This window comes from Lytechinus pictus, chromosome 14 (assembly GCF_037042905.1).
Source record: "Lytechinus pictus isolate F3 Inbred chromosome 14, Lp3.0, whole genome shotgun sequence".
NCBI classification, from domain to species: domain Eukaryota; kingdom Metazoa; phylum Echinodermata; class Echinoidea; order Temnopleuroida; family Toxopneustidae; genus Lytechinus; species Lytechinus pictus.
This window is the reverse complement of record NC_087258.1, coordinates 15,768,098-15,840,186: the sequence shown is the minus strand read 5'-3', so window position 1 is coordinate 15,840,186 and position 72,089 is coordinate 15,768,098. Positions and strand designations below refer to the sequence as shown.

General features: G+C 36.5%; 4 protein-coding genes across 5 annotated transcripts in view; 3 read left to right on the top strand and 1 right to left on the bottom strand.

The window, feature by feature from the left end:
- The window catches only part of LOC129276564 (phospholipid scramblase 1-like), a 21,016-nt gene extending 18,287 nt beyond the window's left edge, over positions 1 to 2,729 (top strand). Inside the window, exon 10 of the mRNA XM_064109059.1 lies at positions 1 to 2,729. This exon is cut by the window's left edge and continues 172 nt beyond it. The gene's annotated coding sequence lies outside the window, so the exon portion shown is untranslated.
- Positions 2,730 to 20,911: 18,182 nt separating this feature from the next.
- Positions 20,912 to 44,876, top strand: LOC129276179 (deoxyhypusine synthase-like). The gene is made up of 10 exons (XM_064109133.1): positions 20,912 to 21,335; positions 30,166 to 30,399; positions 32,864 to 33,235; positions 34,056 to 34,244; positions 34,629 to 34,847; positions 36,506 to 36,592; positions 37,226 to 37,337; positions 38,393 to 38,496; positions 39,285 to 39,416; positions 40,477 to 44,876. The coding sequence occupies exons 3-10, from the start codon at positions 32,882 to 32,884 to the stop codon at positions 40,546 to 40,548; spliced, it is 1,269 nt and encodes a 422-aa protein (XP_063965203.1). The 5' UTR covers positions 20,912 to 21,335; positions 30,166 to 30,399; positions 32,864 to 32,881; the 3' UTR covers positions 40,549 to 44,876.
- Positions 44,877 to 45,336: 460 nt separating this feature from the next.
- On the bottom strand, positions 45,337 to 56,108 carry LOC129275789 (cytochrome P450 2J4-like). 2 transcript variants are annotated; one of them, XM_054912273.2, is made up of 8 exons: positions 55,961 to 56,108; positions 52,101 to 52,247; positions 51,557 to 51,753; positions 50,697 to 50,953; positions 49,307 to 49,543; positions 48,513 to 48,746; positions 47,908 to 48,136; positions 45,337 to 47,087 (listed from the first exon to the last, which is right to left on the bottom strand). In XM_054912273.2, exons 2-8 carry the CDS (start codon positions 52,244 to 52,246, stop codon positions 46,906 to 46,908), a joined length of 1,482 nt encoding a protein of 493 aa, XP_054768248.2. In that variant the 5' UTR covers position 52,247; positions 55,961 to 56,108; the 3' UTR covers positions 45,337 to 46,905. The 2 variants fall into 2 exon arrangements, with proteins under 2 accessions (XP_054768248.2, XP_063965202.1); XM_064109132.1 differs by having other exon boundaries at positions 45,402 to 47,087; positions 49,445 to 49,543; positions 55,961 to 56,049.
- A 6,702-nt stretch (positions 56,109 to 62,810) lies between these two features.
- Positions 62,811 to 68,584, top strand: LOC129275794 (dual oxidase-like). Its single transcript, XM_064109766.1, has 6 exons — positions 62,811 to 63,003; positions 63,805 to 63,983; positions 65,001 to 65,119; positions 65,593 to 65,787; positions 68,150 to 68,269; positions 68,544 to 68,584. The coding sequence occupies exons 1-6, from the start codon at positions 62,854 to 62,856 to the stop codon at positions 68,582 to 68,584; spliced, it is 804 nt and encodes a 267-aa protein (XP_063965836.1). The 5' UTR covers positions 62,811 to 62,853.
- Positions 68,585 to 72,089: the final 3,505 nt, after the last annotated feature.

Below are 72,089 nucleotides of genomic sequence, written 5' to 3'. Positions count from 1 at the left end.
TTGTTTAAATAGAAAACACCCGAAAATTCGTTTTGCCCAATTGATCGTGGGCTCGGCACCAATGTACAGTGCTAGATCGACGTTGCTCTATCTCTTAAATCGTTGAACGCCAAACGGGGTAGCAGCAACTCCCATCTTTATATGTCTTTTGCTCTGACGCAGCTGGGGTTTGAACTCCCGACCTCCCGATTCTGAGGCTGTGACGCTCTATCAGCTGAGCCAACACACCGGTTGACACGACAATCGTACTTATGGTTAGGAATAAGACATTTAAAGTCTACTCATGCAAGAAAATATAGTTTGACAATCTTCCCTTTGTATTTTCGATACTCCACTGGGCGTATACATGGTTGCTCTCAATTCAGTTTTCTTATTGACAATTACCTTAATTATGCATATTTACACACGCATGATAACACGACTTTTGACAGTATGTTAATAGCGAGTCATATCAAGTTCACTACTGCATGAAGGTATTACTACCATACAGTTATATGGTCACATTATATAGGTCAGGGAACTCAAAACAATATTTAATTGTTGTTTAACAAACATGCTATTGCGTAATATTTTTTTCCACCACCATATCTACCGGTCCAATAAACCAAGAAGTTTTCCCTCGTGTACTTCGCTGATCCCTACATACAGTTATCATTGCCAATTTAAAAATATACTATGGTAAAGCGTCTTTTAAAAATTTAAATTTTCACTCTTTTTAATGCTTATCACATATCTGAAGATTTGAAATTTATCTATACACGTTCATGTAAAGCTAGATATTCGATTGAGTTAATTGATAAGTGATTTGAACCTATCACAAGACCGTCGTTGAAATATTATATAAAAGTACTATATTTGGAACTGTGTGTGATGAAAATCTCTTTGAATTAGGACATTTTATTTTAAGAAGAGGTAGACCAATGTTCTTAAAATGAAAAAAAGATGTCTTTACCACATACACAAAAATTACGATCTGACGTTAAATTTGTGGTCACTCGTAGACGCCCTAAAGTAGTTTCACATTTTATATTTTAGAATAAACCTATTTGTAAATTACTTATCTGCATACTAATGAGTGTTAGATTTAGCAACTAAAAAGAAAAGAAATTAATCGTAAAAGATTGCTCGTTGTGGATCTGGTCAAACAAAATATTGTATTGAGTAATTTTAACAAACATAAGTTTGATCTCTAAAATGCAATAGATTGAGATTGTATATCTAAATTGAGATTTTATTTGGGCCTACAATCTTTCGAGACTAATGTTCAGTCTGAGAACGCTAGAATATCCCCATGGTGATGATGGCGGTGGGGCAGGGGAGGGGTACAGCATGATAGACTGGATAGTGGCAGAGCAATTTAGTAGTCTGCAGACACAGACTCATCTTTGACACTTCAACCAATAACATGTCTGAAGTGAAGACTAGACTCCCAAGTCTCTGTCTACATGTGTCAAATAGAGCCAGCCACAGTTCATAGTGAATCTAGTCTCTCTCATTCAGACTGTATTATGCACTTTGCTAATTGAGAAAAACAAGGATCTGTGCCTGCAGACTAGCAATTTAGAGTTTACTTTTTTATGCTATCAATCCAAGATGAATGGCCTCCTCTGATATTTGTTTTAAACGTAAAATCTGATATTAATATTTGTTTTTGTATATTTATTCTTTTAATATATATGTATGTACACTCTAAAAAAGCATTGGTCAAAGTAACAAATGTTTTGGTGAATACAGCCATGTCCGACCGACAAAAATAGTCAATATCAATAAATATTCTGGTAGATTTTATCCAATAAATTGGTTAATTTTGACCATTCTTGTCGGTCGGACACAATATTCACCAACACATTAGATAATTTAACCAGTCCTTTAAGAGTATAATATGAATTTATTTCTAACAAAATAATCTTGCATGCGTAGATTGTGAATAAATAAGTTTGCTTGTTATCTGTTCGTCGGATATTGATAATTACGAATCATTTATGAGGAATGAAATGAAATTAAATTAAATCACTAGAAGAGTGAAATCCTTTATACTGGCATATTTCTTGGCTTCTGATGGCTTACAAACTCTTCTCATAGCACAAACTTTTATGCATGGGAATTCAATGTCTAAAGCTAAATGAAGAAGACATCAAAATGACCCGGACCATAGATTTTGCAAATCATACTTATCTTATTATTCGATCGAGTTTACAATAGTCAAATATACAGAGCTTCGAATTATCGATATATTTCTTATTTATAGTTATGAAATAACCCTAGATGATTACGCCGTTTGATATTTTAAGCTCGTTATCTAAGCCCGTCTCTTAAACAACTATTGTTCAAATTTTGAAACAAGTTGTTAAAAATTAAAAAAATAAGCGACTGTTAAAAATCTTAATCACCTTGATGTTAGATTCACGTGATTAAATAATGTGCTATTTTTTTATTACTGTGTACGGAGAGTAAATACAGGTATCTTAATGTGGAATAATTCATGAAATCATACCTTCCTTCTGGGCCAATGAAAGTCACTAATAAATGACGTTGTATGTCAATCTTTTAACGGGTTTCTGATGTAGTGTAAAATAATATTTTCACCAACTTTACGTGGAAGAAATTAAATTTTGTGATTCTTGATAATCATTGTAAGATAAATCTGTCAATAAAAAAATATTGTACCAATCACAACTGTCACGACTGTAATCAATAAATACAATCATATATATTTGTTATTCCAATAATGATTAAAGGTCTTTATCTTTTTTGTCACATTAAACACTGATGGAGAGTGAGTCTGTTCTATCCAAAAAGAAGTTGAAAAAAAATGAATTCATTTGGTATACTAGTAGAGTCAACCAAAACGCATCGGAAGTCATATTTACATCTATTATGTTATGTGTAGGCCTGTTTGCGCTATAACATTCAATTTAATTAGTCGATTTGTTAATTTCTCATGTATTTTTTTTGTTTCAAATTTCCGAATGATTAAAGGATCACCATTTCCATCTGGAACGGTTTGTCCCTTTAAAAAAATAATTACCTCCTTCAAAGAAAAATTGAATATACAAGTTGAGGAAAAAAAAAAAAAACCACCCAGTTAATTAATACAAAGGCAAAAAAAAGTAATATTCATGGCACGGAATATTAAACACAAAGAGATAAAGAGAGAGGGATAGAGGGAGAGAGAGAGAGGGAGAGAGAGAGAGAGGGAGAGAGGCAGAGAGAGAGGGGGGGGGAGGGTGGGTTGGGAAGGGAAAAGATCCGGCTGGGGCGAACCGAAAGTCGAATAAATTGTTTCATTTCCTTTATTACAAATCACATTAAATCAAACAAATAAGAGTAACAGGGGCTAGCTCGGAACGTAAAAATTAACATCTGATTGCGTTATTACACGGTCACCCCCCCCCCATTTTAAAAATCGTTCCGCGGTCCCTGATAATACAAAAATAGATTAAAACAGTGAATCTGTGCAAATTGACAAAATTCATCTATTTTAGCCGTTTTGAAGCTGTTTCATGTACAAATTCATATTTGGAGAAATCAAAATGGACCAAATCTGCCGCTTTTCTATCCATTTTAGACAAAGCTGCTACAAAATGGATATAAAAAGGGAAAGAAAATGGCTACAAATCGGCTTCAAAACAGCGACTTGATAACAATCAGGTACATTGATATATAGCCCAATGCACAAAGTTTGCTCCTCTTGGAGCTTACAAGCTTCAAATATCGATAAACAAGTTTTGGGGTGTCACAGGCCTAATTCATTCCCCATAGACTCGTGTGTTAAATTGGCACTTTAAAAAATTCATTAAAAATAAGGATGAAATTCGGGGGTCGAATGTTTACTACCAGTGGATAGGATATATATCTGGCAATCCATATCTGACCAGAAAAGGGTCCCTCGACCGGCTCATTTTAAAAATAGATTGGCGTGTTTGAAGACACCGTCGGGGGGAGCAGATTCATCACCTCAAACAGCAGAATAGCCCTAATCCTTCCGCCAGTCAAAATATAGTCCAAAATTGATGATATTTCTTCCCAATTTGGGAAAAGGAAGTTCAGTAATTACCAAAAATAGAATCAGTGTTAGATGGACAATCATATGCATACACTTTGTCAATCAGCCATATCAAAATAAAAAAAATAGCAATGGGTTGGCTCGAATGAATATCTCTTGCTTTCCCAATGTTAATAGGCCCGTGAGGCCTGTAATGTATGGTACATGAATGTTTCTTTTTAATTTACCTTCCTGGCTCTTCTTTAACATCTGTACACTCACTTTATCACAAAGAAATGCATGAAATATACAGATATGTTATGTAATTACCAATTCTAATGTTACTCCTAATGTCTAGTGCCCTATGGATTTATACACATCCTACCTGCCTATATGTAGCTCAACAATGGATGCAATGTAGGGCCCAAATCCTATAATACAAATTGTAGATATGAATAGTGTGCATATCTGGATGCAAGATCTGCCCACAATATAAATACCAGATTCACATGAGTTAAATTAGATAACAATAAAAAGAAATGGGAATCAACATACAAGCATACTAATGCATTCACATCTTCCTATGACAAGGGCCCAAGGGGTGTCAGAGAGACAGGGAGAGAGGGGGGTTAGATGGCTTGTATTCTAAATGGATGGGGGCTAGTCTGGCTAGAAGTCAGTAAAAGTTGAACAAGATAGCAGTAGCACTCATTCTCAGCCCCCCCCCCAACATACTAACTATGCTTTTCTCTACCCCCCCCCCAACATACTAACTATGCTTTTCTCTACCCCCCCCCTCCCTATTGAATCCACCACTCTTCAGTCAAATTCTAAAGTTTTCTCTTCTCCTTCCCTTCCCCATGGACCAATTTCACAAGTGCAATTGATGCAAGGCCTATCTAATGTGTACTATATCTTGTGATGGGTGCTATACACGATTTACAGCAGCACTCGTCGGTATACGAAAACACACGACAACATGTAACGCAGAGACAAACACCCAGCCTACACAGCCTAGCCTAGGTACACAAACACAGAGTTACTAATACAAATTTGTTACCTGTTATACCCCCTATGTAGCCTTGTATATAGCCATGAAGTTGAGTTTTGGGACCTCTTGATGATTGAAACATGTATACTAGTGAAAGCAATCTGCTACTGAAGAGTTTGGGCAGGTATTTCATCAACTAGGGAATTCCACTTGTAATAGGCTATGGTCAAGGTTAGAGGTGTCACAGGCCTAATTCATTCCCCATAGACTCGTGTGTTAAATTGGCACTTTAAAAAATTCATTAAAAATAAGGATGAAATTCGGGGGTCGAATGTTTACTACCAGTGGATAGGATATATATCTGGCAATCCATATCTGACCAGAAAAGGGTCCCTCGACCGGCTCATTTTAAAAATAAATTGGCGTGTTTGAAGACACCGTCGGGGGGAGCAGATTCATCACCTCAAACAGCAGAATAGCCCTAATCCTTCCGCCAGTCAAAATATAGTCCAAAATTGATGATATTTCTTCCCAATTTGGGAAAAGGAAGTTCAGTAATTACCAAAAATAGAATCAGTGTTAGATGGACAATCATATGCATACACTTTGTCAATCAGCCATATCAAAATAAAAAAAATAGCAATGGGTTGGCTCGAATGAATATCTCTTGCTTTCCCAATGTTAATAGGCCCGTGAGGCCTGTAATGTATGGTACATGAATGTTTCTTTTTAATTTACCTTCCTGGCTCTTCTTTAACATCTGTACACTCACTTTATCACAAAGAAATGCATGAAATATACAGATATGTTATGTAATTACCAATTCTAATGTTACTCCTAATGTCTAGTGCCCTATGGATTTATACACATCCTACCTGCCTATATGTAGCTCAACAATGGATGCAATATAGGGCCCAAATCCTATAATACAAATTGTAGATATGAATAGTGTGCATATCTGGATGCAAGATCTGCCCACAATATAAATACCAGATTCACATGAGTTAAATTAGATAACAATAAAAAGAAATGGGAATCAACATACAAGCATACTAATGCATTCACATCTTCCTATGACAAGGGCCCAAGGGGTGTCAGAGAGACAGGGAGAGAGGGGGGTTAGATGGCTTGTATTCTAAATGGATGGGGGCTAGTCTGGCTAGAAGTCAGTAAAAGTTGAACAAGATAGCAGTAGCACTCATTCTCAGCCCCCCCCCCAACATACTAACTATGCTTTTCTCTACCCCCCCCTCCCTATTGAATCCACCACTCTTCAGTCAAATTCTAAAGTTTTCTCTTCTCCTTCCCTTCCCCATGGACCAATTTCACAAGTGCAATTGATGCAAGGCCTATCTAATGTGTACTATATCTTGTGATGGGTGCTATACACGATTTACAGCAGCACTCGTCGGTATACGAAAACACACGACAACATGTAACGCAGAGACAAACACCCAGCCTACACAGCCTAGCCTAGGTACACAAACACAGAGTTACTAATACAAATTTGTTACCTGTTATACCCCCTATGTAGCCTTGTATATAGCCATGAAGTTGAGTTTTGGGACCTCTTGATGATTGAAACATGTATACTAGTGAAAGCAATCTGCTACTGAAGAGTTTGGGCAGGTATTTCATCAACTAGGGAATTCCACTTGTAATAGGCTATGGTCAAGGTTAGAGGTGTCACAGGCCTAATTCATTCCCCATAGACTCGTGTGTTAAATTGGCACTTTAAAAAATTCATTAAAAATAAGGATGAAATTCGGGGGTCGAATGTTTACTACCAGTGGATAGGATATATATCTGGCAATCCATATCTGACCAGAAAAGGGTCCCTCGACCGGCTCATTTTAAAAATAAATTGGCGTGTTTGAAGACACCGTCGGGGGGAGCAGATTCATCACCTCAAACAGCAGAATAGCCCTAATCCTTCCGCCAGTCAAAATATAGTCCAAAATTGATGATATTTCTTCCCAATTTGGGAAAAGGAAGTTCAGTAATTACCAAAAATAGAATCAGTGTTAGATGGACAATCATATGCATACACTTTGTCAATCAGCCATATCAAAATAAAAAAAATAGCAATGGGTTGGCTCGAATGAATATCTCTTGCTTTCCCAATGTTAATAGGCCCGTGAGGCCTGTAATGTATGGTACATGAATGTTTCTTTTTAATTTACCTTCCTGGCTCTTCTTTAACATCTGTACACTCACTTTATCACAAAGAAATGCATGAAATATACAGATATGTTATGTAATTACCAATTCTAATGTTACTCCTAATGTCTAGTGCCCTATGGATTTATACACATCCTACCTGCCTATATGTAGCTCAACAATGGATGCAATATAGGGCCCAAATCCTATAATACAAATTGTAGATATGAATAGTGTGCATATCTGGATGCAAGATCTGCCCACAATATAAATACCAGATTCACATGAGTTAAATTAGATAACAATAAAAAGAAATGGGAATCAACATACAAGCATACTAATGCATTCACATCTTCCTATGACAAGGGCCCAAGGGGTGTCAGAGAGACAGGGAGAGAGGGGGGTTAGATGGCTTGTATTCTAAATGGATGGGGGCTAGTCTGGCTAGAAGTCAGTAAAAGTTGAACAAGATAGCAGTAGCACTCATTCTCAGCCCCCCCCCCAACATACTAACTATGCTTTTCTCTACCCCCCCCTCCCTATTGAATCCACCACTCTTCAGTCAAATTCTAAAGTTTTCTCTTCTCCTTCCCTTCCCCATGGACCAATTTCACAAGTGCAATTGATGCAAGGCCTATCTAATGTGTACTATATCTTGTGATGGGTGCTATACACGATTTACAGCAGCACTCGTCGGTATACGAAAACACACGACAACATGTAACGCAGAGACAAACACCCAGCCTACACAGCCTAGCCTAGGTACACAAACACAGAGTTACTAATACAAATTTGTTACCTGTTATACCCCCTATGTAGCCTTGTATATAGCCATGAAGTTGAGTTTTGGGACCTCTTGATGATTGAAACATGTATACTAGTGAAAGCAATCTGCTACTGAAGAGTTTGGGCAGGTATTTCATCAACTAGGGAATTCCACTTGTAATAGGCTATGGTCAAGGTTAGAGGTGTCACAGGCCTAATTCATTCCCCATAGACTCGTGTGTTAAATTGGCACTTTAAAAAATTCATTAAAAATAAGGATGAAATTCGGGGGTCGAATGTTTACTACCAGTGGATAGGATATATATCTGGCAATCCATATCTGACCAGAAAAGGGTCCCTCGACCGGCTCATTTTAAAAATAAATTGGCGTGTTTGAAGACACCGTCGGGGGGAGCAGATTCATCACCTCAAACAGCAGAATAGCCCTAATCCTTCCGCCAGTCAAAATATAGTCCAAAATTGATGATATTTCTTCCCAATTTGGGAAAAGGAAGTTCAGTAATTACCAAAAATAGAATCAGTGTTAGATGGACAATCATATGCATACACTTTGTCAATCAGCCATATCAAAATAAAAAAAATAGCAATGGGTTGGCTCGAATGAATATCTCTTGCTTTCCCAATGTTAATAGGCCCGTGAGGCCTGTAATGTATGGTACATGAATGTTTCTTTTTAATTTACCTTCCTGGCTCTTCTTTAACATCTGTACACTCACTTTATCACAAAGAAATGCATGAAATATACAGATATGTTATGTAATTACCAATTCTAATGTTACTCCTAATGTCTAGTGCCCTATGGATTTATACACATCCTACCTGCCTATATGTAGCTCAACAATGGATGCAATATAGGGCCCAAATCCTATAATACAAATTGTAGATATGAATAGTGTGCATATCTGGATGCAAGATCTGCCCACAATATAAATACCAGATTCACATGAGTTAAATTAGATAACAATAAAAAGAAATGGGAATCAACATACAAGCATACTAATGCATTCACATCTTCCTATGACAAGGGCCCAAGGGGTGTCAGAGAGACAGGGAGAGAGGGGGGTTAGATGGCTTGTATTCTAAATGGATGGGGGCTAGTCTGGCTAGAAGTCAGTAAAAGTTGAACAAGATAGCAGTAGCACTCATTCTCAGCCCCCCCCCAACATACTAACTATGCTTTTCTCTACCCCCCCCTCCCTATTGAATCCACCACTCTTCAGTCAAATTCTAAAGTTTTCTCTTCTCCTTCCCTTCCCCATGGACCAATTTCACAAGTGCAATTGATGCAAGGCCTATCTAATGTGTACTATATCTTGTGATGGGTGCTATACACGATTTACAGCAGCACTCGTCGGTATACGAAAACACACGACAACATGTAACGCAGAGACAAACACCCAGCCTACACAGCCTAGCCTAGGTACACAAACACAGAGTTACTAATACAAATTTGTTACCTGTTATACCCCCTATGTAGCCTTGTATATAGCCATGAAGTTGAGTTTTGGGACCTCTTGATGATTGAAACATGTATACTAGTGAAAGCAATCTGCTACTGAAGAGTTTGGGCAGGTATTTCATCAACTAGGGAATTCCACTTGTAATAGGCTATGGTCAAGGTTAGAGGTGTCACAGGCCTAATTCATTCCCCATAGACTCGTGTGTTAAATTGGCACTTTAAAAAATTCATTAAAAATAAGGATGAAATTCGGGGGTCGAATGTTTACTACCAGTGGATAGGATATATATCTGGCAATCCATATCTGACCAGAAAAGGGTCCCTCGACCGGCTCATTTTAAAAATAAATTGGCGTGTTTGAAGACACCGTCGGGGGGAGCAGATTCATCACCTCAAACAGCAGAATAGCCCTAATCCTTCCGCCAGTCAAAATATAGTCCAAAATTGATGATATTTCTTCCCAATTTGGGAAAAGGAAGTTCAGTAATTACCAAAAATAGAATCAGTGTTAGATGGACAATCATATGCATACACTTTGTCAATCAGCCATATCAAAATAAAAAAAATAGCAATGGGTTGGCTCGAATGAATATCTCTTGCTTTCCCAATGTTAATAGGCCCGTGAGGCCTGTAATGTATGGTACATGAATGTTTCTTTTTAATTTACCTTCCTGGCTCTTCTTTAACATCTGTACACTCACTTTATCACAAAGAAATGCATGAAATATACAGATATGTTATGTAATTACCAATTCTAATGTTACTCCTAATGTCTAGTGCCCTATGGATTTATACACATCCTACCTGCCTATATGTAGCTCAACAATGGATGCAATATAGGGCCCAAATCCTATAATACAAATTGTAGATATGAATAGTGTGCATATCTGGATGCAAGATCTGCCCACAATATAAATACCAGATTCACATGAGTTAAATTAGATAACAATAAAAAGAAATGGGAATCAACATACAAGCATACTAATGCATTCACATCTTCCTATGACAAGGGCCCAAGGGGTGTCAGAGAGACAGGGAGAGAGGGGGGTTAGATGGCTTGTATTCTAAATGGATGGGGGCTAGTCTGGCTAGAAGTCAGTAAAAGTTGAACAAGATAGCAGTAGCACTCATTCTCAGCCCCCCCCCCCCAACATACTAACTATGCTTTTCTCTACCCCCCCCTCCCTATTGAATCCACCACTCTTCAGTCAAATTCTAAAGTTTTCTCTTCTCCTTCCCTTCCCCATGGACCAATTTCACAAGTGCAATTGATGCAAGGCCTATCTAATGTGTACTATATCTTGTGATGGGTGCTATACACGATTTACAGCAGCACTCGTCGGTATACGAAAACACACGACAACATGTAACGCAGAGACAAACACCCAGCCTACACAGCCTAGCCTAGGTACACAAACACAGAGTTACTAATACAAATTTGTTACCTGTTATACCCCCTATGTAGCCTTGTATATAGCCATGAAGTTGAGTTTTGGGACCTCTTGATGATTGAAACATGTATACTAGTGAAAGCAATCTGCTACTGAAGAGTTTGGGCAGGTATTTCATCAACTAGGGAATTCCACTTGTAATAGGCTATGGTCAAGGTTAGAGGTGTCACAGGCCTAATTCATTCCCCATAGACTCGTGTGTTAAATTGGCACTTTAAAAAATTCATTAAAAATAAGGATGAAATTCGGGGGTCGAATGTTTACTACCAGTGGATAGGATATATATCTGGCAATCCATATCTGACCAGAAAAGGGTCCCTCGACCGGCTCATTTTAAAAATAAATTGGCGTGTTTGAAGACACCGTCGGGGGGAGCAGATTCATCACCTCAAACAGCAGAATAGCCCTAATCCTTCCGCCAGTCAAAATATAGTCCAAAATTGATGATATTTCTTCCCAATTTGGGAAAAGGAAGTTCAGTAATTACCAAAAATAGAATCAGTGTTAGATGGACAATCATATGCATACACTTTGTCAATCAGCCATATCAAAATAAAAAAAATAGCAATGGGTTGGCTCGAATGAATATCTCTTGCTTTCCCAATGTTAATAGGCCCGTGAGGCCTGTAATGTATGGTACATGAATGTTTCTTTTTAATTTACCTTCCTGGCTCTTCTTTAACATCTGTACACTCACTTTATCACAAAGAAATGCATGAAATATACAGATATGTTATGTAATTACCAATTCTAATGTTACTCCTAATGTCTAGTGCCCTATGGATTTATACACATCCTACCTGCCTATATGTAGCTCAACAATGGATGCAATATAGGGCCCAAATCCTATAATACAAATTGTAGATATGAATAGTGTGCATATCTGGATGCAAGATCTGCCCACAATATAAATACCAGATTCACATGAGTTAAATTAGATAACAATAAAAAGAAATGGGAATCAACATACAAGCATACTAATGCATTCACATCTTCCTATGACAAGGGCCCAAGGGGTGTCAGAGAGACAGGGAGAGAGGGGGGTTAGATGGCTTGTATTCTAAATGGATGGGGGCTAGTCTGGCTAGAAGTCAGTAAAAGTTGAACAAGATAGCAGTAGCACTCATTCTCAGCCCCCCCCCCCAACATACTAACTATGCTTTTCTCTACCCCCCCCTCCCTATTGAATCCACCACTCTTCAGTCAAATTCTAAAGTTTTCTCTTCTCCTTCCCTTCCCCATGGACCAATTTCACAAGTGCAATTGATGCAAGGCCTATCTAATGTGTACTATATCTTGTGATGGGTGCTATACACGATTTACAGCAGCACTCGTCGGTATACGAAAACACACGACAACATGTAACGCAGAGACAAACACCCAGCCTACACAGCCTAGCCTAGGTACACAAACACAGAGTTACTAATACAAATTTGTTACCTGTTATACCCCCTATGTAGCCTTGTATATAGCCATGAAGTTGAGTTTTGGGACCTCTTGATGATTGAAACATGTATACTAGTGAAAGCAATCTGCTACTGAAGAGTTTGGGCAGGTATTTCATCAACTAGGGAATTCCACTTGTAATAGGCTATGGTCAAGGTTAGAGGTGTCACAGGCCTAATTCATTCCCCATAGACTCGTGTGTTAAATTGGCACTTTAAAAAATTCATTAAAAATAAGGATGAAATTCGGGGGTCGAATGTTTACTACCAGTGGATAGGATATATATCTGGCAATCCATATCTGACCAGAAAAGGGTCCCTCGACCGGCTCATTTTAAAAATAAATTGGCGTGTTTGAAGACACCGTCGGGGGGAGCAGATTCATCACCTCAAACAGCAGAATAGCCCTAATCCTTCCGCCAGTCAAAATATAGTCCAAAATTGATGATATTTCTTCCCAATTTGGGAAAAGGAAGTTCAGTAATTACCAAAAATAGAATCAGTGTTAGATGGACAATCATATGCATACACTTTGTCAATCAGCCATATCAAAATAAAAAAAATAGCAATGGGTTGGCTCGAATGAATATCTCTTGCTTTCCCAATGTTAATAGGCCCGTGAGGCCTGTAATGTATGGTACATGAATGTTTCTTTTTAATTTACCTTCCTGGCTCTTCTTTAACATCTGTACACTCACTTTATCACAAAGAAATGCATGAAATATACAGATATGTTATGTAATTACCAATTCTAATGTTACTCCTAATGTCTAGTGCCCTATGGATTTATACACATCCTACCTGCCTATATGTAGCTCAACAATGGATGCAATATAGGGCCCAAATCCTATAATACAAATTGTAGATATGAATAGTGTGCATATCTGGATGCAAGATCTGCCCACAATATAAATACCAGATTCACATGAGTTAAATTAGATAACAATAAAAAGAAATGGGAATCAACATACAAGCATACTAATGCATTCACATCTTCCTATGACAAGGGCCCAAGGGGTGTCAGAGAGACAGGGAGAGAGGGGGGTTAGATGGCTTGTATTCTAAATGGATGGGGGCTAGTCTGGCTAGAAGTCAGTAAAAGTTGAACAAGATAGCAGTAGCACTCATTCTCAGCCCCCCCCCAACATACTAACTATGCTTTTCTCTACCCCCCCCCCCAACATACTAACTATGCTTTTCTCTACCCCCCCCCTCCCTATTGAATCCACCACTCTTCAGTCAAATTCTAAAGTTTTCTCTTCTCCTTCCCTTCCCCATGGACCAATTTCACAAGTGCAATTGATGCAAGGCCTATCTAATGTGTACTATATCTTGTGATGGGTGCTATACACGATTTACAGCAGCACTCGTCGGTATACGAAAACACACGACAACATGTAACGCAGAGACAAACACCCAGCCTACACAGCCTAGCCTAGGTACACAAACACAGAGTTACTAATACAAATTTGTTACCTGTTATACCCCCTATGTAGCCTTGTATATAGCCATGAAGTTGAGTTTTGGGACCTCTTGATGATTGAAACATGTATACTAGTGAAAGCAATCTGCTACTGAAGAGTTTGGGCAGGTATTTCATCAACTAGGGAATTCCACTTGTAATAGGCTATGGTCAAGGTTGTAATGTATGGTACATGAATGTTTCTTTTTAATTTACCTTCCTGGCTCTTCTTTAACATCTGTACACTCACTTTATCACAAAGAAATGCATGAAATATACAGATATGTTATGTAATTACCAATTCTAATGTTACTCCTAATGTCTAGTGCCCTATGGATTTATACACATCCTACCTGCCTATATGTAGCTCAACAATGGATGCAATATAGGGCCCAAATCCTATAATACAAATTGTAGATATGAATAGTGTGCATATCTGGATGCAAGATCTGCCCACAATATAAATACCAGATTCACATGAGTTAAATTAGATAACAATAAAAAGAAATGGGAATCAACATACAAGCATACTAATGCATTCACATCTTCCTATGACAAGGGCCCAAGGGGTGTCAGAGAGACAGGGAGAGAGGGGGGTTAGATGGCTTGTATTCTAAATGGATGGGGGCTAGTCTGGCTAGAAGTCAGTAAAAGTTGAACAAGATAGCAGTAGCACTCATTCTCAGCCCCCCCCCCAACATACTAACTATGCTTTTCTCTACCCCCCCCCTCCCTATTGAATCCACCACTCTTCAGTCAAATTCTAAAGTTTTCTCTTCTCCTTCCCTTCCCCATGGACCAATTTCACAAGTGCAATTGATGCAAGGCCTATCTAATGTGTACTATATCTTGTGATGGGTGCTATACACGATTTACAGCAGCACTCGTCGGTATACGAAAACACACGACAACATGTAACGCAGAGACAAACACCCAGCCTACACAGCCTAGCCTAGGTACACAAACACAGAGTTACTAATACAAATTTGTTACCTGTTATACCCCCTATGTAGCCTTGTATATAGCCATGAAGTTGAGTTTTGGGACCTCTTGATGATTGAAACATGTATACTAGTGAAAGCAATCTGCTACTGAAGAGTTTGGGCAGGTATTTCATCAACTAGGGAATTCCACTTGTAATAGGCTATGGTCAAGGTTAGAGGTGTCACAGGCCTAATTCATTCCCCATAGACTCGTGTGTTAAATTGGCACTTTAAAAAATTCATTAAAAATAAGGATGAAATTCGGGGGTCGAATGTTTACTACCAGTGGATAGGATATATATCTGGCAATCCATATCTGACCAGAAAAGGGTCCCTCGACCGGCTCATTTTAAAAATAAATTGGCGTGTTTGAAGACACCGTCGGGGGGAGCAGATTCATCACCTCAAACAGCAGAATAGCCCTAATCCTTCCGCCAGTCAAAATATAGTCCAAAATTGATGATATTTCTTCCCAATTTGGGAAAAGGAAGTTCAGTAATTACCAAAAATAGAATCAGTGTTAGATGGACAATCATATGCATACACTTTGTCAATCAGCCATATCAAAATAAAAAAAATAGCAATGGGTTGGCTCGAATGAATATCTCTTGCTTTCCCAATGTTAATAGGCCCGTGAGGCCTGTAATGTATGGTACATGAATGTTTCTTTTTAATTTACCTTCCTGGCTCTTCTTTAACATCTGTACACTCACTTTATCACAAAGAAATGCATGAAATATACAGATATGTTATGTAATTACCAATTCTAATGTTACTCCTAATGTCTAGTGCCCTATGGATTTATACACATCCTACCTGCCTATATGTAGCTCAACAATGGATGCAATATAGGGCCCAAATCCTATAATACAAATTGTAGATATGAATAGTGTGCATATCTGGATGCAAGATCTGCCCACAATATAAATACCAGATTCACATGAGTTAAATTAGATAACAATAAAAAGAAATGGGAATCAACATACAAGCATACTAATGCATTCACATCTTCCTATGACAAGGGCCCAAGGGGTGTCAGAGAGACAGGGAGAGAGGGGGGTTAGATGGCTTGTATTCTAAATGGATGGGGGCTAGTCTGGCTAGAAGTCAGTAAAAGTTGAACAAGATAGCAGTAGCACTCATTCTCAGCCCCCCCCCCAACATACTAACTATGCTTTTCTCTACCCCCCCCCTCCCTATTGAATCCACCACTCTTCAGTCAAATTCTAAAGTTTTCTCTTCTCCTTCCCTTCCCCATGGACCAATTTCACAAGTGCAATTGATGCAAGGCCTATCTAATGTGTACTATATCTTGTGATGGGTGCTATACACGATTTACAGCAGCACTCGTCGGTATACGAAAACACACGACAACATGTAACGCAGAGACAAACACCCAGCCTACACAGCCTAGCCTAGGTACACAAACACAGAGTTACTAATACAAATTTGTTACCTGTTATACCCCCTATGTAGCCTTGTATATAGCCATGAAGTTGAGTTTTGGGACCTCTTGATGATTGAAACATGTATACTAGTGAAAGCAATCTGCTACTGAAGAGTTTGGGCAGGTATTTCATCAACTAGGGAATTCCACTTGTAATAGGCTATGGTCAAGGTTAGAGGTGTCACAGGCCTAATTCATTCCCCATAGACTCGTGTGTTAAATTGGCACTTTAAAAAATTCATTAAAAATAAGGATGAAATTCGGGGGTCGAATGTTTACTACCAGTGGATAGGATATATATCTGGCAATCCATATCTGACCAGAAAAGGGTCCCTCGACCGGCTCATTTTAAAAATAAATTGGCGTGTTTGAAGACACCGTCGGGGGGAGCAGATTCATCACCTCAAACAGCAGAATAGCCCTAATCCTTCCGCCAGTCAAAATATAGTCCAAAATTGATGATATTTCTTCCCAATTTGGGAAAAGGAAGTTCAGTAATTACCAAAAATAGAATCAGTGTTAGATGGACAATCATATGCATACACTTTGTCAATCAGCCATATCAAAATAAGAAAAATAGCAATGGGTTGGCTCGAATGAATATCTCTTGCTTTCCCAATGTTAATAGGCCCGTGAGGCCTGTAGTTGAGTGAGTTTGAGTAGGCCTATAAATGGACCAGATCATAGCCAGACCTTGTGTCCCATTTAGATATTACATTTAGATATTACCATTAATCAGTTCACGCAAAAATTTGTTTAATCGATACATAAAAGACAATAACACTTTTCACAGAAACTGCATCCATTATTTTACAGGGGCCGCGGAAGCGGGGGGCTGGGGGGCTTCAGACCCCCCCCCCCCACTTTTTTCCAAAACCGTGTACAAAAACGTAAAAATGACCATAGGATTGTGATTTTTTGTATGGTCAGCCCCCCACTTTTGGCTCAGCCCCCCCACTTTGAAAACCGTTCCGCGGCCCCTGTTTTATACCTGAGCTTGCTTGCGTCGGGAAAGGCAAAGTTAGCCTTCTTAAAGTTGTATTGGCGCCAGTGTTGTAGTCAAGTCTCAAACGTCCAAGGCCGAGGCTTTAATACCAAAGGCCAATCCTGAAAAGCTCAAGGCCAAGGCATTTCAAACTTACGATGTACGGAACAATGAGCCAACAATGCCTATAAGCTTCCGGGTGCAGACATGCAGGAGCGGAAATCTCTCCCAAAAGGTAGGGGGACAAGGGGCAGGAAAATTCGTTTGACAAGTAAAAAAAAAAAAAAAAGGTTATCATTCCAAAAGTAAGGTCATCTCGTCCTAAAATACATGTTTTATTTCGATTTTGAATGATGTACTTCTTACCATCATAAAAGACCACAAATAGTAGGGGGACATTTGATATTGTGTCCCCCTGGGATTTCCGCCCATGCAGACATGTCTCACAGTGCAAAATTGACAAAAGGTGTGAGCGAGCAAACTTTTCGACCTTTGTACATGTGATACAAAATTTAATTTTATTATAGATTTAGACATAATATGAAAATATGAAATATAATGAAATAGTTACCTTTATGTATTATTTTTTTAGGCGATTTACATTACAATAATTATTATTACCCCGGTCATTCGATCCTGGTATGCCCATTCTGAACGTATGACTTTCTCCACTCCCAGGGGCTACAGAACTTTTTTTTTGGGGGGGGGGGAGCCAAAAAGGGCACCTATGTGTCAAAATGGGCATTTCGGTGCAAACGGCCGGATATTTTCACCAGGAGATTATCAACTGCGTGAAGTGTGTTTTGTTGTAATTAAGTTGAGCAAGTCTTTTTGAAGTGATTTATGATTGATACGATATATATTTATTTCTCCGTGAGTGAGCGTAGCGAGCGAGCAGTTTTGAAAAAAAATCAAATCTGAAGTTTCAAAACTTAATTTTTGCTCAGTTATGGAGCTAATCACTGTTAAATGACATCAGTGAACACAAAGAGCAATCTAAATCCGATTCCACGTTTAGGGGAAATTTCCCATAAGTTCATGAATATGCTGCATAATTATTAGATAATCGACAGTTATTGACCATACCAATAAGTAATAAAAACTGTATTAAAAAAGCACTTAGAAGACGTCGATCCGATGTATTAAGCGCGATGTAAAAGCGTATTATTATTAGGTGGTCTGTCATGAAAATGACAGATCACCTATTATATTCGTCAGAATTTTCTTTATTTTTATTGCCAAATCTTTGTCCCACTTTATCTCAAAATCGGGCATGTCAATTTCCTTGATTTTCATGTCATGTATGGACATTATTATGGACATGGGAAACGAAACTTTTCAAGGTTATCAAATCATGATGACGTCATCTAGGCGCCATTTTGTAAAATTAAATGATTGATCATATCATCGCAACTAGTCATAAAAAATCATCCATATTTGCGTCATATCAAGTTCAGGTGACAGGTCATCAGGACATATCATCAGAGGTCATACAAAGGTCACGACGCGCACGTACGCGCGCGTCAAAATTTTAAATTTCCCCAAATCGACCGTGGTCAAGTTTGGGTACGTTTCTGGTCATTTTGAGCATGTCAAGAATTTGCGCGCGCTCAGGTATGCGTGCGCGTTCTTGCACCTACCATCGGTATGCATCATAGACAAATAAATACGTATGCATCTTCGAGTCATCATTTATTTCATGTCTTTCCATTGTCCATTATCTTCTGATTAATTTGATACCTCATTCAGCCTCTTACGACCAATAATACAGGAATGCGCGTCCATTCAAATTTGCATTACTCGCGCGTGCAAACTTGCAAAATAAGTCATAAATGGGCAAAAATATGCCTATATAAAATTCACTGTAGCTCTTCAGGGAGTCCGTTGACCCCCAATTTTTTCTCACTCTTGGATATAGTCAATATCTCATTTGGAGATTTCGTAATTACGTCAAGATTAAGTTATTAGTGAAAATTACATATTTTCGAAACATACATCAATGTATTTGACCGTATCTTCGTTATCTCCCAAATTTTGATACGATGTAGTTAAGACAATTCTCTGCAAATAGCGTGTGAAAAATTTTCACTTTTGACCACAGCATCAATGTGTTATGACTTGTTTAAGTTTTTTCAATTTTTTCTGGACCTTATTTTTAGAAATTTTTAAAGGACATTTTTTATCAATCAATTGTACGGTCTTGCTGAAAATTTCAAGCCCCCTTGATTTGCGTTTTTTTTATGTAGGACATTTTTTGTAATTTTGCCGGAACTTTATAAGGGGTAATTTTAACATTGTAAAACATCATTTATGCATTTTTTTAGGAAACGCTGCAATATTGAGACGCTATTGGGTTGAAAAATTTCATTCTGGACTTTTTGCGGAAATTCCTGGATTTTTTCTATTTGGTCATTTTTACTAAATAACGTATAACAAAATTTCAGGTACCTTCTGTCAAATGAACAATTGTGCAATTTAGTTAATTACACATTTTCCCGAATTTTTGCAGGAAAATTGTGAGTATTTGAATCTTTTACCTGACGTTTTTCAGCAAAAACCATCAAGAAAGAATTTTCAAGTAAATGTCGAAGTCTTACACAATTAATATATGGATATTGAAAATTCTTGACGGAAAATATTATGTGAAATGTTTAGAATTTTGCAGAGATTTTGCAAACATTTACCCAAAAAAATTATACTTAATTCTTTTATCAAATACACCACTGATGAGTATTGAAGTGAATGCTGTAAAATTGTAGCATTGTGAAACTTCTCATAAAAATTATTGAAATTAGCAGAAATTTTGAATGAAAATATTAAAGATATTTTATTTTTCAGAAAGTATCACCTATGAATTTTCAAGTATTCTGTGACATTCATTCTCAATGATGTTGTAAAAATTCTTGTTTGAAATCATTAAAAAAAAATTGCTGACAGTACAAAGAATTAAAAAAAAAAAGATTTTGCAAAAAAACATTAAAGTACTGTCGATTAAAATTAGCTGCTGTGAAAATTAAGGCGCCTTTCATTGCGTTATTTTGGAAAACCAATTTTGGTAAAATCGTCCGAAGATTTTGAGGAGTTTTTAAGGCGTTTTACGTGCTCCAAACTTCATTTCGTATTTACCGTTTTGCATTATCACCACCATCATTATAATCATCCGCGATTGTCATCACCACATTAATAATCACATTTAGCAATGGTCAAAATTTATTCCTATGATGTCTATGATGAAGATTATCAATCATATCTAAATGATTCATTCCATACAACATTAGCCGACACTGAATGAAAAATCATGACAGACAACTTAATTCGTCCGCATGACGAATTAAGATCTATAGTTATCATTATTATTATATCAGTTGAACGTCTCCGGCATGCAGTCTCGCCTTCATTTTTGAGAAGCAGTTCTAACTTTGAAAACAAATAAGATGAATAAAAAAATAAAAAACGTATTCGAATACGCGAGTATCATTCTGAGAAAACTCGATGACGATGAATATCATGACTATTGCACATTAGGCCTCATTGCTTTTCACGTAGCTGTGTTGGATTTGTGAATTATGGAAATATCACCAAGAACTTCCAAAAAGCAATTCATTTCTCATTCATCGTGTCATGGGTGTTGGTTGAGCTATTGAGCTAGTGTTGTTAGAGGTATTGTTTGGGTGAATTCTCGCGCTCGAGCCAATGTTCATGCCCGAATGCCCCAGTTGTCCTGGGAGAACCGTTCCCCTGGGCCGCCTCACTCGCCGCAGAATGGCATTGGTTTTTGCAATTTCACTTCGTCATTGTCCACGCCATGTCTGAGTGCACTCCATTATTCGACGCACAAGCAATATCCGCGGATCAGGATATAATAAACAAATTCAAATTTTCCAAGTCAATTGGACAAGCGCCACTGACTGAAGGCAACACCCAACCCAAGTATAGGCAGTTGTATACCAATACTTGATCAGCTGACGTTGTTGTGATCGAGCTTCATGGCGTCCTAGCTAGCTCGCGTTGCGGTGAGAGACGACATCATTTTTGATCCAGCTAATGTATTCCGAGGGATGACCTTATACTAGACGACGCAGCGAGAGATACGTGAGGATTGGAATGCATAAAGAATACTGGCTTCAAACAACATCACTCCCCATCTCCGCGGCAATTCGACTATACACATTCGATGTTAGGTGAGTGAGTATATGCTGATAATGATATGCAGCAATCGTAATAAACTCATTCCAGGTATAATGCCGTCTGTATCATCATTTATTTATTTATTTATTTACTGGTTTTCTTTATTTTATACTGCAGGGTAGACCTGTTCAGTTATGGAAAACTGCTTTCCAAAGGCGCCCCGCAGTATAACAAATAACCCAACATCATATAGCAATTCAGTGTATGTAACATAATAAAGTGAAAACAGAATACATTATATACATATAGAGTGAAATCAACAATTATCATGGAATCATTACATTTACATCAAGTTATTCAGTATAATTACATGTATGCCAGTCAGAATAGACCAGTTCGGAGTTACTTCGTGGACAATTTTGGTCAAATGACCTTTCATTTATTTCATTGTGATAGGCAGATTTCAAAGAAAGATATAACGTATGCATGCCTTACATAGCAGGATGAAAAAATTGAACAGACCAGGTGACTAGAATAGCACACCAATAAACACTCCATGAAGGTATTTGTTGTATTTCTACTTTAAATGCATATTATAGCATGCTGTACAATGTACTTGACAAACTTTGAAATACCAGTCGTTCGTGGACTCAATTCAAACACAATTCAACAGAATTTATGAATAATCAGGACATCAAAGTTGGTGCTTATCTCATTAGATTTTAAACTACCATGTCACTTTATAGTACAAATGACCTTTCTCTGATCATGCGCAGAATGGAACTACGAACTGGCTTATTTTAATGATTTGCAGTATTTCCTGACTGCATGGAGGGACGTGCATTTTTGTATATCACAAGGGAGAGAATCATAAACAAGGTTATATCATAACCTTGTTTATTGAATGAGTGGAGAGAATTAAATACGACGGCAGCAACATATTAAAAAAACATTTTATAATCCGTCCTTGGGCAGGGTATTTGAAAAGGACATTGTTCAGAATATCGTGTTCTATAAGTTACATTACGTTTGCAGATAAGTGGTCCCAGATGGCTGGGTCTAAATAGTTTTGTATTTTGAAAGCAAGAACACAAAATTGATATTTGACACGTTCCTCCACTGTTTGCCATTTGAGTGTAGACAACAATTCATGTTGGGGAGTAAGAAAGTCCTTATTCAAAATTATTCGGACGTACTTATTTTTGTTGGTTTTTGCACAGCTTCCCCAAGATGTACAACAATAATCAATGTAAGGTAAAATCATGGCAAAATATAAATTTTTCAGAATCCTAGGCGGAAGGACTTGTTTGATTCTCTTTATACAACCTATCGTACGAGATAGATACACGTTCTCCCCACGTCATGCCAGAGTCAAGTGTGACACCTAAGTATATTTGATCATATTTACATTTTGTATGGGATTATTTCTATATTTTATCATTAAAGCATAATTTTTCAATCTTTTCCTATGACCAAATGCCACGACTTTTGAATTGTTTGGAAGCATGTGCATACCGTTAAGGTTGAGCCAGTTACAGATAACATCAAAATCACTTTGCAGATTTTTTTTTAACCTCAGATAATACATCATGACAGAACAAAGCAGTATCATCTGCATAAAGACATATTTTGGAATTATCATTCAAATTCAAGTTACATATATCATTGATAAAAATACAAACTATCAATGGACCCAATATGGATCCCTGTTGGACGCCCGATCTAATTTTTACACTTCCACTGATAAAATTATTTACCACGACAAACTGTCTCCTGTCTGTTAATTATGCTTTCATCAAATCATATTCGTTACCCTTAATTCCATAATACTTAAGTTGTCAAAGAATGAAATTGTGTGGTATAACATCAAACGCTTTACGTAAATCGAGGAAAATACCTCCAATCATTCGCCCCTGATCCATTTTATCAAACAAAATAGTCTGGAATTTCATTTAGACACGTAGTAGTAGAATGCAAAGGTCTAACACCTGACTGGGAATTCGTTAGCAGTTGGTTTTCATTCAAGTTTACATAAAGTTGATAATGGAATGCTTTCTCTAATATTGTAGACAAGGCAGGTAGAACAGATATCGGTCTAAAATTATCGACATGATATGATCCTCCTTTATGTATTGGAGTAATTCTTGCCGTCTTTAAATCTCTTGGAATAGTACGTGTTCACAATGTCATATTGTATAAATATACCAATGGTTCTACTAAAAAAGGAGCAGCCAGTTTAAGAAACTTGGGATGTATGCCATCTACTCCAACAGCCTTTGAACAATCAATGTTTGACAATGCCTTAAAAACATAAAAAAAAATTCACTGAATTTAAATTCACATTCGGGTAAAGATAATGTTTGTAAACTACTTAATGCATCAACTGAAGTATCATCCGAAGGAGTCTGTAATCTCAGTTCTGCGTCATTTAAGCCTTTGTTTAAAACTTTGAAACTTTAAAAGTTTGATATCATTATTTTCTTTCACTGGCGTAAATCCGTGTTGATGGGTGGGGAGGGGGGGGGGGGTGATTGAAATATTTTGGCATTTTTTTTGCAATCATGTTTTTAGATATGCAAGGAATTGTCATTGATATGTCCATATGGCAAATACCCCTCCAATATTATTATCTTTTTTTACCTCATGATGGTTTAATGGTTTTATTAGAGATTATACATTCAAAATGAATTCATGAATAAATCATCCACTTCCAGCTAACGGATATCCACACACCCATCACGCATATTTATCTCTCTCTCTCTCTCTCTCACACACTCTCTCACATTTTTTTTTTTTTTATTTTTTATTTTTAAAATGCATATAGCATTTCCATTTATTTTAAAGCAGGTAAAAGAGCATTGTAGATTAAATGCCTTGCTCACGGGCATAGCTGCCGCGGCCGAGGATCGAACCCCGGACTTTTTCATGCGTAGTCATGCGTAGTCAGGCGCCTTAGACCACTCGGCCACGGCACCTCACACACACGCACACACACACACACTCTCTCTCTCTCACGCACATATACACATGTCATCAACATTTACAAATCACTAAGTTTATTCAAATGATGCATCTAAATAATAATAATAAGATGCAAGACATTCACAATCACAGGTTTGTTGACACATTGTTGGTCTTTCTGGTCATGTTGGTCGCTGCTAGATTCGGAGGTTGAGGCTTCTTCTTTACTGGCAGTTGTAGACTCATTTGAGACATTTTCTGCCACATCTTCCTGTGGATCCTCTTCATCTCTTCTCCAGAAGAAAGACGTTATTTTGCTCAATTTACGTCGTTTTGAACCGGACTGGGACATGATGCCAAAACTATATTCCTATTACGAGTTGTCAAGTTTAATGAAGTCAAACTAACATACATGCATCAAACTCAATTACAACAGCCTCGCGCGGTAAAACTGAACATACACCACGCATGATCGGAATGCGAATACGCGCGTAAACTCCTTTTTTTTACATTCCATCTTAATCCCTTCCCAAAGACCCCAAGATTGTTGAATTGGAAGAAACGGGGGTTTCTCTTCAATGTCATAATAAGGACATATTTATTTCTTCTGGAAATGGTGAACAGGCTCTTTATTTGTATTTTATGATTTAATAATATTATTTTATTTGTTAAGCGATATTTTAGGAAGAATTTTCACCAATAAAACAATTATCTCTTGTGATTTTTTTTCATTTCTTTCGTAAAAAGTGGGGGGGGGGGGTGTTTGTACAGGCCACCCCCCCTCCTCGAAAAGTGGGGGGATATATCCCGCCAATCCCCCCGGGATTTACGCCAGTGGTTCATTTCCCATTGTAAGTTTGATATCATTATTTTCTTATTTGTATTTGATATAAGTTTTGAAAGAACCCTCACATTCTTCTGAATGTTACCACAGTTTTGAAATTCATTCTGATAGTAATTCTTGTACAAAAGCTTATTCAAATTGTTTCCCCTATTTCGAAAATGCTGAATTTTTTTTCCACCAAAATATTAATCTGCTTTTTCGGAATTGTCTTCGACAGTAATCCCTTTTTCGTGCTAGATTCAAATAGTCATCATTAATCCATGGTACTCCTCTTTGCTTAAGACGCACTCATATAAATGGGGTATGTCTATCACAAATTTCCAACAGAGTACTTCTAAAACAACTCAATAATATTTCTACATCCTGACCAGATAAATGAAATTCTTTCCAGTCAATGTTGCTCATATCTTCTTTAAATGTGTCAAAATCAAAATGTTTGAAGGAGCGAAATTTGCTTTCTTTGGCGAAAGAGGTTGATATTTACCTTTAATGACAGTAAATAATACATAGTGATCACTTAAACCCGTTATTTGTACTCCTGATTTAATGACACTTTCACTAAGTGAGTCAGAAATACAAATTAAATCAATAAGTGATATGCCTACATGTATATTTGTATATAGCAGTTTTATTGTTTATATACAGTATAAACCATCACTCGTCATCGGTGGATTTTTTCAGGATTTTGAAGAAAAAAATGGGGTAGCCATCTTATTCCTGGTTCGTAATGTAAACATGATGGATAAGGGCGGGGCCATGGTATTTTTATGGGGAGGGGTGGGCTACCTAGACGTGAGGCATTTTTATTCTCAATTTAATGATAAATTTTATATTAGAATTACAAAAACCCCTTCTTAATCTTTCCCTTTTCGTCCCTATTCTTCCTACTTATTTTATTTTCTCCTTTTATTTTTATTATTTCATTACAATTTGATGGGGGCATGGGCGTCGGCACAGAGGATGGGAAGAGTTCTTCTGTATTAGAGGGGGGGGGGGGGGCATCCAAATACAAAAGCTAATCCTCTGCGCCGACGCCCTTGGGGTGTATGGCTGTTCCACTCTGCCCCTTGCAGCGCTGCTTCTTTCGATAATCATTAATTGCCTCGCTTGATACCCAATCAAAAATAATAATCTTAAATACTACAAGGCAAGAGGGCCGACGAGCTTTTTAAAAAAACAAAACAAACATGACCAGAATCTATATTGCATGTTCAAAGAAAACTGAAAAACCATCTAATCCAAATGACCAGTCACACGTCATTTCTTTGCTTCAAAATAATGTATTCAGTGAATGAAATTAAAGTAAACATGACCGTGAATGTTGAATACCAATCTTAATTAATGAAATTATTAATTTTGTACAACGATGTAACAGCTTAATAAAAATGATAATAAAAACAGCATGGTGTAAATATAATACGAAAGGCCTTGTGAAAAAACAACAGTATTTCTAGAAATATAAATACAAAGATATTTTCTCCAATCTGTCTATACAGATAACTTCTTTTCTAGTAATCTGTTAATACAGATTTACGATGTTTCACCCTAACAAATGAGAAAAAATAACAACGTAGGCCTGATCTGTATAATCTTATACAGATAAGTAGAAATACTGTTTTAATCAGTGGCATGCACCAGTGGTCTTTTGTAGTATTTGTATAAAATCGCTGTTTATTTATTTTGCTTCCAAGGTCACTTGAGAGGGTTTACTTTTGTATTGATTGTGTTTATTCAAAATAATTTATTTCTTGTATTTAAAGGTCAAGGCCATCCCAGAAAAAAAGTTGATTTGAATAAATAGAGAAAAATCAAACAAGAATAATGCTGGAAACTTCATCAAAATCGGATGGAAAATAAGAAAGTTACGACATTTTAAAGGGTCGCTTATTTTTCACAAAACAGTTCTATGCTCAACTCAGTGATATGCAAATGAGAGAGTCGATCGTGTCACTCACTCACTATTTCTTTTGTTTTTATTGTTTGAATTATACAATATTTCATTTTTTACGGATTTGGCAATTATGACCATCTTGTTTGAACCACAAAATGTTAAAACAATCGAATTCCACATGTTAAGGGAGGAATGAAACTTTGTACACATGACAATGGGGAGAAAATTCAAATATTTCATATTTCATATGATGAAATACTCATTTGCATACCGACCAGGATGTGCATATAACTTTTGTTAAATTTAGCAAAACTTTAAAACTTTCTTATTTCAGACCCGATTTTGATGAAATTTTCAGTGTTATTCTTGTTTGATTTTTCTCTTTCTAATCAAATCATCTTTTTGTTGGGGTCGACTTGTCCTTTAAGCAAGAGCAGTCAACTCTATGAAGAATACAATGAGTGTACATATCAGCGGGGGGGTGGATCTCATTGACTTGTAAAATCCGCGTAAATAAACTCATGTGTAGTGGGCCCTATAATAACTTGAACAACAGTACAACAAAAGAAGACAAAAAGAGGAAAACAATATGATTTTGCTGCTTTGTGAACTTGTGTTATCTTCTATAGCCCCATTAATTCATTTTTTTCTTCCATGAATGATGATGCAAAAAGAACTTAGCAATGATCATAAACATAATGTACAGACAGAGTTACATTGGCACCAATAGACTACGGGAATATGATCCAATGTCTCATAAATCCGGCAGAATTTATCTTTTGATATGGTGTGTATGGGGTGCATTGAGGAGGCAAAATAAAATGAATGAAACACACACACAAAAAGCTAGTCTGAATGACTAGATTCAGTAGTCAGCTGGCCATGTCTAGCCACGTTTCTAACTACTTCCTATAGAACAATCAGGAATGCTGTTCGAGTCAAACTTATTCAAAATATTCAAATGTTTTGACTAATCAGTTATCAGGTGAACACAACATGATCATTCCCTCGAGGCAATTTGATTAGTCTGTTTGCGTTATATTAGGCCTATATTAGGTACAGGCGCTAGTCAATAATGTTGTTTTTCCTCATAATGTAAAAATTGTGATATGCTTTGTTTATACAAAAAATAACTTAGAACAATTATTATAATGATGTATTTTCAAATTAGAATCAAATTAATGCAGAAGGTAACGTAAGGGGGAGGGTTAACACCACCCATAATCTTCACAAATTACCATTATTTACAAGTCTATGGTCTGTGGGGGAGGCGCCAGGGTAGGATCATAATTTGATGGGGAGATGGCGGGGCGCGGGGCAAGAAGACCTTAATGTCACACCATTTTTTTCCTCAAGAAATAACATGGCTAAGAGCAGTTTACTCTGTATCTGTACATGCAAAATAGCTAATCTAGTTCCTAATTACACTCCACTTGGAGTGATACTAGAAACCAATCCATTTGGAGTGACCTGTACATCCTTTTAGAGTGCATTATCCAAGTCCAGACACAGCGGAGAAACAAATATAGTTATATGTGGTATTCCGTGGTATAATAATTAATCGAGTAGCATTGTCGAAATAATATTCTCAATTCATCGACAAGTATCATAATATCACTATATTGCATCACACAAAGACATAGGTATGAGGCCTCCTGAGATATCTACTTCAAATTTCATGTCTACTGAAAAATTATAAACCAAAATCAAAACAAACGCAAGATTTCACAGCTTGCCAACTTTAAAATCTAAGGCAAGATTTCACAGCTTGCCAAGTTTAAAATTTTTATGGTGAGATTTCTCAGCTTACCTAATCATGGCAAGATTTCACAGCTTACCCTTCCTATACTTAAATTACGTGACAAGATTTCTCAGCTTGTCACATGGCCAAAGTAGGGAAATATCAACATCCATCCATGGCAGATCTACCCCACGTGGGCCCAAATAATATTTATTGTTTTATTACTCCAAATGCATGAATCATAATTACTATACATCTCACAAAGCCTCTCGAACATTTATCTTGATATACCAATAATGTAAGTAACCGGTCAGCAGAATGCGGTGTGGCAAAAAAAGGAAAGAAATTTCGCCATACGGGATGGAGAGCATGGTTGTCCTGCCAATAGGACATTATGACTCGCTCTGAACTGGAGTGAACTGCGAGAGGAGGCACATGCAGTTCACTCCAAAAGGAGTCATAATGCACTCTCAAAGGATGTACAATTCACTCCAAAAAGGATCGGTCCCTATCACTCCAAGAGGCGTGTGATTAGGAACTAGATTAGCTCTTTTGCACGTAGAGAGTATGGCACTATCGAATGCTATTCTTTCTTCCACATTTCGCTCCAAAGGAAAACAAAATCACTTTCAAATTTGCGTGCATACGTTATTCTTTTGGGTTTACTTACTTGAAGCCACCCCCGTTAAAAATTACCCTACGAAAACAGCATCTAAACCGTATTAGTCTATAGCCGACCTTTATTGATCAGGTTGTCATTTTGCCTTTTACAAAATCCACTGAATGGGTCTTTTCTTTTCATGAGGGCCATAGAACAAAATAAACTGATGACAAGCCTATGAAATACTGCGAATTTGCTCATACTTCAGTGAATCTATGTTCTATTTTGTACATAGACCGAGTAGGTCCACGATACAATCAAGTCTCCAATCAAATCTACTATTCAGACATCCAAAAGCGTCTCGCGCATTCGGATTACGGAAAACAACAACAAACTAAATCTAATAAAAAAATTGATTAAATGAACGTTACCAGTTTGTCTCGGACAGGATAAAGCACATGTGTCAAGAACTAAGGGAAAAGAAAAGACTGAGAAAGGAAAAGTACAGGGATAGGAAGGGAAGAAGAAAGAAGAATAAAAGAAGAAAAGTGTGGTTAGTGGAACTCTATTACCATAATGTAATTGAGAAAAAAAAAACATATAACGTTTCCTTCAAATAGTTTTATCGAAGTTTGAAATCGCCCCTGGATGGTAATAGGTACACATACACACACACACACACACACCCTTTCCCATTCCCATTTCCAATTTAGTGTGTGTGTGTGGGGGTATAGTGGAATGCTATATCGTCATCATGTACGTACGTATTCTCTGTTATATTTCAGTAAAAATTGTGAAATATATATTACTAAGTATAATCTCCCTTAAATGATTGTCTTCTCCAGTTGAAGAGACACAGCGCTGATTGGCCAACGAACCTCGTGACGTAACAGACGAAACATGATTTACTGGTAACCCAAAGATTCAGAACGGTTGTTCCGAACCTACCCCTTTTGACGAACTGGGATTGATACACTCCACTGGCATCAGTTCCAGTCCACATCTCTCTCGACTTATCCGTTGTGGCCCCAGATCTGAAGTGCACCGGGAAGACTTGCTTGACTGTATCGAACCAGGTGGTAAGTCTTGCTTTATGTATTTCGATAAAAGGTCCTATAATTTGCATATATCAAATATGAATCGGGTGTTAAGTGCAAACTGTACTTCTTTTGACGATGATGGACGAGAAAAATGTTTTAAAAAATCAGGAAATGTCAGTTAAGTTATGTTTAGTTTATATTTTACTGTTATTGTGTTGTCTATAGGATCACTATTCTCATTTCGCCGATTCCTCAAAAATTGAATGTTATCTTTGAACAATTTATGTATTAGTGATAATTCTGATTTTAATGTTATTGAATCGATTCATTATTTGTATAGAAACTAATTTACTCTTTTAGCTTCTATGTATGCATTGCTATTTTATGTTAACAGGACCATGCTGAAAAGTCTTAAGTCAATCTGAGCTTGTTATCCTGTGTAATGATATTTTAATAGATATATATTAAAGCACGAGATATCGCATTCCCTCCCTTCTTTTTGCACTCTTCTCATTATTGTGTTATAAAAGATCAAATCCTTTGATCTATGCATATATCTGTTGCTTCTGTAAAATTACCGTACTGTATTTATTTAAAGTTGCCCAAGTATCACGTTGCTTAGAACAGGCAACCTTGGTTTATAGTTTATAGTTATATAGGGTCAGCTAATCACAAGGCTTGTTCCTTTCTTGCTGTCCCTCTCATAGTCAATCCAATGTTTATTTCTATTTGTTGTTGTTTTTTCTATTTTGTGAATATGATACTTTGTATATGTATGTTTTTGTATGGATTTTTATGAGCAAATAAATTGAAATTGAAATTGAATAATTGCTCCCCCTCTTTATCAATAAAAGGTGATTAAAACAAGTGTGTTATTTTGTTTGCCCCCCCCTTCACTCTTGCGACTTGAGCACCTTCTATGAAACGGATACGGCGCCTAGTAAATTGTATTTATTATTATTATTTGGTTGTATTCAATGCTAATCAGATAAATAAACCAACAACTTTTTTTCGGCTGCGTTTTTGATATTTTTTAAAAGGAAAAAGGAAAAACATCAACAGAATACCCCCAGATATCAAAATCTTCAATTTTACAGGTATTCAATTATGTAAATTATTTAATTAGTAATGATGATCATCGAAACATAATTTTGACCAATCTTTGTGGAGAGTTTGGGAATGGTTTCCATAATCCACTTGCGGTAGCTAGTCTGCAGGCACAGACCCTGATTGAAACTTTGATCAACAATTGGGCTTTCACGTAAAGATTGGCACAGAGGCTGCGCATTCGGACCCTTAACTCGAGTGAAGGGTTTGCGCGGTAGACTCTGCAGAATATCTGCAGTAGATATGAATGGAGGGTGGCATTTCACAAAATCGTTCAAAAGGATACAAACAGAAGATACAAACAACTTGATTATGAGGTGCCAAACTTCGATTCCAAAATGATGTAGATGTTTCAACAAATTTGACCATGAAGGTGCGATCCAGAAAAGAGGAAACCATTTTTTAGTTTAAAAGAATATCAGCAAATCTAATTGGGTTTCGTGTGGACGTGTAATGCATGGGAGATTACGACCGAGAGAAACTGATAAAGAAACACAGCGATTTCCCTCTAAAATTCCCATTGGAATCCGCATCACCTTTCAATACAGACTCAGTAACAGAAACGTGAAACACACACACACACCCTCACACACATCAAAAGCAAGGAAGAAAGCAAGCAAACAAACAAACAAACAAACGGATGAAATCTAATCAGCAGCGAATGATCTCTTTCTCAGGATAGATCGTTGTATTCTACTGAAGGGATTAAAGCGAGTTTTCACACTGCTACGCAGAACGAATTAAGAACGAAGTAAATGTACTAAAAATGCCATTCAAAATGACAGTAAACAGCTGGGAGGTCTTTGTCGAAAATTGGTAAACCGGAACAGCAGTTCGTCCTAAGTTTAGGAACTGACGAAAAATTGCATATTTGTCGTTTCTACAGAGGCCTAGTGGGTGTTTCGTAAAGCTGTTCGTAAGTTATTAAGAGCAACTTTAAGAACGACTGGTGATCCTTTCGTGTGGTAAATGGTGTACACTAAAATGTTCATTGGTGATGGCTTAGCGCGTAAGAAAGGTTCACCAGTCGTTCTTAAAGTCGCTCTTAACTTACGAACAGCTTTATGAAACGACCCCCTGATTTAGGCATTGAAATGTTTTAAATATTCTTCTTGCTAATCGATATGTTAACTTTTTGTGTAATAAGGTATGAAAGTTAAAAATTAAGAAACAATTTTAAGGTAATATTCTCAAACGCAATTTACCTTCATTTGAACAAATCAGTTGAAACTAACTTGCTAATAAGTCACATGAGCGAAGGTAATTTGGACTTTTGTGAAGTAAAAAACGAAAATACTCGTACGTTTGCCGCCTGTTGTTGTTTTTGTTTTTATTGTTTTTCCCTTTCATGATATAAATGTTGATATACAATTTCACCCCCTTTCTCAATTCATAGCGAAGGATACGAACAACGATGTATGCACGAATTTTCCAGGCTTTAAGCACACCTTCTGTTCGCCTATGCTGCCGTTCTATTGCTTCGTCCCCAACCTATTCTCAGTCAGTCCGGTCCCCACCCTCCACCTCGACCACCCAGTCGTCTACCGGCGCCTATGAACTCCGGGAAACCTACAGGGAACTCCCCGCGGAGTTGTCATCGGGGAGCATTGAGGATAAGATCAATGATTTGACATCGAGTAATCCGCTCCCCGTCAGAGGGTATGACTTCAGCCAGGCCATCGATTATAACAAGATCATGGAGTCGATGCGGACCGTCGGGTTTCAAGCCTCAAACTTTGGCGCTGCAGTGGAGGAGATCAAGAGAATGGTATGTTCCAGTCCCTGTCATGACTCCCTCCATTTTGTCTTTTTTTCTATGGTTTGGCTATTTCTGAAGCGAGGGCAATTGATAGAAGGGGTTGATCTTGGACGGTGAGGTCGGCTTTATTCCAAGTGGTGTCTTGTTCTATAACTTAGGCCTACGGATCGTTATACATAGTGTTAAAGATGGTCTACCTCTCTTCCAGTCATGGCATACACTAGCGCAGGCAGACTGCCCCCTGACGAGTCACAACTCATGCAAGGGACGTATTCCTGCCCCCTGACGAGTCACAACTGATACAGGGGACGTGAACTAAACTGAAGACCTTTTTTTTTTTTTCGGCTTGTCAAATTTTTTCGCGGACGAAAAATCCTCCATAAAATTTGCCCCCCCTCTGGAAAATCCTAGGTACGCCAGTGATGGCATATCATTGATTTCATTATAGTTCAAATAATGGATTTGAAGTGAGGAAAACATGGTTAAAAACGACGTTGGGGGTTGTAGGTGTCATTTGTTTTATTTATTTTGTTATAAATAGATAAATAAATAAATCCTCGTTTATAAATATAACCGTCATTTCACTAGCACCCCTATATAATCAGACAAAGCAAATAACCATCCGCGGCTTACGCTGATCGATTCTGTTGTCACTCTTTGTTCCTAGTCTATATGGTGTCCCAGATGTAGTACTTTCAGGAATCCAAAGGGAGGTATGATAGATCTTCTTGGGTCATTATACAAGTCATGTCTAGTGGAGGGTATGGTAGGTAAAGTATGAAGTATCTAGTCTTCGGAGAGTAAAGGATTTTTGCCTCTTTTCTTTTAGCTGGCTAAGAAAGTTGAACCCCTGACAGAGGAGGAGAAATGGACAATGATGGAGAATTACAGTCGGCACAGTTCTGAAACCTGGACGGCTAGGGCGCCCTCTAAGTGTACTATCTTCCTAGGTTATGCATCAAGTATCATCACAAGTGGCCTTCGAGAAACCATGTGCTTCCTCACCAAGAACAACCTGGTGAGTTATTGACTCAAGAAGCTATACGAAGACCTTAAGTTGCACTTGCATGTGATGCTCTCTATCTATGGCTAGATTCAGTATGTCGGCAATGAATCACAGAGTAAAAGAATACTCTTTGGGAAAAATTGTGAGTATTCTCAATATCAGTGATATGACGGTCAATTATATCTTCGTTGTGAGAATGTACCAGGAATCTTAGCTCTCATATCATGTTTTTAGTCACACCACACATTCGTCAATGAGAATGTCTGTGCTCTTCTTAATCACATCACCTTCATAGTGAATCATCTTTATATTTTATTTGCAATGACGTATTACCGGATTGTTCTTTGATCTTACACGAATCTTATGTTTCAACATTTCGTTTCAATTTCTGTGCAGGTTGATTGCATCGTGACAACGGCTGGAGGAATTGAAGAGGACTTCCTGAAGTGTTTCGGCGACTTTTACGTCGGTGATTTTCGTACGGATGGAGGGAAGATGTGGAAAAATAATATCAATCGTGCTGGGAATATCTTCGTACCCGAGCTCCACTATCACTACTTTACTGAATTCATGCAACCTATTCTTGAAGATATGATGAACGAACAAAACAAGCATGTAAGTATGCCAGATAATTTTTAATACATTTCAAATCAATCTAGATTGGCTTCGAATGGTGACCAGCCGAACACAAGATAAATAATTGACATTTCATTTGTTTTTCTTTACTACTTTATTTTTATTGCGAAGCTGCTCACAGATGACGTCACAAATGAAAATATTAAGATGGATTTTGCTCTATCATTTACCATTAATTTCTATTTTTATGCTCTCTTTTATATGATCTCTTTTAGAACAAGATTTTAATTTGATGTACGAAAGCTATCCCAGCTCCCATTTAAACGGAACTCGGTTCTAATGTCTTTTTATTTGATTTATGAACGAATATATTCTTTTAGCTTCGATAGCGTGGCATTGTTTTTTTTCTGGCACGTATAGAAATATGCCTAATTTGAGATGAGTATGATTCAGTAACCAGAGAACAGGGGCTGCATGTGTTTATCAGATGTTGCTTTTAATTTGTTTACTTGCATCCCATTTTATGCGTTTCAAATATATATCCATTGTCATAAATGTATCATTGCCTCAAATAAGGATGGCAAACATATGTAAACGATCTTATTAATATTATGATTTATGAAGTACACCTACTACTATTGTAGCTCTAAAAATGGTTAATCATTTTAACATTGTCGTCATTCTAAATCTTTTTGAAAATATCGATCAGTACTCAATATTGTGTTATTGCATCAATCATCATTCGACACAATGGCAGCAATCTGCGTTTAGTTCACTAATAACTTATATCAACCTAAATCAATTGTAATTCTAATTATGATTAGTCATTTTATTTCATTTTCAAAGTATCAATCAATATTTACTTTTCTGTTATTGCATCAGTGATAATTCGAGACGGTGTTATTAATTGCAGTAATCTGGGTTAAGTTACAATAATAGTTTATATCGGCCTAAATCAAATAGGACCATTTAATACAGAACGATGATGGGTGATTTATAACATCTGTTTCAAAGGAGGTAATATATATATATATATTTATTTCATGCATTTTCGTCATCAGATTATCAGATTTTTTTCCCGATTAGGATAATCACTTATATCAATGTCTATCTGGTTTTGTTAGTATACTTACTTACCAAAAGATGTTAAAAGATGGAAGTTACTGCTACTATGTTTGGCGTTCAACAATTTAAGGGGGGGGGTGTATATAAAATCACTACCCTGACATCTATAGAACGAGCTCAAGAAGTCGTATTTTGTCAGGAATACGACTGTAGACGCGATGGCGTCCCCTGGATATCTATACGTGCCTAACCGCGAATTTGAGGAGTTGGTCGATGTCAGCAAAGCACTTAAATTTTCTTAATTTTGCGACCGGTTAAGGGACAAATCATGTGATATATTTAAGGGCTGATTTTTGGAGATTTTGTGCGATTTTTTAATCACTTAAGAAATAGTACAACGTCGATGTGGCGCGGCACAGTGGCTGCCGGGCCCACGATCAATTGGGTAAAATGAATTTTGGACTATTTCTATTCCTGATTTCTATTTTGAACAATAAAATATATGTCTATAGATTAATCCGATGACCGGGGTAACAATATATCCGCTAAGACACGTTGTTCCGATGTATTAAACGCTATATAAAAGCGGATTATTATTATTATTAATGAATTCACTTTCTCTTAAAAAACAGGGTATGAAGTGGACACCGTCAAAGATGATAGCCCGAATGGGACAGGAGATCAACGATGAATCGTCTGTGTATTACTGGGCATACAAGGTACATCTATCATTCACGTACACACAGTGGCGGACCGTGACCCGGAGGAGACAGTGATTGGAGGGGCACTGTATTGTTTGTGAACAATGCTGTGCCCCTCCAATGCTTTGTCCCCTCCGGGTCACGGTCCGTCACTGCGTACACATAATTCATAAAATGTTCGATGAAATCTGACTTTAGGACAAATGTGTGAGCTAACGAACCATATGGATCACATGATATACTCTCTTTATTTTGATCTACAATTCCTATATTGCACTTTCACAAAGGATTTTAGATGAATTGATATTGTTGCCTTGATTAATTTTGTACAGATTTTGCACAGAAACTAGCTTAATTTTTCAGATTTTATTTCCTGCCAAAATAAACTAAAAAAAGGAAAGGATGTGAATTTTATATGGAAGCATATCATCTCATCTCAGAAAAAAGTGTTTATTCAAATTTGAACTCTGACGTGCAGTCTATATACACGCTCATTTGGTGTAAACTAAGCACTTCATTTTTTAGAGTGTATAAATATATATGCAGATATGTAAATCAACAGTGATACAATTCTATTTGGATTGTATTAGTCGTTTAAATAATGTTTAAATTGAAGACATTCATACCGTCTTATTTATCTCATTTATTTAGAATAACATTCCAGTGTTCAGTCCAGCCATAACAGATGGAGGAATAGGGGACGAGTTTCTGTATTTTCAACGAAGAAATAAAAGCAATAATCTAGTAATCGACATAGCAGAAGGTACGTTTACATCAACTGAATGAATATCTGTCACTATATGTGTTGGCTCAGTTGGTAGAGCGCCCGTCTCACAACCGGGAGGTCGGGGGTTCAAACCCCGGCCGCGTCAGACCAAAAGACGTTAAAAGATGGGAGTTGCTGGCTTGCTGCTACTCTGTTTGGCGTTCAACGATTAAGGGATAGAGCCTCGTCGATCTGGCGCTGCACAGCGGCTGCCGGGCCCACGATCAATTGGGCAAAGCAAATTTTCGGAGTATTTCATTTCATGTCTATTTCGAACAATAAATTATGGATTTTCATTTTTTATATCGATGGATGATATTGGATATCACTTTGAAATAATAAGGATGTGTCATGGGCCTTGTTTACATTTTCACACAGCAAATACTGTGGTGTTAACCGGTGTACATAGAGGACCACACCAGTTATTTTACACCGGTGTTGAATTGGTGGTGTTAGTTTTACACCTATATGTGTCATTACAACACCTTTGGTTGTTACATTTACACGCTTTGGTTTTTAATCTCTAGGGTGTAATTTTAACACCTCACGGTGTGGTCCTCTATTAACACCAACTGGTGTCAGTTTTAACACCGCAGTTTTTACAGTGCATCCATGTTGGTCCAGTCTGAATTCATTTCTTACAATGATTTTTTTTCATTTGAAATGCAGTTATTTAGATATTCATTTAATCAATTATTTATTGTTTCATCTATTTATCTTTTCATTCATTCATTTTTTTAATTAATTAACTTAATTCAATTATTTATTCATCCATTTATACATTATATTTTCATTCATTTATTTGTCTAAATCATTTAATTATCCATTTTGTTAATTGGTTTATTTATATGTGTATTTATTTCTTATTCATTTATTTGTCTATTTGTTTATTTATATATTTATTTACATATTCTGTCAGTCGCGTGTCTATTTTAGGTAATAAGAGGAATCATAACAAACGCACTATCCATTTAAGTTGAAAGCTAAGTACCTCTCTCTCTCTTTCTCTCCCTCCCCTTCTTCCACCGCCTCATCTATATTTCTCCTTAAAGATAGCAATCGCATAATCGAGATAGCTGAATCTTCAATAAACACTGGTATGATAACTGTTGGGGCTGGAATAGGAAAGCATCATATCTGTCAGGCGAACGCTCATGTAAGAAACTATTTTTTCTCACCACCATTTTAGATTTAAAAACAAGATTGAAAATCCTTTAAATGTATGTAATGTAGGACCCAAACGCGTGATTTTGTTTAATTGTTTCCTTTTGTCATTAACATTGTGGAGGTGCCGTGGCCGAGTGGTCTGACTAGAAAATGAAAATCTGGGATTCGATTCCCGGAGACGGCCTCGGCACTAATTCGAGGGAGCAATGCACTAGATCAACAGTGCTCTTTTGTCTTACATTCAAATAAACAGAAAAGCTTTATTCATTCTTGGTAACTATATATGTGTGCTTTTTGAGAAGAAAATAGTTATGTAAAATATGAAATAAAGAATTTCTATTATTATTGAGTCGATTCGATTTAGGCCTACATTGATGTGATTCTTTATCCAAAACCAGACTGAATTAAGAATCACATTCATGTCGTCATCCACATGAACATTTACAAATATATTAAGATGGACGATTTACCAGGCCCGTTTGAACGTAGTTGAAATGTATACATCAATATTTCATTTTATTTAATTTCAATTCATTTATTTTGCATCCATTCAGACACAAGCAAAATCAGTAATTGCAAATCTTCAAAGATTGTATGAATCTAAACAATCGTATCGGCATAATTACAGAAGAAAAAACCCGAAACAAATCAAATCAGGGCTCGTTACACAAAGCTTAGCGATTAATTGTATGATTGACTTTACATTGTAGTCTATTCAAATATCTTTGTGTAAAGGGCTCCTAATTGAGTTTTTTGAAATATTTTTTTAAATAACAGCGCAAACCAGAGGGAGCTGATTACGTGGTCTACATGAACACAGGCCAAGAATTCGATGGTTCCGACTCGGGTGCTATGCCGGAGGAAGCAGTATCGTGGGGAAAGATCAAGGACACAGCGAAACCCGTTAAAGTAAATATAATGAAGGTCTCACGAGCCTGAAACATTTCCCATATATAGACTCGTGTGTTAAAGCGGCATTAAAAAAAATCTTAAAGAATAAGGATTAAATTCGGGGGTCGAATGCCTACTACCAGTGGATAGGATATATCTGGCATTCCATATCTGACCAGAAAAGGGTACCTCAACCGGCGCGTTCCGGTAAAACTAAATGGGATGGGTAGTTATTTGAGGGCTCCCTTTTTTGAAAACATCCCATCTCACGCCCTTTATACAATCTAAAGAAGATTTTATTTGACATAGGGCAACAAATAATCCATTAGGATTTTTTCGTACCGCAACGCAGAATCAATCCTAGCACTCAGCAAATGCATTAAAAATTCATCACAATGAAAAGCTAGGTCTTTGTCGAAAATTGGTAAATCTGAATGGGAACAGCAGTTTCTCCGGTGTGTCACAGCTGACGCAGAATCACTCCTTGCACACAGCAAATTCATTGAAAATTCATCACAATGAAAAGCTAGGGTTCTTTGTCGAAAATTGGTTAATGGGGACAGCTGTTTTGTCCGACGTTTCCGAGCTGACGAAAAATTGCAAATATGTCGTTTGTCCAGAGGCATGAATAAAATTGCTGCTCTGATTCATGAACTGTCGACAAAGTCTCCTTTGTTATGAAGGGCGCTAACAATAAATTTGCTATGTTTCCGAAGGCGTCGTGCGTCGTGGAAGCAAAAACTGCTATTGTCTCCATCGCGGCAGTCTCACGCTGCAGTCTCACATCGCCGCAGTCTCACACCGACGAAATTGGCGCCAAACCGACTGATAGAGCGCCATTGGAAATAACGTATTATGATTAGTCGGTCTGTAGCCGGATTCACCAGTGTGACCAGGGGCCCGTTGCAGAAAGAGTTTCGTTTAAACGCAAACCAAAAAATCAATCGCAAGTCCCAAATGCGCGCTGTTGATTGGTTGAAAATCAAGTTTCGCATGATTTTTAGAGTTGCGATTGATTGCAACTCTTTCTGCAACGGCACACAGGTCATTGAACTTGTCTTTAATATCGTTTATACAGGTGTTTGGGGAGGCATCGATCCTGTTTCCTCTTCTTGTCGCAGAGACCTTCGCCAGACTGGTTTACCCATGATGCAACGGAACTTCTTGCTTCGAGATAAAAAAATGCAAAATCATCCATCTGTATTGGTTTAATGAATACTAAAATAAAATACCCCTTCCCCCCCGAGAATGACAGAGAGATTTGCTGCCGAGACCTTCGCCGAATTGTTGAGCCCATGCACAATTAAGAGCGTATAAATTTCAAAACGTAAAAAACCTTAAACAGTATTGGTATTAAAAATGGTAAATTAAACCTCCCCCAAAGAAAATGACATAGGGAGAGAGAAAGATTAAAAAAAATGAGTGGTGTAAAGAAAGAACGGGAGAGATAGAGATAAATATATAGAGCGGTAAAGCGGAAGAAAGAGGGAGAGAGAGAGAGAGAGTGGTATAGATGAAAGGGAGATGGAGTTTGTGAGAGAGTTATATAAATAGAGTGTTATAGGGAAAGAAAGGGGAAGAGAGAGAAAGTGAGATCAATGTCCATTCTATCTCAAACTCCGCTATTTTCCGGGAAAGATTGTAGAATGTGTTGTAGAATATTGGAGAAAGTGGGTAGAAAATTGACCAAGGAATCTATAAAAATGTTTAAGCACCCTCTTGGAACATTTTGAAATTAGTTACATATCTGTATCCACCTCCCAAGTGAAGATTATAACGCTGTAATGAATATTTACGTTTCATAATGAAACAATGGGAATTTGCTTCAAGTATTGTATTGGTATTGGTGTCTCATTATAAGAATCGCTTGGTTATTTTAAAAAAGAAAAGAGTAAATGATACTTTTACTTTAATACGAAATGAGTCACCATTATTCTTTTTATATGAATACATTCTTTAACACTACCTATATCTCTGAACGAATGATCCTAATCATGTCAATATGGTTTGATTAAGAAATGTAGAATCATCAACCAAATTTCCTAATACAACTTTTTCTTCCGGAGTAATGGAGTGTTTTTTGCGCCATTATACGAATGATTCTATGCTATGGGATGATTTTCTTTTACATTTCTCTATTATCTTGTTTCATCACATGATGTAAGACTTAAAAGTCATTTCTGCGTGATGTAAAGAAAAAAAAACTCAAGCTTTTACTCTTAAAATCTTTATTAAGATGTAATTAAAACGAGGTGATTAAAAAAAATATTGCTGGTATGTATATATGTTTTAATATTCTTTAGAAATACAATGTGATATTAATATTTAATCATACAAAACATGCTATTTACACCCTTTTTTCATTTAGGAGAAAACTACGCAGTTTATTGCATAAAGAATTGATTTGATATTGAGATAAAATTGATCACTAACTGAAATAAGAATTCGAAATACCACTTTAGAGTATTTACATATAGTATATTTAGAGTATTAAAATGAACTTTATTATTTCAAATTTATGGTATATAGTACGGTATATATAAACGAACAGCGTATCAAAGAAAATACTTAACCGGGATTAATCAACAATTGATCATTATCTTTATCACAATTATGAATATAAAATTGCTCGTATAAGACAAATACAACTCCTTTTTACGTTTATGGCGCAGTCACATTTTCCCTACGGCGGCCGTATGGCGAGTCAAAAATAAGAAAAGATGTTAAAACGGCTGTTTTCGACTCGCCGTACGGCTGATAAATCCCGGTTCTAGTTTTTCAACGTTACACACATTTTGATACTTGTGCATTTAAAACGATATATAACCTTTATGTTATAGACTATATATTTAGTTCAAAGAACTTCAAACCTTTATTATAAACTGTAAATATTCTATAAACAATTATTTATCTTTGGATAGAACATTTTTTCCACGATTTTTGGATTGTTCTAAAATTATCTTTTCATATGTATATTTAGTTATGAAAGTCATTCATTGAATATTAAGGAAAATATAATCGACTGTTATGTAATGAAACTTTATTAAGTTGACGAAAAATGAAATACGGCAATATTCATTCATAGAAGTTCATAGAGATATTGGCAGGAATTTTCGATTCTCACTTTATTTTGGTGTGAATAATACTAATAGATTTTGGTGTCTTTCAATCCTTTGTCTTTCATGGTGCATGTGTGTGTTTAGAAATATTGCCAAGTCGTTATTAAGAAGCTATTGGTCCTCTTTGTTGCCGATTACATGAAATACACGTTAACAGTTATTGATGACCACATGACCGAATAAATATTTTTTAATGTCTTGGTCCGCCTTGCAAAACAGTATTTCGAATTACGCGCCGTTTCCATCAATGTGACGTCGAGTTACTTTTTTTTTAATGAATCCCCACTTCGAACCAAGAATAGAATCTTGGGTGATATTTTGATGACAAAACACAGGTTCGACTGCGAGAATTTAGGTCTACACATCTATCTAATGCAAAGTTTTATCTTTGAATCGTTATGAAAAGTTTGAAAGAGTGCGTTTAACAGCGGGTACTGGGATATTATTGAGTACAAGATCAGTATCAATACATTCTTGTATTAACTTTGTCAAAAGTTTGAGAAGGAAAATGAAGCCTAGCATTATTTTAAAGCACGGACTCAAATTTTTTTTTATCCCAGATAACTTGTGGGAACGCTGTATCGCCTGTATGCGGAGGAAGTGAAAAGTCACATAAACAATAAATGGTGAAAATAAAGTTCAAGATATTGTGAAACTGGTGTCGGCTATAATGTATAGTTTAATAAAACAGATTGCACTTTCTTATAGTTACGATGGAAGATGAATATTGATGGGAAATAGAAATACGTTGCTAATATAATCATGGACTATTATACAAAAGTCAAGCAATATTGAGTATGAATTGACTCGAGAAACCGTATTTGTGTACAGGGTAGTGTGCGTGTTTGAGATTCTGATTATCAGGGTTGATATATTCCTTCGAATTATGGGGTCGACTGATCTCCCTTTTTTGTATTCTATTTCATTGAAACTTAATCTGTTAATTGTAAGTTATTTGATTCCATTGCTTGTACTATAAGAGTTCGTTCCCACAACTGTTTCCAATAATTAGCTGAAATATTGATGAACAAACCTGTTTATAACTTCATACAAGTTTTTTGCGTGTAAGATTTAACGGATAATTGTTTTTAGGTAGTCTACGAGACCGTATGCTCGAAATCTTAGTAAGTCTAGGCAATATAACGAGTCGTAGGCATGGTAGAAACGTGTGTTTAGTAATAATTGATTGTAGCATGTTTACGCGCAAATTTAGACTGGGAAATGTTTTGTGAAAAGTTCCAGGTAATTAACGTTGACACGACATTTGCTCCTGCGGCATTTGCTCCTGGCCTTTATATCGATTTCAGACGGCATAGCTTGGTTAGAGTTAAACTCAACTCAAAGGTTGTAGTAGAGTTTTTGGTACAGAATAATGTAAAGAAAATGATTAGGGTTATTCACTTTTAGAGGACAGTTTGGCTTAACGTGCAGATTTTCAATCGGAGCAATTTTCGCCGGAGCAAATGTCATTGAACCGATTAGTTAACCAACGAGACACTCGATAAAGAAAGTAAATGAACTGCATCTGTGATGCACTTCTTAAAGGGATGGTCTGGGCTGAAAATATTTATATCTTAATACATAGAGTAGAATTCACCGAGCAAAATGCCGAAAATTTCATCAAAATCGGATAACAAATAATGTTATTTAAGTTTAAAGTTTAGCAATATTTTGTGAAAACAGTCGTCATGAATATTCATTAGGTGGGTTGATGTCACATCCCCACTTTCCGTTTTCTTATGTTATTACATAATTTTTTTTTCATTATTTCATACTTGTGTGAATAATATGTCTCCCTTATAATGAAATAAGTTGCAGCAATAAATATCTAATGCACTAAATCAGTTGTCAATCCAATTTTTTTTCTCGTTCTTGTAGGAAAATTTTTAATAAACCTAATTTCATATGATAAAATACAGAAGAACAAGTGGGGGTGTGACATCATCAGTCGAACTTATGAATATTCATGACTACTGTTTTCACAAAATATAGCTTTACAAACTTTACAATTCAATAACTTTGTTATTTGTTATCCAATTTTGATGAAATTTTCGGCATTTTGCTCAGTGAATTCTACTTTATTTATTAAGCTATAAATACGTTCAGCCCGGACCATCCCTTTAAACCTTCAAATAATTGACTTGGCATCTATACGCACACTGTGTACTGAAGTATCGGGAAAGCCTTGGCAAACATTTGCGTCGTTCGGAAAACGTATGCTGAAAATGTATTGAGTATTCAACTAACCAATTTCTCGCATGCACGATTTTCTTGTTACCAGTTATTACTGAATCTATATACTCAAGTTTTATTGGGAAAATTTCGATAGTGGAAATAAATGATACCGAACAAACGTTGATTGGTACGCGTACTGAATTTGATATACCGAGTTTGTATGCAATGAAATGTTGTGCGTGTGAGGGTGTGTGTGTATCCGGGGGGGGGGGGCACTTGCATTGACGAGTGGATACCATGCGCGACCCCAAAACACGTAAAAAGGATGTTTTCAAGGGTACGTTACGTACGTAACGTAATAAGGGTGTCAAAAACACTAAAATAATGAAAAAAGGTATCTATTTTCGCTAGGAAGCTACGTGTTTAGGGTCAAATTGCGATGGTATAAAAAATCAAGACTAAAATGTTTTATAAAGGATGTACCTTTTGCCCAAAGAGTAATACTACGTGTTAAGAGTAAGATGTGTGGGAGATGGGGCTGTACTAAACCCGACGACCGTGACATAACAAGTAAAATATTGCTCTACTTGTTCAGGGGTTCAATTCATAAAAATAAATAACATAGCTCTAAAGATCTAAATCTAGAATAATCTAAAAATAAATTCTTATATTCTGTAGAAAATTAAAACATGTTAGCAAATTGAAATATACTGATGTAAAAAAACACACGAATTATTACTTTTAATTTTGGTAAAGTTTGAAGGTGGATGCATTCATTAGATTTCGGGAATATTAATTGATGTAGGATCTAATGTCCCTATTATTTATTATTATAATAATTATTAATATGGTTATTTTCGTTCAATGACAAACCGTTCACCTTACCATAAAAAATGTATAGAGCTCGCAGACATCTTGATCATCGATATAAAAGACTTGATAAGGTTCGTTGTATGCTACAGGAAAAGGAAAAGTACACCATCACACAATTCAAGGACAAGTCCACGCCAACAAAAAGTTGACTTGAATAAAAATAAAAATATCCAACATGCACAACACTGAAAATTTTATCAAATCGGATGAAAAATAAGAAAGTTATGACATTCTAAAGTCTCGCTTTATTTCACAAAACAGTTATATGCACATCCTGGCCAGTATGCAATAAGGGGACCGATCACATCACTCACTCACTATTTTTTTTTGTATTTTATTATGTGAAATATGAAATATTCTAATTTTCTCCGCATTCTCCTGTGAAACAGTCTTCTTTCTCCCTGAACATGTAGAGTTGCAATCATTGTTTTAACATTTTGTGGTTCAGTCAAGTTGGTCCTCACTGTCAAATAAGCAAAAATTGAAATATTGTATAATGCAAACAATAAAGAACAAAAGAAATAGTGAGTGTGGGAGATCATCGACTCTCATTTGCATATCACTGAATTATGCATACAACTGTTTTGTGAAAAATAAGCGAAACTCTGAAATGTCATAACTTTCTTATTATTCATCCAATTTTGAAGAAAACTATAAGCATTATTCATGTTTGATTTTTCACTATTGATTCAAATCAACATGTCTTTTTTTGGGGGTGGAGTGGACTTTACCTTTTACAGTATATATGGTGCCATATCAACACGAAAAAACAACACGCACACCCAGGTAAGAGAAAAAAATATGTTGAACTTTGTGCGCGCTTGACCTTTTGGAGCACTTTTTAAGTGTTTCTGGTAGGGCTCAAACGAGCATGTTGTTGATCTATCCAGTTTTTTAATGATCTGGATCTGTTTGCAATATTTACACGTAGCTGAATCATATGGATACGCCTTGAACCTTAGGTTCCAAAAGTTTTACAATATTTAGGGGGACAGACCCTTCTCTCTCGACCCTTCACTGTGGATAAAACTTCTTGCAGACATAAAAAATTGTATCTCTGATGAGTCATTCAAAACGTTCTTAAGACTCCGCTATTTACTTATTATTTGTGCACTCTTCAAAATGGGTTTGGTGCTTTGTGAGTCACATGATTTATTATTATCAAAGCCCAAAGGGCCTTTGTGACTAAGCATTTCAATGACTATTTAAAAGGACTCTATCAAGGTTTGACGAATATTTTTAAAATGGTAATTGCATGTGTAGCCTTCAGAGAGAACGTCTACCATCATTATAGCCTACTTGTCATCATCGAAATAGAAAACTGGTAACCTAATGAAATGTCAGTATCTTGGAATTGCACTTGTCAGATAAGGTTGGGGGTTTCGAGTCACGCCTAAGACACCATCAAAAGAAAGGGTAAGTGAGCTGTCAGGTTTCTTGAATGTGAATCGTTGAAGGAGACTTGTAAACCCCAAGAATGTCTCCATCCGGGCAAGCTGTTCTCCAAGACACACACGGCGACCTAGAGGAACAAGGTCATAAAAACAAAGATACATTTTATTGGTAAATGTTATAAGTCGTTAGGTGAAAATATAAATGATTGAAAACGAAAGAATTATTTCAAAGACAAAGGGGATTCGGAATGTTTTTTCTTTGATAACCCAATTTATTCATATAAGAGTCATAGACACTCTGCCTATGGGGTCAATCGTCAATGATACAACTGACGAGGAATGACGAATTCTACAAGGCCACATGGGGAAATGTAAATGCAGCCGTATGATAAAGAATCCATTGTCCCACCGCAGACTAAATGTTACTTATTCACAATCGAATACTTTGCTAACTGATTATATAATGATACAGCAAGAACATTATATACCGAGTCCCGTTCATAACATAAGTACCCCTGTTACTTTCACTTCCAATGGTTAACTGCCATGGTGACAATGCTCATCAGCCAATCAAAATCAAGGGTTCCATTGGAGTTACATTTTGGATGTTACAGTTTTACAATAGGGAATTTTGCAACCACTTCGCAGACGCTTTCTGGAACGTAGATAATCTATTGTCAAGCCCTTCATAACATGGCAGCCTTTGTCGAAAATCGGTGAATCAAAACAGCAGTGCCGTCCGTGACTCTGGACAAACTACATATCTGCAATTTTTCGTCAGCTCCGAATCTTAGGAAGGTCTGCTGTCCCGGTTCACCAATTCTCGACAGTGACCTCTGAGCCGTTCATTGTGATTGGACAAGCATTTTCATTAGATTTCAGAAACCGTCTGGGTAGTGGTTGCGAACACTCGCGATTACTTCTCATGCAACCGGGCCTTGATCTTACCCGTGCTGAAAAATATCAATTCGTCTCTCTTTACGACCTCTCCTTTTTGAATGAGGAACCTCTCAGGTTCAAAGGCGTCTGGGTTTTTCCACAGGTCCTCGTTGTTCAGAACTTCGAAGATGTTAGACACAATGGTGGCGCCCTTCGGTATGGTATAGCCTCCTATCGTGGTGTCAGCAGCAGCCTGATGAGGTACACCTAGTGGAGCGATGACGCCTTTCCGCTGTACCTTTTAAGAATAACAGAAAGGAAATACACGTATTTGTCTAAATAGTGGTTCGCTGTTGTGATTGTTTCGTCAGATAGCTTATGACTATGAACTATATATTCAGTTTCTCTCTTGATAAACCGACATCAAGAACGTGAGTTTACTATGAGACAAACTTTAAAACTAGATTTCGGGACCTTGATCATGACGATAAAATTATCAAAAAGACTTTGGTATTGCCTTAAGAGGTCGTCCACCAAAAACAATGAAGCGGTGCCTGCTTTCCAGTTCTTCACATTTCGAACCTTTCGAATCAGGGAGCATGAGCTTCTCATTCTCGAGCATAGTAGCTATTTGAAGGGGTTCCTACACTTGCTCATAATAGTACATCAATTACCTCCATTAGTACAGCACAGGTGTAAGGAAGGTTCCCCTGGTCATTCAGTCTTGGAAGACGTTCTCTGCCGACCACGTGATCGAGTTCTTCTTGAACACGTGATTGAACCTCCGGGTAGGCCATCATGAAGAGAATACACCATGTCAGGGTCGTGGCCGTGGTTTCGGAGCCAGCTATGAAAAGGTCTGCGATACAGCTATTCAAGTTCATCTTGGTGAACGGCGAATTGGAGTCCTGAATTCGAAAAAAGAAACAATATGGAGAAGGAATACCATATTACTCAGCTATTTCATTAGGTAGTTTTCGCCAATGCAAGGGGAAAGAGACACAAATGCGACATCCAAAATGATCTACATTCTAGAGTGGTTAATGACAGAAACGGGACATGAGCAGTCGCAATGTTAAATTTAATCCGAACCGATTGCAACTCTTGGCAAGATAGGGCCAACGAGAGTCAAAACTTGAAGGGCTAACCAAGATGGTGTCCACATTGCTTCAAGCGACGTAGCGAATTCCCCGGTTTAAGGCAGCAGATCTCGATAGCACAGTTGTCAATAGTGGTTGTGTTTTAGGGTTTGTGTTTCCTTAACTTCATTTGGTTTCATAATTATCGTGAATTCACGAAAATAATATCATTCTGGATGGTTTCAAAATCCTATCATTTACTAAAATGTAAAAAAAAAGAAAAAACACTACAAAACTGCAATTATCATAATCTACTTATTTTAACATTTTATTATCTCTTATTTTATGTTTTTCCCATGATAAAAATAACAATTCTTATGTATAAATACCTCAATTTCTGACATCTTAATAAGATATTGGTCAACGAAATCCCTTGGATTGTCTGGGTCAAAGTTCACTTCGTGAGATTCAATCTGTGACGCAATAAATTCTTGGAATGTCTTGAAGTTATCCACCATGGTTTTTACCTTTCCGAATGGAATCTTTGAAATTCCAGGAAGAGGGAAAAAGAAGAGTGTTCCACCGGCTCCCGACTGCCTCATATTATCGTTCAGAATTTTTAATATCTAAACAGCAGAAATAGTGAGAGAATTATCATTTTTTATGTATTTATGATATTACATGTGACTTATCAAGCGCCAAATCCATTCTGTAGAGTGCTCAAGGCGCATAAAGAAATTAAGAAGTACAAAGAAAGGTTTTAAGAATATTTTGGAAAGACTCGACAGAGATACAATTTTTGATGTCTTCAGGAAGTCTGGTCCATTATACAGGCACGCATGAGCAAAGGATCTTTCCCCCAAAGTTTTTGAAATTTTTGGAACCACAAGTGAACGAGATGTTGAATATAACGTATTTACAATAATAATTACAAAGATCTTCATGAAAAGTAAGAAAGATATTCATGAAAAGTTGGCGAGAGAATTATTAGGAATTCGAAATGAAATGCGATTCTTTAATCTCGTTTATTCGCATTGCACCAAAGCATTTTATTTCGCGACAAAACCGAGCCCTTTTGTTTCCATCATATTGGATACTTGTGATATGTGTGAGGCGGAACACAGAGCAAAGCGACCGATAATAAAACTGATTTTGTAGGATTGATTATACACAGTATAATATTGCAATCAATCGTACGACTTAGCCTTACAATCAATTGATGGACATCGTATAGGGCCCTGGATGGAGAGTGCCACGTGCATCAGGCTTGAAATGACTTTGTAATTTACGTTCAGTCATGACACTGAAGTTTTACTAGATGTAGTGGTTGTGACAAAGGTGTATGCGTGCCTTGCTCGAGATCACTAAAATCTAAAACATCATTGCCTAAAAGACGAGGTTCAATCAAGTTATAAGGAGTTGAGCTTGGAGGCTGGTGTTTTCAAGGTGTTTTGGGTCCGAAAAGACCGAGATCATTAATTTTCTCTCACATTCCTTGACCATGATATTCTATAATTCCTCTTTTTTAAAATTAATATTCTTCTAAACATAAAAATTCATTTCGAGTTTACTTTGCTAAATATGCACATATGACGTCATAATCTCATAGCGCCCTCCTTGAGAATATATAGGAATACCCGTAAAGGAAGATGAGCCAGCTGCAGCTCAGAAACGCATGTCAGGCAATGGCTTCAGCCTCTAAAATGGCGACACGATCACGTCAACGCATAAAGTCTATTCATTATCAGTACAACTTGATAAAAGCCCTATAAAGCTAACCTGCTGGAAGTCGGCGTCGTCGTACTTGTACTGAGTTCCAAGGACCACAGAGCAAATGATGTTTGAAATCGCTTGCATAAAGAAAATACTAGGATCAATAGGAGAACCCCTCTTCTCTTCAATGCTCGTACAGAGCTGGGTCATCTCGGCTAGAACAGTATCTTCGTAGCTCTTCTTTCCAACACCAAGACTCCTGAAAACAGAATGGATGAACTTCCGCTGCTCCTTCCAAACCAGACCGCTAGCTAAAACCACACCTATGGGTATTGAAAAAAGAAGTGTGGATGTGATGATGGATAGAACAGAAGATAGCATAGGAGCAGGGTGCTACATAAGCTCTTGCCCGATTGCCCGGGGCAAGTAAAATTTAGAGTCGGGCAAGCGTTTTGAAGTAGAGACCAAAACTACTTGCCCGAATAGGGCAAGCAAAATTCTCACAGTAGAATGGCCCAAACTTAGGGTTGATATGATATGATATTGACTCTAATTTTGGTCATGGCAGGCAAGATAAAAATCACTTTGGAAAAAATGCAATAACAAGGTAGGTCAGTTCATGTCAAAAGAGAGAAAAAGGTCAATGGTTTGTAAAACCGCTAAACTTTCTTTCGAAGAAGTAAACATTTTTTTTCAAGGATTTTTTCGGGCAAGTGATAAAGATTTTTGGGAAAGTATATTCCAACTATTTGAAAATTTACTTGCCCGACCGGGCAAGCGCTTCTAAAAAGTTATGTTGCACCCTGCATAGGAGTGAACAGGGATCGATGATTGGTTGGGAAAATCCTTTTCAGAATATCCGATTCCTGACTCATCTCAGAACCACCTGTGGGTTAAATGTTCAGCATGAAAGTTTGATATCTTACCTTTGCAGTCTGGCCCGACAACCTCTTCCCGCATTCTACTTTGAGGTCGATCTTGAAGATCAGGATGTCGGAAGGCCTCTACGATGATTGGATAAGAGTTGAGGATGACGAAAGGCTTCGTGCCAACGTAGAAGGATACGATCTCACCGTACTTCTTAGCCCATGATGATAAGACAGTCAGAGGGTTCAATCCAGCCCTGTACAGACGGGAAAGAAATCCTTCACTTTCATTTCGTTAAGTACTTCTACTGCATTTGGAATACTTTATATGGATAACAAGGTGAACTTTTAAGGATACATTTACAACAGTTGCGAAAGATACCCCTCCAAAACATCGGACTTACAGTGTAATGGTTATATCCATTATCCTTATCCACTTATACTTCTGCAAGTAATGATACTGGTGATAGTAATTTCTATGGGCCCACTGCCAGAGGGGGGGGGGGGGGTTGGACAACGCCCCCCCTCGAATTTCAAAATTTTAAGAACAATCCGATAGAGGATCATCCCGATTGTTTGATTCAAATTAAATTCTGCAACTTACCTGCATGCTGTCCACGCTATACTAACAATCTGAATCCATGAAGGACCGGGTGGTAGATTCTTTGGACGCCCTATCAGCAATTGTTTGATAATCCAGGCTGTGAGCAGTCCAAAAGTTGCAGTCATCAAGAATAGAATTGGCTCCATCCTTAATCGAGAAATGAAATCCAACAAGTCTTTGATTAATCGATACGACTTGAAAGTCAGTCTGATATCCACATCTAAATCTGGGAGCAAATCTGTAGGAGTAGTGACCAGTCATACAAGTCTCATACTGTTTACACAATATTATTGCAGCTCTCCGATAGACATAACGTAGTTCACACCATACTGTGCGGATCTTGACAATACTGTGCTTGCTTCGGTGCTTCATACACTATGTACTCACGAAAATTGTGCTTGAAATATTGAAAATAATGTATTACGTCATATATTTCTTTCAGAATATAGTTGGGCTCATACAATGCAGTTCTTAAAATTAGTGTACTTTATGCAGGACTTTATAAATGCTCTCATGATTATACTTGAGCTTAAATAGTGATCATATATTCTCGTATTATAATTAAACTCAGAGAGAGCATAGCAGTGTTTGATATACAAATAAGTTGACATACCGCCTCCAGGCACTCGTACATGAACATCTATTATCTCTTTTACATGTATATATATTTACATTATTTTTGTTTTGAAAAGAACATTGGCAGATACCGATGATGTTCCTATAAATTCAATTCAATTCATACACAGTAGCTCCTGTGACATCCTATAACAATCTCGTGTTCCAAGGCCAGCTGAGCACATACTTACTACCTTTAATATAATGGGTAAACGACCCGTAAACGACATATCTCGTGTTACAGTGCTAGTAGACGGGTCAATATACGACCAAAGATAGCCTTACCCGGAACAAATTGCAACAAATTGCAACAAATTATTTTTCAACGGTATCTTGTACTATTTGACCTCAGGAATAACATATTAAAAATCTACCAAAATCTGCAACCGGGAAAGTGGTTATTTTCAAGATGGCGTCCAAGATGGCCGCCATTCACTGAAAATGGATACACACATTATCAACCCTAGAATCCCATTTCGGTTCATATTCCATGGTCTGGGGGTACAAAAATTGATTTAAGCTAGATTGAATTATAAGCCCTCCAGTGTACCAGGCAAATCCAAGATGGCGCCCAAAATGGCTACCGTAGGCTGAAAATCCACAATTCATCTAAATTTGTTTTTTATTCAATGCTTTTGAGGGTGAAATAGTACATTGAAACAAGTTACAAAGACAGCCAGTGGTTTGGTGTATCCAAAAATCCAAGATGGCTTCCAAACTGGAGTTTAAAATGGCTGTTGATAATTAAAATGGACATAGTTCATTTTATATCCGCCTGGGACATCATGATTTTGGTGTCTAGACCATGATTTCAATGGTCAAATAATACATTGGGACAAGTTACAAGAATGTCAGTGGTCCATTATGTCGAAAAAAATCCAAGATGGCTTCCAAAAATGGAGTCTAAAATTGCTGTTGCTACTTAAAAAAACCCGCCATAGTTTGCTCAATGTCCAGAAATATGATTTTTGTGTCTATACCATGGTTAAATGGGTCAAATAATACATTGGGACAAATTACAAGGAAAGTTAGTGGTCTGGTATGTGCAAAAATCCTCGATGGATTCTCAAAATTGATTCTGAAATGGCTGCCAATACTTAAAGCGGAGAAAGCTCATTACATTTTGGCCTGGGATATGTGATTTTGATGTCTAAACCACTGGTTTCAAGGGTAAAGTAATACACTAGGGTAAGTTACAAGACCAGTCTGTTGTCTGTATGTTAAAAAAATCAAAGATTACTTTATAAAAAATGGGGTATAAATTGACTGTTGCTACTTAAAATTATGCATAGTTTAATATAAATACACCTTGGAGGTATGATTTGGCTGTCTATACTCGAGTTTGCAGGGTCAAGCAATACATTGGCTTAAGTTTTAAGGACAGTCAGGTGTCAGGTACGTCCAAAAATCAAAGATAGCTTCAAAAATGGGGGTCTTAATTGACTGCTGTTACTTAAAAGTGGATGTAGAACATTATAAATACACCTTGGGGATATTATTTTGGTGTCTACACTAGGGTTTCAAGGGCCAAACAATACTTTGGGACTGGTTACCATATGCAGCTATCCATTTTGCCTTAAAATCCAACTTGGCTTAAAAAATGGGTTCTAAAGTGACTACTGTTAAATAAAATATCTACCTGTTAGAAATAATCTTGGTGCCTACGTTTAAATGCATGGGGACAAGTTATCATAATGTTTCATGAGTTGGTAACAGCACCCATTTTGATGAAATTTTAGAATCCATCATGGATTCTTTGAAAAAATGGAATACTAACCATCCCTGTTACTTGTCCGAATGTATTATTTGACCCTTCATACCACAATTTTGACACCAACATTATGTCTTGCAGATGAATATTGTAGAACTCTGACCACTATTGAATGATATGAGTCGTTTTAGATTAATTTTTTTTAAAACCCTCTTGTGTTTTAGGCAAACTGGACAACTGCATGTCAATGTAACCAGTCCAAACGTATTATTTTAACTATGAAACCATGTATTGTGGACACCGAAATCATATCTCCTAGGTGGATTTTAAATGAACTGTGTCCATTTTTAAAGTAACAGCAGTCATTTTAGACTCCGATTTTTGGCAGCTTTCTTAGATTTTCGACATACTGGACCACTGACTGTCCTTGTAACTAATTTTCTGCCTTTTGAGACCATGATAAAGGCAACAAATTCATATGCCCTTGACGAATAAAACATGAACTATGTCCATTTTTAAATACCATCACGGCTAATTGATACTATTTTTTAAGCCACTGTGGACTTTTGGACATACTTGACCACCAATCGTCCTTGTAACTTATCCCAATTTATTATATGACCTTTTTAACCATGGTATAGGCACAAAAATCATATTCCCGGATATTGAACAAACTATGTTGGGTTTTTTTAAGTAGCAACAGCATTTTTACTCAATTTTTTGAAGCCATCTTGGTTTTTTTAACATACCGGACCACTGACTGTCCTTGTAACTTGTCCCAATGTATTATTTGACAATTGAAACCATGGTCTAGACACCAAAATCATATCTCTCAGGTGGATGTGATATGAGCTATGTCCATTTTAAGGATTAACAGCCATTTTAAACTCAATTTTTGGAAGCCATCTTGTATTTTTGGACACACCAGACCACTGGCTGTCCTTGTAACATATCCGACGTACTACAGTTGTACTTCATCATTAAAACAATCGAATGGAAACCAAATTAAAGCCACTTCAGTAAGTATTAGATGAATTGTGGATTTCTTAGACTACGGCAGTCATTTTGAGCGCCATCTTGGATTTCCTGGTACCCTGGAGTGCTAATATTCACTCCAACTTGTATAAATAAATTATTTTACCCATTGAAACATGGAATATGAACCCAAATAGAATTCTAGGGTGGATAATGAGTGAGTTATATCCATTTTTAGTGAATGGCGGCCATCTTGGACGCCATCTTGAAAATAACCACTTTCCCGGATGCGGATTTTGGTAGATTTTTAGTATGTTATTCTTGAGGTCAAATAGTACAAAATACCGTTGAAAATTCATTTGTTGCAATTTGTTCCCGGTCAAACCATATATTGACCCGTCTATAGATAAATAGACTGTCTTCATTGTCGTTGGACTGAGTTCATTTCGTACAATCGTCCGCATTATCTCATGTTCTGTTTAAACGGGGTTTAAACGAATGGTCCACTAAAAGTAGATACATATAATTATATAAAGACGTGGAAAATTAGGTGACTTACCTTCATGTGAGCAGTGTGTTCGTGTGTGTAACATTAATGACAGTGGATGCCGATGATATAGATCAGCGAACAAGAATGAAGTATTGCACAATATACAGCTACTATAACACAGGTATGAATACATCCGCTTAACCTACGCCTAGTCTGGGCAGGCAAATGTTTTTTTTTATCCAGGCACTGCCAGGGATTGTAACCGATAGTTATAAATTCTGGATTCTGGCCAAGTGCGTCGAGGTCGAAGTTATTCGCTTTCTCTTTCCGCCCTTTCACACGGTGAAAAAAAAAATCGTAATTTGAATGATGATTCCAGTGGAAAAATAAGGCTATAATTGTGACGAATTTCAGCACGTGTGAAACCAAACCAAACTAGAATTTTAATTCGTCATGAGGACGAATTAGGTGATCTGTCTCTGATTCTCATGATCATGAATACGATCTACGATCACCATGTTAATTTAGATCAGTATGATAATCAAGAAGAAAACTGAACTGTTATTCTTAAAAGAATGTGTTGATAGCTCTTGAAAAACGGGAAAAGAGCAAGTTATGTGATAGATCTATACACATATACATGTATTTTATATTTTAATATGCAATACTTTAACTTTTATACTGTTCAAAGCGGGGGTAGGTTATATGATATAATTTGATTTGATTTGATTTGATTTATTTTATTTCCACATTTCTAAACAAAAAACAAAGAATATACAAGTATAACATTTTTTTTTCAATATTACATAATAAGCAAATATTTTTTTAAACATAATGAATAATGCACATAAATCATTATAAAATATCAACTGTACTGTGAAATTATATATCTATATACATTTTCTTTAATTACTGAACATATATATAGAAATGTGGGAGACCTCCATCTTAAGCTTGGAGCTTGAAAGCGATGGAGGCCTCGAAAGGAAAGGGGATAGAAAACCAGACTGTATAGTGCAATAAAAGAGACTATCTTTTATTGCACAAAATAATAGGAATATATCAAAAGTGGATAGAGAAGAGAAATTTGATTGAGATAAGATTAATAACGTTGATAAAAGTGAAAGTGCAAGTGCAGGTGTGCGAGTGTGCATGTGCAAGGGGGGGGGGGATTATCAGTTGTTTGGGTACACAGAAAGATTTTAAAAATTATAGCTTGACAGCGTATTTTTTTTCAGAACAGCTTTGAATGAATAAAGTGATGTGCATAGCTTAATGTCATGTGATAAATCATTCCACAAATCCGCACCGTAATGTCTAATTGATTTGTGTGTTATTATTAGTTTTGGATTTGTTAAATGAAAGTTTGTGGAGTTTCGTGTTGGATAAGAATGGATGGTGTTGTTCAGGGTGAACATATTTTGAAAGGAAGGGGGAAGTAATCCCTTTTTGTATTTGAACATGAATATAGCAGCATGAAATGTATTTATATCTGAAATGTTTTTAATTTAAAAAATAAAGGATTGGATCTAGCAAGATATTGTGATCCTGTGCAAATACGGACTGCTCTTTTTTGTAATAAGAAAATCGGATTAAGTTTCGTTTTACCACAATTACCCCAAACTATATTACAATATGATATGTGAGGAAGCACCAAAACATTATAAAGTAAAAAGAGAGTTTTTTCAGGTAATATGTATTTTAATTTGGAAATTATTCCAACACCTTTGGACACGGAAGTTGTGACTTGGCTTAAATGATTATTCCAGGATAAATTTTCATCAATAGTTACCCCTAGAAACTTTGAATGTTGTTTTTGCTGTAGAGATACGTTATCAATATTTATCGTTATTGTATTGTTAACAGCATGTGTATTGTAATGCTTAAAGTGCATAAAATGTGTTTTGTTTATATTTAAGGATAATTTGTTGCATTTGAACCAAGTAGATACTTTACATAATTCAACATTTAAAGTAGATATTACAGTTTCTAGTTCTGTGTGAGCATAACAAATATTAGTATCATCTGCAAAGAGGATAAACGATAATAAGGCCGAAGTATTTGATATATCATTGACATATAATAGGAAGAGGAGCGGCCCCAAAATTGACCCCTGAGGCACACCGCATTCGATAGTTTTAAAGGTTGAATCTATTCCATTAAATGTAACATATTGTTGTCTGTTTGATAAATAATTTTCTAACCATCTGTGTGCATTTCCACGTATTCCGTATAAATGTAGTTTGTGAAGTAATATTTTGTGATTAAGTGTATCAAAAGCTTTGCTTAGGTCCAAAAATATTCCAATAACATGTTCTTTATCAGCCATCGCTTTAGTAATTTTGTCGTAAATATTTACTAGCGCTAAATCTGTAGAGTGATTTTTCCTAAAACCATATTGATTTTGATTCAATAAATTATGCAAGTTTAAAAAATTGTACAATCGTGTGTATATTATTTTTTCTAAGATTTTGGATATACTACAAAGTATAGAAATTGGGCGGTAATTACTTATTTCATGAGGATCATCTTTTTTGTAGATCGGGGTAACTTTTGCAATTTTGAGTAGGTTCGGACAAACACCTGATGATATAGATTGATTAAAAATATAAGTTAAAGGATCAACAATAGCATGAATAATTTCTTTAAGCATAGATGTACTTATCCTATCATGTCCTTGTGACTTACTAGAGTTTAAGGATTTCGTAATGTTAATGAGTTCAGTGGGGTTGGTAGGATTGAGAAAAATAGAATTTTCGAATGGCGTTGAAATAAAATCAGTAAAATGTGCATTGTTGCAACTACCTATCTTATTTGCTAGTTGGGGGCCGATGTTACTAAAAAAAGAATTGAATTGTGAAGCATAAGTGGAATTATCTGCGATTTTATCACCGTTTAAAGTTAGTCCATCTTTAGGTAATTCAGTTGTCTTTTTTCCGATAATCTCATTTATAACCCGCCATGTCGCCTTTGAATTAGCGCTAACTTTAGTTAATTTGTCTGAGTAATACATCTTGCGAGATAATCTTATTAAATTATATAATGATAATATCCAAGCACAATTTACCAACTTTAAGCGTGTAGACAAATTCAAGTAGAAATCCTCCGATATATTCAAAATGTTCCAATTATTGTATGATCCTAATATTTGACACAAATCCAAACAGATGTTATCAGACAACTAACTTGGCTAGCACAAGCGGTATTTTGGATTTTTCTCATGGTGAAATAACAGAGAAAAGGGTACGAAAACTTGAATACGAGATGAGGTGGAAGATACATTGTATGACGTTTACTCCAAGCATGGACCTACTAGCCATGCTCTTAGCTAGTAGGTCCATGCTCCAAGTGAGATAGAAGCCCACAGAAGTATTAAGTTGACGACGTTCACAAAACTCGTGTTTACTAGAGAAGAAAACTTAGATAAGTATCAGGTAATTAGAATGCCATCCTGACGGCAAGTTAGAGTTTATAAAAAAAATACTACAAACGAGAAAAACGGACTGGGATTTGATGCAAAATCTGTGTTTTGGGAATTACAGGTTCATGAAATTTATTCGTATTGCACAGTTGAAATTGACGACATTGGCATGTTAACCATTCCTGGGGCCCGTTGCAGAAAGAGTTGCGTTTAAACGCAAGTCAAAAAATCAGTCGCAAGTCAAAAATGCGCGCTGTTGATTGGTTGAAAATCAAGTTGCGCATGATTTTTGGAGTTGCGATTGATTGCAACTCTTTCTGCAACGGGCCCCTGATGCAATCAAGGATCGGTTAAAGCCCCAGACGAGGATTGTTACCATCTGTCTGTTACACATATTCGTTATTTATTTCGGTACTGTTCTGTCTACCAATATCTACCAATACCAACCAATGTAGGCATATATGCACCATAATAACTTGGAAGTTAAAACTAATCCTCGAGCACCACACACTGAGGTAGTTAAACTTGAACATATTCCCAAAAGAGGCATAAACAACCAAAGGTGTTATATGACACACATAGGTGTTGAGCTAACACTGTAAATTTAACAACGGAGTGAAACGAATGGTGTGGTTCGCTATGTACAACGATTAACACCGCATTATGATATAGGTTTAAACCAAAAAGTGTTGACTGATATTGTTTCTTTCAGAATGTTGTTTATTACTAGTGGCTTCCTGGATATCTTAATTTTTCACCAGAAGATGTTAAAGAATTTGAATATTCAGGTAAGAGTAAACCTTTCTTTGCCACACTGTAAAAACTGTGGTGTTAAAACTGACACCAATCGGTGTTAATAGAGGACCACACCCTGAGGTGTTAAAATAACACCCTAGAGATTGAACATAACATCAAAGAGTGTAAATGTAACAACCATAGGTGTTGTAATGACACCTATAGGTGTAAAACTAACACCACCAATTCAACACCGGTGTACTGGTGTGGTCCTCTATGTACACCGGTTAACACCACAGTTTTTGCTGTGCAGGAAAGCCCCATCGGTAAATAACTTTAAATCAAAGCTCAAAACACAACTATTTAATTCATAAAAAGCATTTTAGGAGTCCTATAAAGCGCAGTAGAATATATATTTCATGGAATAATTTCTGCGCTCTTTAAATTTATATTGTTATTATTCGTCTGTTAAATGCTTCCTTCAAAAAGCGGAAAAAAAAACATTTAAAAAGATGCATTTTCGAAAGGAGATTTTTAAGAGAAGAGGATGTTGAAATATAAGTTACACAAACCCGAGACCTCACTCAGTAATCTTTACGACGGTCATCTTCTTGTGTAGATAAACATGTATATATATATATATGTATACAAATGATTCTAATATATATATATATATATACACTGCATACAATCCAATTGGCCTATTTCAAAACAAGCTGCAGAGTAAGTGGGTTTGAAAGAAGAGAAGATCAACTTGGTCAGTCGTTACGTTGGCCATCTCTCTATATGTTTGAATTGTGATTTTTTATTTATGGATGTGATTCTGAACGTAATCACATCAATGACGACAGATCGGGGAAATACTTTTTACAATTTCTAATTTTCTAAATTTTCCAATTTGTGTTTCGTGCTATTTCTTAATTTATGTAGTGTTTGGAAATCTGAAAAAAATGTTACATAGAGTGCAATTTCACATTCTAAAACATACATGTATGTTTGTGTAAAAGATTTCTTGTAAAAAAATTGGACAGATATAGTAGATAAAGCCTACAGTTAGAATGTCTGAAATATAACAGTATCTGAATCTCTGATAATTTGGTGGTTAGGGGTAAATAATTACTTCGCAAGTATAGAGTTTTCTGATATGCATTCAATAAAGTAACGAAATATATCATAAAAAGGCTTGTGGTAGGAACAATCAGCTTTACAAAGAAGTGGGAGAGATGAAAAAGAGCTGAGCGTGTTCTTAAATTCGATTTGATGGTCATATTCTTCAATATGACAGTCACTGCAGTGACTGCATGTAAAATTTTAATGACAGAATAATCCAATAATAATCCAAATTCTTTCTTCAATAAACGTGTTAAACTAAAATTTTCAAAAGAAGTTTTTTAATGTGCTTTTCTCACGTTCCCGCCCTCGTATTCAGGTTATAAAGGATACATTCATCCAGGCATTACTCATGAATTTCAGTCGGCCGCTATGAGGTTTGGTCATACTCTTGTTCCTCCTGGAGTAATGCGCAGGTATGGAGTCTACTACATAACATCATTTTTTTTTATAACCAAACCCAGAGTGCGGAATATTCTCTCAATTAATACCATTAATACTCTCCTCCTTATTCATGCGCTGAAATGTATAGTAAGAAGATTTTGTTTCACGGATGAGAAATCTTAAGCTCCTTTATTAATCTGTGGTACAACCTATAGCCCTTGCATAAACTTTGTTATAAATTCATCGCGAGATTCATGCAATATGAAATACTTGTTTAGGGTTTGATTTTAGTAGATGCATTTGAAACATTCTTCCTTCTTTGTCTGGTCCTATTAATTTCTCCCTATATTTTTTTTTAGACTTTCATTTGTAAATGAATGACGATCATGATTGAGGGAAGTTCTGTTTTCATTTCATTTACTAGTACCAGATAATAAGATTGTAATCGAATTCACTTCGCATCACCTGTTTTTAATAACTGAACTGTTTATTCTATTATCGGGGATGGGGAGGGGGGGGGGGGATAGAGCAACTATTCATTGTGGTATTGAATTCCACAATGTATAGTTTAATTGTGTAAAGATGGACATTGAGTCAGATAACTGACTTTAGTAATTCGTTTATGTTTTAGCTATGGGGATTGGGATACTATCAGGTACATAACAAAAAGGAGCAGTCGATCACTCTTGTCAACTTTCAATTATACAAAATGCACCACTTTGTTATACTCTTATCAAAATGTTATGATTTAAGCAATTCAAATTCAAAGTCAAAGTAATTTTTCTTTCTTTAAGGAATGAACAATGCGAGTTCCGAACATCCACCATGGACTCTTCAGGCTTTAAATCGGGTCAAGCTGAGTTCCAGCTGGGGTGACCATGCAAAAAAAATCACAATCCAATGGTCATTGTTACGTTTTTGTACACGGTTTATGAAAAAATAAGGGGGGGGGGTGGGCTTCCGCGGTCCCTGTATGATATAGTGGGAGTTTGAATATTGATAAATCAAAGCAATTGATTTTCGAATGAAATTGATGTGTTCTCAGATTATTGACCTGTAATCAGATGGTTTATTCCCAATTCTGCATGTCAGATATCACACACAATAGCCACCTGTTTTCCAAAATTTATCACATAGAACGGTCTGAGGTACATTTGTACCAATGGAAGTAATATTTAGCCAGTTATCATTTGAATGTATAAAATCCAATTCCTATAACTAGCAAGGAAAATGAAGAATGATCGGTGTTTTATAAATTCTTGTCTTTCCAGGGCGTGTATTCGGACCATTGGAATTCTCTCGTCGTGATCTGATGGCGCTGAATATCCAACGAGGCCGTGACCATGGTTTGCCGGATTATAATACAGCTCGTGAGTGTCTGGGATTAGGACGAAAGAATTCTTTCGCAGAAATCAATAAAAATCAACCTGAATTAGCACCAGAAACATTCATCGGTCCAGAGGTAAGCAGTCACTACTGTAGTGTTTTTAGATGAAAAAAGGAGTACACGACTCTTATATCTTGGGTAGGAAAGAAATCAATTTTAACACGTTAAACCAGCCTCAATTCACTCCATTAGGTCGTCTCGCTCGCTCGCTCCCATCTCTGTCCACTTTTATTTTCTGTTTCTGTTCATGGTAACTATCGTAGTAGGGACTCAATAGGACAACATTTTGCTGGTCAACGCCAAGCTGGTATATAACCAATTACCTAGGAAACATTTTACGTCTAGGTTAATCAGTCATCATAGTGGCTGACCTTATAGAGGACCTTATATACTACCCTTGGGCCTTTTTATCAAAGTGGAGGCAATGGCATGGTGGGAATTCGAACTCACAACCTTGCGATTAAGAGTCCAGTGCTCTAACCACTGGACCACACGACCCATTACTTGCAGTAATTTGCAGCACAGATCTCACTTTTTCAAAAAATAGTGTGATCGAAGGTTAGTCGGAAAGGAGTGAGTTGGGATTATGAAATTTCAAAAGTCATAGATATTGACACTGATTATAAGTTTTAAAAAAGTCTTGCTCGCTCGCGATATTTTAGAAATTATGCCTCATACACATGTTTAGAAACCTCAAATTTCTTTGCGCATTATTCCACCGATAATAATCATGATAATGATGGTGACGAATATGATGATGAAGATGTTAATTATGAAAATCGAACGTTTTTGATACTGATGACAAAATGGCTATTTAAAAAAAAAATCTAGAGGGAAATATTTATGCATCCTCTCTCCAAATTTTGCATTTGTTAGGAACTGGAACGACTAAGAGCGGTATACGATGGTGATCTTGACCAAGTAGACATATGGGCCGGAGGATTGATGGAAACCACGAGCAATGGACCTGGGGAACTCTTCAGATTCATCATCAAGGATCAGTTTGTAAGGTCAAGGGATGCTGATCGATTCTGGTTTGAAAACGAAAAGAATGGGTGAGAAATCGTATTCTCTAATTCTCAAAGTATCAGCATCATTCCTAACCGAATTTCATTTAACTTAATGTAATGTTCATACCAGACATGGATCCAGGGGGAGTGGTAGTGCTGGGTGCACCACGGAAAATTGCACCAAAAAATAAATTTTTGTCGATTTATATCTGGAGAACAAACCCCCATCACCCTACATAGTTCATTTGTGAGAGATAAGCCTTTTTTATGGCTCCATTTTATTCTTTTCCAGAGACCAAACCCCCTTCATAAGTGAGTAATGACGCTTTTTTTTTTTTGGGGGGGGGGGTAGTCGAATTATTTGGGACAAAAAGCACATCCTTTAGAAAATCCTGGGTCCACGATTTCGAAAATGTTTCTCTCTCAACCGTCTCTCTATCTCTCTCTCACACTTCCACTTATAATCCTCCTCCCCACATCCAATTGTTATTTAGCCTACCTCCATATTCTTTTCTCCCGTTTCCATCTCCTGTTGATTGCTGCTACATAATTATGTTTCATCTGCTATTCGCCCTCACATTTGCCGGGTCTGGTATGAAAAATAAGATGAAGTGAAACTTATTTATCCTACCCATACAAAATTTGGTTATCACTTACTACGTGCAGTATTTGTTTCACTGGCTACATGTTAGGGGCTGGTGTCCTCATTTGCTCGAGCTCCTGTGGGATGACTGTCCCTTAAACTGTAATTGAACGGAGCAGCAAGCAGGAGAGCATCTGTCCCCATCAGGATGTAGCTATGACTTTTGATCAGTAATGTCAAATCTTACATACTTGCGATAGTAAATGTTTGTAACTTTGCATAGTGTAAATTTTATCTTCTTGTATTAATTTGTTTTTATCAATTTTTCGTTTATGTACAAGATAACAGTTGTTGTGTTAGCGCAATTAGCGTATTCGGACGACGCGTTCACTCTACAAATCTATACTATAACCCCCCCCCCCAAAAAAAAGATCGTTCATTCTGATTTCTGACTTTCGTCAATAATTCCTCTCTGGCAGTTTATTCACTCCGGTCGAGATTGCATTCATCAGGAATATCACATTATGGAATATTATTGTAGCTGCCACTTCCATCAATGGATCAGCCTTACAAAAAGACCCTTTCCACTACACAGAGAGTAAGTCTATTTCCATGTAAGCATTCCTGCGCATGTTATAAACCCAGTTTTCATAACACTTGTCATTAGAAAACAAACGACCCATCATTACCGGTTTTAAGGAGCACATGTACCTTTGACATCAATGAATAGCTTATGAAGAGAGCTTTGGTGAAGCTGAGCCAGTGGATCTGACCAGATTTTTTCCTTAACATATAACCTTCATTATTTGTCCATATAGATGTACGAAATGCAAAATATCAAAAATGATACGACAGAATAATACAAAAAAGCAAAATAATTCATATAAGTTTTATGTACTCCTGTCTGGCCATCAAGATATATAAATTTTGTTTTTGTTTTTCTCCCAAATATTAGACTGATTTAATTTACTCCCAAAAAGATTCAAGCATCCCTTGAAAAACTTTGTGACATTAATCACCTAATCGACTAATCTAAGATGACTATTAATTAACTTATACTTGTGACTGTAGATGATCCATGCTATGCTGAGCATCCATTCGAGGGTGAGAATCGAACCATCAGTGAAAATGACATGGAACCATGCACCAAGCTTCAAATATTTGACTACTTCACTGGTAGTGAGGTGTCTTATGCCCTCTCCTTCCTTGCTCTTGGAATATGGGTTGTAGAGGCAGTTTATAATCACTCGCGTCGCGTGCGGGCTCGTAATCACTCGCGTTTTGAATTTTTGGCGATTTTTTTTATTTCGGTGCGATTTTTTTTTAACGGTGTCTTCAATGGGACAGACATGCAGAAAATGAAATTGAAATTCTAGTTTCGTTTTAAGCCGGCAATTAAGTGCCTTAAAATAAATGTACTCGACTACTGTTTTAACATAACAAACAAGCAAATCAGCCATGTGGCTCAACTAACTTAGAATAGATCCGGACTTCTACTGTGTCTTATATACGAGGACTCCGCGTCGGAACTTGCCATATCTGCCACATCGATATTACATCGTATCATTCCCATATGCGGACATGCCTGCATGCAATGGCCCCAAGGCGGCCGGACCCGGCCGCGGTCGGACACGACGTGCATCGGTAGCATGGAGCAAGCTAACGTGAGTCGAGCTGAGTTAGATCCCACGTTATATATGGGACGCCGATTGTACCAATATTATATAGAACAATTATTTGTTATATAATAATTATTCATTAAATAATAACTATTATTTATATATAATTTACATTCTATTTGTAAATAATTACTATTATATAAAATAACATTTCTAATTATTTATATATAACTCCAAGGAATACTTCATTACTTGTAAATAATAATAGTTCGACAACTATTATCTATAAATAATGATTATTTGTTTTTCATTATCTATAAATAATAATTTTTGTGTTTCATTATTTATAAATAATGACACTGCATACTTCATTATTTATGAATAATTGCAATTCGTTTTTTAATATTTATAAATAAGTTTGTCGAGTTTTCTATTATTTGTAAATGATAATTATCTATTAACAATGCCAGTGCACATTTCTTTATTTATAAATAATTTGTTGAGTTTCCCATTATTTATAAATAATGAAAATTCATCGTGTTTCATTATTTATAAATAACATTTTTGTTTGAATATCCCATTATTTATAAATAATCATTATTTATAAACGATTTTTACAGTTTGCCATTATATACAAATAATCGTTATTCATATACAAATAACCATTATTTATAAATAATGAAAAACAAATAATCATTATTTATAAATAATGAAAAACAAATAATCATTATTTATAAATAATGAAAAACAAATTATCATTATTCATAAATAATGAAAAACAAATTATCATTATTCATAAATAATGAAAAAAAATAATCATTATTTACAAATAATTAAAAAGAAATAATCATTATTTATAAATAATGAAAAACAAATAATCATTATTTATAAATAATGAAAAACAAATAATCAGTATTGATAAATAATGAAAAACAAATAATCATTATTTATAAATAATAGAATGTCGAACTATTATTATTTACAAATAATGAAGTATTATACTTGGAATTATATATAAATAATTAGAAATGTTATTTTATATAATAGTAATTATTTACAAATAGAATGTAAATTATATATAAATAATAGTTATTATTTAATGAATAATGATTATATAACAAATAATTGTTCTATATAATATTGGTACAATCGGCGCCCCATATATAACGTGGGATCTAACTCAGCTCGACTCACGTTAGCTTGCTCCATGCTACCGATGCACGTCGTGTCCGACCGCGGCCGGGTCCGGCCGCCTTGGGGCCATTGCATGCAGGCATGTCCGCATGTGGGAATGATACGATGTAATATCGATGTGGCAGATATGGCAAGTTCCGACTCGGAGTCCTCGTATAAGACACAGTAGAAGTCCGGATCTTTCTAAGTTAGTTGAGCCACATGGCTGATTTGCTTGTTTGTTATGTTAAAACAGTAGTCGAGTACATCTTATTTAAGGCACTTGCCGGCTTAAAACGAAACTCAAATTTCAATTTCATTTTATTTTCCCAGCGTGTTTGTCCCATTGTAGACACCGTTAGAAAAAAAATCGCACCGAAATGAAAAAAAAATCGCCAAAAATAAAAAACGCGTGTGATTACCAACGCGACGCGAGTGATTACGAACGCGAGTGAATATAATAAGCCGTTGTAGATGATGCGCGTTATAACGAATCAAAGTATGCCATCAGGCGAAAGTTATTGTTATGATGTCTCTGAAACCATTTTACGAGGGGCATCTTTGTCTTGAGAACTAAATCAGTACAAATGAAAACAGTTTGAAAATTGGGGATTTTGCCTTTGTATGGGAGGGTATTGCACTTCTGTAGGGAAGAATATCTGAAGATGATACATTTTTGGTATTTTATTTGCAGCAGGGAAGAGAAAAGACGAAAACTTCATGATTTATATCAGTATGAAGATTGGGTAAACGTAAATATTTTGAACCACTCACTGTGTGCAGAACTCTGAAGCCATGCTATTTGAAGTCTATGTTTTTGACCCCTCTGTACACAGGTGTTATAGCAGTTCTCCTCATCCTGGCTCATATTAGACAACATCGCATCCAGGAAGCTCGCAAGTTACAACACAGGAAAACTAGGTCACGTGACCCAAGTAGAATCAAGACCTACGCAGGTATGTACTTCTGAGTCTAGCTCTGGTATTCTCCTTATTAAACCGCTCCCCTCTTTCTACCCCGCCTTCTCCAATTCTTTTCAGAGTACCCACCGAGCTCTTGTATGCTTAAACTCTAAATTTTTATCTACATTTGCATGTCTTTGTAGTTGTATCCTCTTTTTTCGTGGTATAAAATGGTATGTTTATTTTGGAAAAAAGGGGGTAATTGCACCCAACCCCAAAAAGAATTTGTGTATTTAATACATTAATTCTGTTCTGGTTTTCCTTTAAGTAATTCTAAGGAAAACGTCTAATGGCATGATGGTTGGTTAAGAAAACACACATTTATGATTTTGTTGGAATAACGGACATTTCTGTTGAATCGTTTGTTTGTTGATAAAGCTTCTGAATGAAGGGAAGGGACCAGACAAGTTCAAGTCAAACTAGGACCTGGAAAGAAGATCCGAATCACCAACGACCGTGGAAACAAAATTTTCCGAACTGTTGACCTCACCTCCTATAACAAGGTCCTTATATCCACATAATTATCAACTTTACCTCCTAGATCCAAACACGCTCATGTAGCGCTCAAATCAACGTTTAAAGAGTTACTGTCCGAGCTTTTACCAACGTATTAGGATGGATGAGAATCTATTTTATGTCTAACAAATCAATGAATACACTCCTAATACATTAATTTCGATAAACAAGTGATGACTTGAATCAACCATTCAGAGCAGGTATAATGAGGTATAGTGAGACGCAGACAAACAATGACTTGTTGATTGGTGAATGGTATTGTGATTTGATAATATTGACTATTTTTGCTTCTCTGAAACTACCTATGATTAATGTCTTGTTTTGAATTTCACCTCGAACTTCCTAGTTTATTTGAGGTAGTCTTCTGCATTACAGCACATTTGTTTCATTAAAAACATTGTATATCATTGTGAGTAAATATCAAACATTGACATCACGACCACATCTTGTTATCACAGGTTGGGCTGCAAGTATCCCCTGATGGTAAGCGACGCTACATGGTTGTCAAGTTCGATCGCGAGAACGACATCGTACTGAAGTTCCCTGACCCTGAGAGCCGACTAGAATTAGTATCAGCATCATTCCTAACCGAATTCCATTTAACTTAATATCATGTTCATACCAGACATGGATCCAGGGGGAGTGGTAGTGCTGGGTGCACCGACAATAAAGGAATGACACTTCACTCACAATAGTTGAATAATTGTACCTTAATTTATTAGGCAGCTCATGACTTCAACCGCGGCGCCGTCAAGGGGCGAATTACAGTCGTTGCATTGACACTGAAACCAATCCACCACAAGGTGGCGCTATAGCACAAACAACAAACATTGGCGTGACCACTTTGTCTTTTAAAGTATTGAACTTCCAATTCCATGTAAACAGGTACTACCTTACAAAAAGTTAAAAACAATGCCATATCCCTACAGAATACAAATCTACCAACCTCTAAAAGGTATAGAAATTCCGTATAACAACAAATAATGCTTATTAAAAACCAACCATTGTAATTATTCTTGATACTACAAATATCAAACCCTTACAGTACTAATGTAAAAAACGTTAAATAATTACTATCAAACTAAAATCAAAACCTCTCATCTTTACCTATCAGCAAGGCTATAACATGGAAATATAAATATCACAACCACATATATGCACTCTCCTAAAGATATAAACACATAACATTGCATAAAATGTGTAACATACTGTTAGGGGCACTAACAAGCTTTCTTAACCAAAACCATAAGATGAAACAATTTACATCACAATGCATAAACATGTGTATCTTCAACATCCCCATAAAATCAAGCATTCTAAACAGGCGATAAATAAACATTAACACCAAGTCACAAGCTAAACTAAACCAAAAACAAAACCAAGTCAAATGTCATTTCAAGTCAACCATTAAAAAATGTTATGCAAAACAATAAACCTGCCAACGCTTGTCCCTTAAAAGAAAACCTAACAATCAATGCCTTTAAGTATAACTCATACTTAAGGAAGAAAACCAGCCCAGTTGTGCTAAGGAAATAAAACCAAGTAAGGGCAAACCAAAAACAGCAATACCATACACTACGCCAAGATAATGTAAATAAAGACATTAGTGGCTCAAAATATATCCTGTAAATGAAAACAAATAAAATGACTTAGCTATTAAACTTGACAGCACACATACAGGAAAGGAAACCATAAACAAAGTAAATGCATATTAATCTCAAACACTACTATCAAGTCCCATGTCATCTAAGTTATCTGACCTAAAAACAATAAACTAAACAAATTATAAAATTGCCAAACTATGCAATAGATGAATAATGTTCTTATTAAATAAAGACATCACAATTCATAACCAAAATAGATGCATTGATGAACCTATTACTGTAGAACCATTCCATAAAGAAACAGGGACACTTTGTAATAAAACATCTGCATAACAAAAAGCCATTAACTTCACAAGCATTAAAATGGACCCTTCCACAACCATCAAAATAACAAAAAGGATTCCATACATAGTTATATACACAAGTGCACAGTCAGGTGAACTGTTGTCAGACTGGGTACCACATAGTCACGCTGATTAAATTAAAAATAACACCGTTATCTTGCAGAAATCAATCAAAAGCTAAGGTACAAGGCATACATATACATCCATAAAAAGTGTGTGGTGGAAATAATTATGTGAAATACAGCAAATGTGGAAATCTTGAAACACATCCTGGAAAAATCATGTTAGGCACATCAAATACGAATCAATTAAAAAATGGATACTTGTATATGATTTACACGTCACCTCCCCTAAACAAACAAATAAAAGTAGCACACACACACAGCCAGCAAACATTAAAATGTCTAAGCACACAACAAACTTCAGTATAGGAAATCAAATTTAATGACAGACCAGTAGGCATAACATGCACATCAAAATATTAACACAATCAGCTGTACAACTCCAACCCAATGAAAGGCGAATAAAAATAAATGGAAAAAACATCATTCTTTAAACAAAATAAAGGCATAAGCATCACAACAAAAGGAGCAGTATACAGTGATTAGTACAAAAAGAAAACATATCTTGCATAAAATGTGCAAAAAAAAAAACAATCGTACTGTATATTCTAAAACAATACATTATGTATGCAATAAAAATAATCAATTATGCAATAAAAATGTGAAGGGAAGAAAATAATCATAAACATACATAATATGAACAATACCTCATACATGCAATTAGCAGTGTCCATAGTATACGTCATCATTAATTGTCCGTGAACAAAAAGGTAAAACAATAGCAGTCAATATAGGATGTTTATCCCAGATTTCACTTTAAAAAGTGCAAATGTCCATCTCTCAGAATCAAAGGGAGGATACAACAGTTCATTGGTACCTTGTATCAATGTCTGGTGGACGACCAGGAGGGGGTCCTATGGACAACCAAAATGTTGAGAGGCCTGGCCGTTGTTCTGAAGGTGGAGCGATGTTCGCGGGCGACGTCCTATGAACAAGGTGACGAAAAGCCAAAGGAACAGTTCCATGGGATGGGTTGTAAAGACCAGTCACAGGAACAAAGGGAGCATACAGTCTATTGCCAACATCCGGCGGGGGACCTGGTTGGCCTATAACCTCCGTGGTGAGGTCATCACGAGTAGGGATACTGCGTCCTTTGCGAAAATCCGGGGGGCGACCTGGCGGGTCCATAACCTCTGTGGTAAGGCCTTCACGAGTAGGGATACTGCATCCTTTGCGAACATCCGGGGGGTGACCTGGTGGGTCCATCACCTCTGTGGTAAGGCCTTCA

Coding starts and splice junctions, on each gene's coding strand:
- LOC129276179 (XM_064109133.1), top strand. CDS start 32,882: ATGTATGCACGAATTTTCCAGGCTTTAAGCACACCTTCTGTTCGCCTA. Junction 34,245..34,628: donor TCCTCACCAAGAACAACCTG/GTGAGTTATTGA, acceptor ATTTCTGTGCAG/GTTGATTGCATCGTGACAAC. Junction 39,417..40,476: donor ACACAGCGAAACCCGTTAAA/GTAAATATAATG, acceptor TCGTTTATACAG/GTGTTTGGGGAGGCATCGAT.
- LOC129275789 (XM_054912273.2), bottom strand. CDS start 52,246: ATGGAGCCAATTCTATTCTTGATGACTGCAACTTTTGGACTGCTCACA. Junction 50,954..51,556: donor TGTCGGGCCAGACTGCAAAG/GTAAGATATCAA, acceptor CAATACCCATAG/GTGTGGTTTTAGCTAGCGGT. Junction 48,747..49,306: donor TTAAGATGTCAGAAATTGAG/GTATTTATACAT, acceptor TTTCGAATTCAG/GACTCCAATTCGCCGTTCAC.
- LOC129275794 (XM_064109766.1), top strand. CDS start 62,854: ATGGCGCTGAATATCCAACGAGGCCGTGACCATGGTTTGCCGGATTAT. Junction 63,984..65,000: donor TTTGAAAACGAAAAGAATGG/GTGAGAAATCGT, acceptor CCTCTCTGGCAG/TTTATTCACTCCGGTCGAGA. Junction 65,788..68,149: donor CTCGCGTCGCGTGCGGGCTC/GTAATCACTCGC, acceptor CTCTGTACACAG/GTGTTATAGCAGTTCTCCTC.